Source organism: Solanum verrucosum, unplaced genomic scaffold (genome assembly GCF_900185275.1).
Source record: "Solanum verrucosum unplaced genomic scaffold, falcon-dt-bn FXZP01000163.1, whole genome shotgun sequence".
In the NCBI taxonomy this organism is placed as follows: Eukaryota; Viridiplantae; Streptophyta; class Magnoliopsida; order Solanales; family Solanaceae; genus Solanum; species Solanum verrucosum.
The window spans coordinates 1,481,565-1,553,653 of record NW_026020379.1 but is presented as its reverse complement, the minus strand read 5'-3'; the positions used below and the strand labels follow the sequence as shown (position 1 = coordinate 1,553,653).

Below are 72,089 nucleotides of genomic sequence, written 5' to 3'. Positions count from 1 at the left end.
GCAGGTAATCATAAGGAAATTTTGTGGAATGAAAAATTTAAGTTTGAATTGCCAACTAACAAATTAGAGGAATGTGAGTACCTTAAATTAAAAATTATGGATGAAGAATTCTTCACAGCTGGTGGATTTGCTGGTGAAACCATGTAAGTACTTTTTCTTTTAGTCTGTTTCAAAAAAATAATAATATTTTTTTAGATTAATTTTTTAATTTTAACCTTTTACATAATAGGTTTAAAATCACAAATTTATAGAATATTTTGACATATTTTATCGATCTTTAGTTAAGATTACAAGATTCAAAGATCTTGTATAATTTCTCAAGTTGTGCGTCGAGTTAAAACTAGATAAATAAATAAATTAGTTTTTTTTTTTTTTTTTTGCTTCAGAATTAATCTGAAAGGAATAATTATGGAGGGGAATGAAAAGAGATTTATTGAAGTGATACCAGTTGCTTATAATGTGGTACTTGAAGATGACACATACAAAGGGCAAATAAAAGTTGGACTCAGATTCACTCCTAGCAATGTATGTATCTTTAATTAATTTGGTATACTATTATTCTTGCCTCAATTTACGTGTCACAGTTCAATTTCAAGTGTCAATTGTAAATTTCAATATAAAATCTTTAAGTTTTTGAAATAAAATTTATATATATATTTTAAGAAAATTGAGGTAGGGAAATTGTAAATTTCAATATGAAATCTTTAAGTTTTTGAAATAAAATTTATATATATATTTTAAGAAAATTGAGGTAGGGGAAATGGGTGAGGAAATAAAAATTACCAGGTGGATGATCAAACCGTCAGCACACTCACCATCTAAGGTGAGTGTTCATGTAGTTATTAATCAACTGCAACTACTAAGATTCCACAAAATTTACATATTTAAAAATTATGAAAGTATTATAAATCACCGTATTGATAATTCAAAATGCTTAAAAGACATGAAAAAATTATGATCAACGAAAAAAGTTATTTGACTAGAGATTCAAAATGTGTCATATAAATTGAATAGTAATTACTTTTATATATATATATATATATATATATATATATATATATATATATATTCACTTTCCCCTAGTTTATAAAATGGTTCAATTCTTTTTCTTTTTTTTTTTGCAGAAAATTGTACAAACAGTGGGGAAAAAAGATGCTCCAAAGGAAAATGAAAATGGAATTGGGCAAATTATATATAGCAAAATCATTAATCTATGGCCAAACACATGGAGAAGCTTCTTTCCTTGTGAGAATGCTAATAATATTATTGACAAAAATAAGCCAAATTAGAGTTATTTCTTTTTCTTTAATTTAGAATAATGTTTAGACAAAAATGATTTCCTTCATATTCTTGACATTGTCTAGTTAGGTCAACATGGTACTTGTGATATTTTGGCAACCAACTCATTTTATTTGGTAGTTTTTTTAGATGTTGCAAAATATTATCTAAATAAGATTGAATAAAACATAAATTTACAAACAATTCAATATGCTAAGGGATAAATTCCCTTTTGGATCTCCAATTATTTTGTAAATTCATTATTTTCATATTTATATTAGTTACAAATTTACAATAGTTATTGAAGCAGATGGCCCAAATCATACTCAAAACACAAAAAACAATTTAATAAGGTTCACATGTCTCGTAGTTTTCCACTAGATCACTAATTATGCAGTTGCATATCAACCAACGAGAATCTCGACCTCTTCAATAAAAGGATTCAGGATGTAAGGTGTTAAATAATTTTGATTTTCATCGGAACATTGTGATATGCGTGAAATATTTTCTTACTTCATTCAATGAACCACTTAGTTCAAGATTTGTTCACTAAGTAATCATGATTTAGAAATTTTTTAACTAATTGATGGTTCAAGTCCAAAAGAAACCATAATTGATGCATATAACATGTTGTTAGATTAATATCTCAAAATATTTTTTGATTTTTCAAAATAAAAATTTCTTGAAACAACTGAGGGATTGTAAGAGTTAGTGTCAATTAATTTTGAAACAAATTCATCTAGTAAAAGTTTTTGAAAAAAAATACAAAATACATGAATATGAATTATAGGTTCTCGAAAGATATATATTTCCTTTTTTGAATTCATGAACCTATAATAAATATAATTTAATTAAACATCTTCTTTTTCAAATCTTTTGTCCTATAGTTTCTTTTATTTGAAAAGACAAACACTCAAAAAACTACTTTCCTTTGAAAGAAGATTTGTGTCACGATCCGAGAACACCCCCTAGTCGTAACATGGCGTACTCGACCCCGAAGGGGTCTTATACAAGCTACATAGTCATTCATTGCATTCAATAATGAAAATAGTGCGGAATTACAACTTATTTAAATCCAAAACATCAAAATACTCATTTAAACATCTTTCAAAGACACAACGGAAGACTAAGTCTCACATGACCATCTTAACAATGTACTTGAAAACTAAAGTAGGGACACGACCATAACAATCAAAAACACTTGAATTGTCTATTACATGAATAAAAAAGGAAACTTCAAAAAGACACTTGTCCTCGGTCAATGAGGACATACCACTCTTAGCCTTGGAGAAGATTCAATCCAAGCTCTTCGATCTAGATGGAAGCAATCACTTGCCGGAACCTACACTTGTAGTTAAAAAGGTAGAAATATGGGTTAGCATACAAAATGTACTAAGTATGATGACCATGCAAAACATGCTTTAAAAGGGACATTTTAGTTAGAAATCATGCATTATGCCACCTTTTTTAGAAACATCATGTACAATAGCATATAAGGCATACAAGACAAGTAACAACATCATACAAGTCATAATATCACACCTTGACAATATCAACATGAAAACCTTTACCTTCACCTTAGACCTTCACTTTTAAATGACCCTTATGCTATACCTTGTGCAATGCATGGATGACGTCCCATACCACCATCCACACCAAGGTACCACATTAAGGCCACCAAGAGTGAACTTACCATTCCTTCTTTTTCACCTTTGCACAATATCCATACATAAGAGACATATCATTTCATAAGGCATGACAAGGGAAAAATAACTCATAATACAACCCAAGTATAGCATACATATCATATTAAGCATTTAAGAGCCCACGTTCTTTACTAACTTCATTTAGGACACATTCATGTCATAGCCATTATGATTTAGAGAAACTCACTATGACCCTCTCAAAGCCTACTCGAGCAATGTATAGGTAGCATCCCATACTACTACCTACACTTTGTAGAACCTATCAATGAACCACAATGAAATCTCACATGATGGGAAGTAAGCATTAACTGACATAGACCATGAGAGCTTGTCATGGAATCTGGTGTCATAAGTCCCCACACCGTAAAGAGGTGGTCTACTTGCCTAAGGAAGACCGGTTCATACAGCTTAGGTGGATCCACTAGCTAAACCTATGCGGACACATAGTTTATGGGATAAGGTAGACGATCATTGAAACTCATGCCTAACTTTGGGGGAGTTTCCATCTAACCAAATCCACTTGGTGCTTAGCCTACATTCCCATAGAATAGTTCATCACCTTGACATTATCACATATGAGAGGTGCCATTGGCGTATCGACTCCAATTCATTCATTAACACATGAAAGAGTGTCTTAAGCCTACGATTCAAGGTACATTTAGGTAAGCTCATTAACTCCTCTTGAAAGGGTGTCATAGGCCTACCGGTTCAAGGCTCATCATTAACCCTTATGGAAAGGTGTCATAAGCCTACCAAATTCCAAGGTTCATTATTAACATGTGTGGAAGGGTGCCACTAGCCTACCGATCCAAGGATTCAACAATCAACAATACACTCATTTATACAAGAGAGGATGCACAAGCTCTATCAATTCGAGATATCCCATATATTGAAGAACCCTTCATATTCTATCATCTACATTCATAAGTGTCACATTGAGAAAATAGCCTTTCAATAATAACACATTTACATTAAAAACATGATCACAATAGCTTCATTGAACTCCCATTCTGTCACGCCCCGAGCCTACACCCTGGGCGGGACTGGCACTCGAAGACCATCGCTGGTCCCAGGCAAACCCTTGGCCTGGATTTCTGAACTCAGCGGAAGAATTTCTCAACATAATAAGTTTAAACAATAAGCTAAAGAAATAACATCTTAGCCAAAATGACAACTTAGTCTTTAAACAACAATTGAATGAATAATGTAAAGACTACTGAACTACTAACTATCTAACCGTCCATGAAGCCTCTAAAATACTGAGATGGATGTTGGGACAAACCCCACAACATCCTAATAAATGAAAGACTGAAAGTGAATAAAAAGAGTCCTCCGGAATACAAGGAGACTCACCACTGACTTTGAACTGCTCAACTGGATCAACGAGGCACTGGATGCTGATCCTGGTTACCTGAATCTGCATCATAAGACGATGCAGGCCAACTGGCATCAGTATATTGAATGTACGAGTATGCGAGTTGGAATGCTAAGCAACAAAGCTAGAAGGAAATCTGAAAGAAATTGAATAACTTACCTGGCTCAACTCAACTCAACCTGACTGACTCATTTCAATATAAAGCAATTTAAAACAAGTGCAATGTAAAGAAAAGCTGTTTAAAAACATGCTATAAACTCTGTGTGTATGCAAAAATACTATAAATTTGAGATGTATGTAGAAATACAAATGAACTGATGTATATAAAAATACAATAACTGTTGTGGGAGTTTCTCTAACCGACAACCATCACATAAGAGCTATAGTGATGATACAACGAACAACCTCACGCTGCCAGAGCATCCTATACCCGGCCAAAAGTATAGGACCTGAACTGCCTAATGGATCCACTAGTCTAATTTGAAAATGATTCATCTAAAAAAGTATGAACCTCTTCTACCTATTGTGGCTACATGGTTCTATGAAGGCTGTGGGTTCTTTGAACTCTCCCCCAATTCTGTGCTCGATACTACTCCCAAAAATATACTGGCTCTTATGTTTTTAAAACATATTCTTTCTGCTGATTTGAGACTAGTGCTCAAAACTTAGTTCAGAGGCTATCTTAGAATTCTCAGTTTCCCCTGCTTGCTTTATTTAGAAAGCCATTATTCTTTTCTGAAAACTAGCCCAAAGGCATCTTTGGAAATCTCAGTTTTCGATCTCGTTTAAATGTGAAAACATTTCTTTAAAACTTCTTTGGGAATACATAGTCCCCATATATCTCTTTGAAGAAAAGAACTTCAAACCATAGCTTTACTCTTTGCTTAACTTCAAAATTTAAGTCTTAAAACGACGATAAAACATTGTTAAAGACCCTTGGAAACTTTAAGAAACCTTGCTTTGACTTGCTTCTTAACTTCTAGACTTGACTCTTAACTTCTTTGATTTTGAACTTAACTTTCCTTGAATTGAATTATGTATTCAAGGTTCATGATCTCATGTTTATGAATAATTTCATGGTGTTTAGATGTACTTTAGAGTGTTGAAATTGACTAGCTAGGAAACATAGGTACATCACTTAAGAACAAGTACGAGAAGGTAGGGAATGAATGGGGAGAACTGGCGTCCCTGGCGCTCTGAGAGGCGCAGGGCGCCAGCCCACAAACTTCAGAGGGCTGCCTGTGGCGCTTTGGCTGGCGCGATACGCCAGAGGCCAAAGTTCAGAGGAACTTTTGTGGCGCTCTGGCAGGCGCGACGCCCCAAGCCCTTGCCCAGAAAATCCCCGACTTTTCTCCTTCATTTTTCATCTCTAAACCCTCTAAACTTCAATGGTCCTTTCCCCAAACACTTAGGATCATTTATACCCTCAATACATGATAGATTTAACTCGAAAAACAACTTGGAAACACGAATCAAATCAACACTAGGCATTCAACAATCAACCCACAAGAATTCAACAATGTTCTTCAAGAACTTCACTTTCTTAACATTCAAACAACTCCAATTTCGCTGAATTGAAACAAGTTAGTGTGTGGGTGAACTAACCCAACACGAAAGAAATCTCACATACCTTAATAGGGATCACCCCCGATGAATTCCACTCGCAAAGCTTGAACGTTCTTGGCGATTTCTTGATTTCTCTCCTCTTTTCTCTTCTTTCTTCTCCTCTCCAAGCCCTAGCATAAATTCTATTTTTTTTCTAAACTGAATAAAGTCTTGTTTTACCCCAATTAATTCCTAAAAACGAAATAGGCAAATTAGGTAAGGAAAAGACTAGCTTACCCCTCACAAATCCGGATTTGGACTTTCCTTAATCCAATAGCCAATTTCCAAAGGGCATAACTTACTCATACGAACTCAGAATCGCGCAAACTCGGCGGCGTTGGAAAGATCATTCTAAGAGGTTTCCAACAATATCCAGATCTTCTCCTAAATCATCTTGAGCTAGGAGTTATGGCCGTTTGAAAAAAGGTCAAAACTCACTTCTTAACTTAGACAAAAATTTCTAGATTTTCTTATTCTTTCCAAAAATGAATATTTTCATATTTTAAACTCTTTATAGTCGTTTCTAGGTACGAGATGTTACACATTCATACATAAAATATCATGATAACACTTCAACTTATCATACTATGCCTTCAAGTCCATGACCACAACATACATAATAAGGAAACACCTCCACCTTTCAAGTGGAACAAAAATTCATAAACAATTCTACTTTAACTTGTAATTAGGTCACAACTTGCCCTTTCAAGGCCATGATTACAAGTATACACCAACAATTCACCATAATTAAGACATATATAATGATACAATCCAATAACCCAAAGCAATTAAGGCATAGTTCAATCATAAGTTTTCATAATCATCAAACCCACTTCATAAAAGCACAATTTAGGAATTTAGAGAAATAATGGGTTCATGGAGTATTTTCACCATAAATAATCAATTAAACACAAATACAAGTAATATATGACATTAGAAACCATTTGAAATCATTTGAAAGAAGAACCCATGAGATTGAGTAAAACCCTTGATTTTCATGAATTTGAAAAACTTTGAAAACTTCTTTGAAATTGACTCTAGGGTGAAGGCTAACCCTAGATGAAGGATCACAATACCTTTTACTAAGATTTTCCCACGAAATTTGATGAAGAAAGCTTTGAATCCAAACCCTAGCTCTTCCACTTCTTCATCTTCCTTGAGTTTGAGAGAGAAATATTGAGAGAGAAGAACTTTGGGGGTTTTGATTTTGGTCTTGGAGAAATAAGGAGTAAATGAAGTGTTTTAAGACTTAAAACTATTTATATTTATGATATAAACCATTTAAAATCAACCCCACATATTAAAACATTAAAACAAAATTACTTAAAAATCCTTAATTTAGGTAGCCCCGTCAGGGACCAAGGGCACTTTGACGGTCCGTGAAGGAGGACCACGTCCCGTGGTGGTGCCTGTGGTCCTCTAGACAGTAGCTCCATTTCGTGGCCAAGCCTCCACCAGGCCAAGTAACCTTAACGGCCACTTTTACGGGCCGTGGTCCAGACCACTGGCCGTGAAGTGGTCCATGGAACTTGGGCAGTAGCTTGGCCAAGCTGCCTTGCTTGCCATGCCACCTAGTGACCTTCACGGCCACTTATACGGACCGTGGTCAAGGCCACTAACCGTGAAGTGGTCTGTGGTCATGAGGCAGTGCTTGGCCAAGGTTGGGCAGCCTTGGCCTTTGGCTTAGGCCTAGCTCCCTTCGCTTGGCACCTGCCCTATCAACCCTTAACCAACATTAAAGACCCTTCAACTATGGAGTCTAACACGTACCTTGACGTTGACCCTCACGATTAGGCCCTAGTTCATCCTACCATTTTACGGGTCGTTACAATTTGTGGAGTCCGAAGCCAAAAGGGCAAAAAAAATTGCCAAAAGGGCAAAAAAAATTGCCAAAAATTTCAAAAAGGCACATCATATTTTTTTAAAACCAAAACGGCAAAGTCGCTCCTGCCGGAGCGATTTTCCTCTGACACATATTAACGCCGTGTACTCCGTTAAAATAAAATCGCTGCCAGGGCAGCAATTTTTGTCTAATTTTTTTTTCTTTTTTTCACTAAAATCGCTGGCACAACAGCGATTTTTTAACTCTAATTTTTTTCCTCCACCTAATATCGCTACTATGACAACGTTTTCATAGAAAAAAAATTGGCAGCTTTTTGTAAAAACTTTGTTTTGGAAAATCGCTGCCCTGGCAGCGTTTTCTTTAAAAAAAAATATTTTCGAAAATCTTTTCTTAATTAGATTGCCTTTTCAGCGATTTTTGTTAAAAAAATTATTTTTCAATAAAAACACTGCCTTGTTTTCAAAACGAAAAACAATTTAAAAAAATAAAAATTGAAGAGAAACGAATTTAAAAAAAAAAAAAAAAAAATTAACTAAAAAGCTGTCAAGACAGCAATTTTCAACCTTTTAACAGCTTTTTTACAAAAAAAAATAAATATATATATATCTTGAAATCGTTGCCTTGACAGAGATTTTGGTGGAACTAGTTTATTTTTTAAAAAAAATCGCTGCCTTGGCGGCGATTTTTGTAGAAATATTTTTTTATTTTATTTTATTTTTTGAAATTTCTGTCAACTAGTCAACATCTGATGGTAAATTTATTTTATTTTTTTAAAATCGCTGCCCGTGCAGCGTTTTTGCGAATTAAAAAAATTAAAATTAAAATCACTGTTATTACAATTATATGGACAATGTATAAGGATGGTGGTCGTAGATGGGGTGCCATGACGACAAATGTGTCTGAGTCATATAATGGTTTATTGAAAAAAGCTCAAGGGCTTCCTGTGACTGCCATGGTTCGAATGACGTTCATAACTCTTGTTGATCGTTTTGTCGAAAGAAACAACCTTGCATTTTAATTTTATAATAACGCTGTAATAGCAGTGATTTTAATTTTAATTGTTTTAAATAGCAAAAACGATGCACGGGCAGTGATTTAAAAAAAAAAAAAAGAAATTTACCATCAGATGTTGACTAGTTGACAGAAATTTCAAAAAATAAAATAAAATAAAAGAATAGTTCTACAAAAATCGCTGCCAAGTCAGCGATTTTTTTTAAAAAAAAAATTAGTTCCACCAAAATCGCTACCAAGGCAGCGATTTCAAGATATATATATTTTGTAAAAAAGCTGAAAATTACTGTCTTGACAGCTTTTTAGTTAAATTTTTTTCTTTTTTTTAAAAATTCGTTTCTTTTCAATTTTTATTTTTTAAAATTGTTTTTCGTTTTGAAAACAAGGCAGTGTTTTTATTAAAAAATAATTTTTTTAACAAAAATCGCTGAAAAGGCAGTCTAATTAAGAAAAGATTTTTGAATTTTTTTTTTTAAGGAAAACGCTGCCAGGGCAGCGATTTTCCAAAAAAAAGTTTTTACAAAAAGTTGCCAATTTTTTTTTACTATGAAAACGCTGCCATAGCAGCGATATTAGGTGGAGGAAAAAAATTAGAGTTAAAAAATCGCTGTTGTGCCAGCGATTTTAGTGGAAAAAAAATTATACAAAAATCGCTGCCCTGGCAGCGATTTTATTTTAACGGAGTACATGGCGTTAATATGTGTCAGAGTAAAATCGCTCCGGCAGGAGCAATTTTACCGTTTTGGTTTAAAAAAAATATGATGTGCTATTTTGGAATTTTTGGCAATTTTTTTTGCCTTTTTGGCTCCGGACTCACAATTTGTGAGACATCGATCAAATGATGAAATCATCAATTCAAGAATAGAAAAAAAATATTTTTAAATGCTACTTATTTTATAGCTTAATTAGTTGAATCCCGAAGAACAACATTCTTGAATGCAGCCTTTGTATTCAAAACCTTAAATTAATTAGATTCAAAGGCTTTAAGCTAATTCATGTCAACTGATGGTGTAAACTAATCTAACCACGCGATACTAATTTATCGTATCAATTTGTTTGTTTTTGATGATATAATTCAAATCAGATAAAAAGATTCGATTTCTTATCAAGTGTGTATATTATAAATAGAATAATGTTATTAATTGATAAACTACCTAGGTTAATAATATCTGAAGAAAAATTAAATGGATTGACCAGATATATTGTTAGTTGAAATATTATTAGTGGACAACTATTATTGAACAGAAGGAGTACTTTCTTTTGAAAGAACATTTGTGAGACATTGATCAAATGATGAAATCATCAATTCAAGAATTGAAAAATAACATTTTTAAATGCTACTTGTTTTATAGCTTAATTAGTTGAATCCCGAAGAACAACATTCTTGAATACAGCCTTTGTATTCAAAACCTTAAATTAATTAGATTCAAAAGGTTTTAAGCTAATTCATGTCAACTGATGGTTAAACTAATCTAACCACGCAATACTAATTTATCGTACCAATTTGTTTATTTTGATGATCTAATAAATCAAATAAAAAGATTCGATTTCTTATTAAGTGTGTATATTATAAATAGAATAATGTTATTAATTGATAAACTACCTATGTTAATAATATCTGAAGAAAAATTAAATGGATTGACTAGATATATTGTTAGTTGAAATATTATTAGAAAATATTGATACTAAAAGTTAATTATTCTCCTAATAATTTTGCAACTCACGAAATTAAAAGAACAGATTTCAAATAACAAAATTCTAATAAAATGTTTTGGCCTCATTATGAGCCGCAAAGATAGAAAATCTTAATTACGAATTCGTGTGAACTCACTAGTTTAAGAATTCAAACGGTTAGCAACTTCTTAAGAAAGAAAGTGCACGCAGGCAAAATGATTAAATTTATACCTTGCTTTCGAATTCTTTAGGGGTGTCAAAATAAGCCCAAAATTTTTATAATTGGAATATGTAATATTTAGATCTAATAAGTTCATTAATTTAATATGAAGCGTGAATGGACATAGCCACAAATAATTCCCCTCAACGAAAGTGGTTAAGAACCTAAATGCTCTTTATTTTTATAAAGATATTGATTTGGTACGGTAATATTCACAATTTATTACCAAAATAAATAAATAATGAGGATTGTATTAAGTCTACCTCAGAAAAGTTTTCTAAAGGGCTCAAGTGTGTTTGGTACGAAGGAAACATTTTCTAGAAAATGTTGTTTAATTTGGAAAAACTATCTAACTAGACCTACTTCAGTACCATATATACTTATTTTACCTTTAGTTTTAAAAAAATTACACAGAATACCACTTTTAATATTTATACCATATATTTTAAAAGATTTAATCAGATACACAAATCACTTAAATATGATATTGAATAATTATCTTAAAATTTAAACTCTTTAATTAATGGTACATTAGCAATTCAAATTATTTTCTCTCACATTATCATTCTAGTCTACCTCTCACCCCCACCCCCACCCCCCACGTACTTCACAAACCTCTATCATCCTTCTCTTCCTTAATCCTCTCAAAACATGTATACATGCCCCAAATTCAAAACTAAATCTTGATAATCAGCATTATACATAGACATAAATTACTTTTTTTCTAGTTATTCTCATGTATTCCGATCATGTATTTGAGATAAAGTTCATATTATTGCAAGGTTTAATTTTATAAAGGCAAAAGTACTCATTACCCTCCTGAACTTGAAGCTTTTTATACGGTGTACACCTAAATTAAATTTCGTTTTAATTACCCCCGAACTTGTTTATTCCTCCGTCGCGTACACCTTTTTCGTCCACCTTCTCCTATTGTGACTACACGCGCGCGACAGCTGGCAAAACTGATGATGTGGATTTCCACCTGGATAAATAATAGCCACCTAGATAAATTAATATTGCAAAAAATAAATTTCTTAAATTTAAAATTCATTGTTTAAAAGTTATATTTGAATAAGGGCTTATTTCGCAGAACTCCTTTTGGATTTGAGTTTTTCTAGACGTGAAGTTGGTCGATTAAATTTCAAATTTGTCTGAAATTCTTACCAAGTAAGTGTTAATCTTTGTTTCCTTTACTTTTCATTTACATTTTACCCTATTTTTCGTTTAAAATATGCCAAATATTAAAATTCATTGTTTAAAACTTATTTTTGAATAAGGGCTGATTTCGCGGAACTCCTTGAATTTCAAATTTGTCGGAAATTCTTACCAAGTAAGTGTTAATCTTTGTTTCCTTTACTTTTCATTTACATTTTTCCTTATTTTTCGTTTAAAATATGCCAAATATTAAAGAAAAATGAAGATTTTACGTTTTTTTACCGTTGTAGCTTTGTGATGTGGCAAAAAATCACTTCCTCACGCGCCTAGTAGAGTGTGTTGTGAATTTCTACGCCAGGTGGACAAAAAAGGTGTACGCGACAGAGGAATAAACAAGTTCAGAAGGGGGGGGGATAGTTAAAATGAAATTTAGTTTAGGTGTACACCGTATAAAAAGCTTCAAGTTCTGGGGGTTAATGAGTACTTTTGCCATTTTATAAACTTTTACAAGTTTTACAATTCCGTTCGGAGATTACTCAGCATTATACAAAGAGATAAATTACTTTTTTTCTAGTTATTCTCATGTATTCCGATCATATATTTGAGATAAAGTTCATATTATTGCAAGGTTTATTTTATAAACTTTTACAAGTTTTACAATTCCGTTCGGAAGATTACTTAAAACAGATCATGCTAAAAATGAAAGGCACCAGAAATATATGATCTTTTATTTCATTTTATTAGCAAACATTACCACTAAGTTTGTTTATTTACTCGTCTAAGTCATGCTAAACTTGAAAAGTTCAAAAAGGAATTTCAATCCAGAAATAGGATCTATGAACTCAATTAACTTTGAGGAAAATCAGTCTAATTATGAGCCGAAACTATAAGATACAAAGGAAGAAATTGATGAAGAAGATGAAGTTTACAATTATAGTTTATGATTTCGTTATTTTAGGAAAACTTATTAGAGTTGATACGCAAGGATCCTGTAAAACTTGTCAGAGTTGATACACAAGGATCATGTAAAATTCGTTTGAATTGTTAATTATCCATCAATTAATCCTTTAATTAAGGAAATAAGTTACACCCGTTTAATTTAAAATAATAAATTGTGTATATCGACTTTTAAAACCGACGGATACATGTATCTCTCAAGTAACGATACATGTATCTCAAGGCCGAAATATTTGAAACTTTAAAATACAAAGAAATGAATGATAAAGAAGATGAAGTTAACAAGTACAAAACTACTATGGTTTATGATTTCATTATTTTAGGAAAACTTATTAGAGTTGATATGAAAGGATCCTATAAATCCTTTTGGGTTGTTAATTATTTATCAATTAATTATTTAATTTTGGAAATAAGTTACACCCATTTAATTCAAAATAATAAATCGTGTATCTCGACTTTTAAAATAGACGGATATATGTATCTCGCGAGTAATAATACATATATCTCAAGGCCGAAATATTTGAAACTTTAAGATACAAATGAAGGAGTTTATGAAGAAGATTTAGTTTACATATACAAAAATTACTATGGTTTATGATTTCGTTATTTTAGAATGTAACGACCTGTTTTCGTCGTTATAGAAAAGCCAATGGGGGGAAATTTGGGGCCGGAAAACTTTTTCGTAATATTTGGATTTTCTCAACCTAGTCCAGTTTTGGATGAAATCGAAGTCTTTGAGGTGTAGGGAAATCTGGTAACAATTAGGTGAATAATTTATGATTTTGATTGCATGAGTAGTTAGATAACTCATTAAAGAATCTGTAGGACTTTACGGAATTGAATTCGGGTGAGTAGAACTCCCGGAGTCGATCTTGGTGTAAAAGGCATTTTCTGAGAGTCGTTGGTTAGAGGTGTGTTGTTAAATGAGAATTTTGGAATTCTTGAATTAGCTCTCTGTCTCGCATGACCCGCATTGGCGTCGCTTTTTTGCCGCTTTGGCGGGGCCACTACTGCAGGGTGATGGCCGCTGTGGCAGGCTCGACTCGAATTAAAGTCGTTAATAAACCCCTAAACGATCTCATTATGCACTTTTCGATTTTTAGAGCTAAGGAATAAACCCCAGGCGACTCCTACTCGTTTTTCACCATTCTTGAGGCTAAATGTAAGCTTTTCACTCCCCGAATCCATTTTTCGATCCGTAGAACATAATAGAATGGGTGAATATTGACGGGAGAGGATTTTGTTATAGATTCTATGGTGGAAACAACCCTAATTTGGATAATTGGGATCATGGGTTTGATCTAGGGTTCATAGAATTATTCGTAATTCGAGTAATTAGTGATTGTTTATTGATTTTCATGTTTTTATGATCGTTTGTAGACCAAGAACAAGCGGAACGAATCCGGAAAGGAATGGATCAAGTTTCTTATTTCGAGATAAGTGATGGTTGTGATTCTATGATTCTGTGATGTATGCTTGTTCTTGCTTCATTATGACACTTGTATATTCTTGAATGTTGCAATATTGATCACACTTGTTGTAAATGAGTTAGAGGAATAATGAATGTCATTAAATCATGACTTAAATGTATGATCTTAATGAAATACTTGTGATTGTGATTATGGTGTGTGAATGGGATCGGTTGCCATGTTCAGCCATAACTAACTTGGATCGATTGCCACGTTTCAGCATAACTAACTTGGATCGGTTGGCACATTCCGACATAACTATGGGATCGGTTGCCACGTTTCGACATAATTATGGGATCGAATACCACGAACTGGTATGCTAACTGTTTGGGTTTGGGTTCCATGAGAGGGCCATTGAATTGAGTTCCATGAGAGGACTATTGGATTGTATTGTGTAACTACTTGTGATGAGTTCGTTCATATTTATTGATGATTGATATTTGAAGATGACATGTTTCTCTAAATTGATATAGCTGTGATATGTGAGAATCGTGAAGTTGTTCATTGTTCGTATGTGTTGATGATATTGTAAATGTTTGATATGTGCATGCGATTATATTGTTGTATTGACTAATGTATGTTACACTTAATGGGATAGTCGCGTGATCCTAACAGTACACTGTGGTTTTTTACTGATACTGCACTTGCTCTTTCTTTATTGAGTACATGGCATCTTCAAGTGGCTATTGATAGACCTTAGCTAGGTGACTATTGAGCGTGACCGGATTCAAGGGTGAGCCAGTTCTTTCAGGCTGCCATGGATCTCTTTTATTTAAGTTCATTCTTTTCGGACTCAGACTATTGGTTTAAGTTGTTGTTTAGTTTTAGGGTTGTACCCCTTGTTCTTAGACTTGTCGTTAGTAGAGTTTTGGTACATTGACTTTCAGGTTCTATGGGTTGAATTTCCGCATTATTAGTTATTATTGTTAGACTTTTGTTAGAGTTTATGGAACTCTATTTTTATTTTCTTAGTGTTGACTTAAATGCCTTAGTTTTTGGTTTAGTTGCTTGGTTAGGGTTGTTGTAGTAGTTCTCCCACCGGAGGGTTAGTGTGGGTGCCAATAACGACGGTCTGGGTTGTGACAAAGTTGATATTAGAGCCTAGGTTCGTTGATCTCATTGTACCAAAACGAGTCTAGTAGAGTCTTGCGAAACAGTACGAAAATGTCCGTACTTTTCTTCAAGAGGTTATAGGACTGTAGGAAAAACTCACTTCTTTCTACTCCTTCATGCTATGACTTGAATCCAATTGGTATATGGTGATACAAATTGGAATCTTTCCTCCTTCACTCTATGGTCTGAACTAGAGCAACAAAAGTGGTTACCATTAGTCAAAGATTGATGCGGTTAAGAATTGGGTTCGACCAAGTCTATGATTGAAATTAACAGTTTTGTGGGGCTCACTAGCTACTATTGTCTCTTGTGATATGAGTTGAGTCCAATTGGTATCTCCCGATTCCAATTGATATCTCAACGAAGTGAACTAGACGTCGTGGTCACGACTAAAGGGCCACAAGCAAAGCAAATTGGAAAATAAGAAGGTTTCAATTAGTATCTGGCCCTAGGGGTGGTGAGAATGCATGGATGAATAGGAATGGTCATCCATAGAGCGAAATAATTAATTAAGAATTTGGACTTATCTGTAAATTGTATCTTGGAAACTTTGAATGCGTGCTTTGGGTTGTCTGAATTAACTGCAATGTGAAGTTGTAATTGCTTTAATGGGATGATGTGGTTAGGTGCACAATAAAGGGTGTCTGAACTTTGATATGTACAATATGTTGGCCTGGTCATTGAAGTTATGCAAGTTGTAAATACTAGAGTATCGTGAAACTCGTTGCGAAAGGAAGATATTGACTAAGGATCATGTGAGTGTCTGGGTGTATCTTGGGGATGTGTAAGTTGTGGTGCTGAATTAACAAGAATGAATTGGTTTGTATATCATCGGATTGACTGGGGGTAGACAACGATTATCCTAGTTATGAGGATTATTCTAAAATTGCTAAGTAAAGCTGGAAACCTTTGTGGAATTTGGGAAAGAAAAGAAACTCATAAAAATTGTTAGCAGGGATTCTGTTTCTGTTATGGCCGCTGGGGCGGAATTTTCCCGCCAAGGCGAGACCGCCAGTGAGTGATTTCTCCCACCAGAGCGGGACAGGGCGAGACAAAATCTCAGCCCAGTCTCTCCTGTTTTTCCTAGTCACAATTTCAGAACTTGAATTATACCCAAATTAACCCCCGCGAGCTAGTTCAGTGTTCAGCAATTGAATATAAGTTATAAGGTGTGTTAAAATTGTGGAGAATTTGGGCATATGAGGAGGAAATCAACGAGGCCATGGAGGCCGGGGAAATGGTAATGCAGGTAGAGGAGTAGTGCAACCAGGCAATGAGGTTGCCCGTCAAGAGGACATGGCTTGTTTTATGTTTTTCCGGGTAAGACCTGAGGGTGTGATGTAGTGGTCACAAGAGCTACTCTTGTCTGTGCCCGAATAACTATTGTTTTGTTTGATCCGGGTTCTACTTATTCGTATGTGTCAGTTCAATTGCCTTGGGATTTGATGTGGTTTGTGATATACTTGATGCCCCCATCCATATTTCTACCCCAGTTGAAGAGTCAGTCATAGTCACCCATGTATATCATGTTGTCATGTTGTTTTTATGGATTTTCCAGAGTTGAGTTGATTTGGTTATGCTGGATATGACTGACTTGATATAATCTTAGGCATGACTTGGTTGTCCCCCTATTATACCGGGCTTAATTGTAATACTAAGTCGGTAACTCTAGAGATCCCGGGTAGGGAAAAGTTAGAGTGGGAAGGGGGTACAAGCGTAAGTCAGCTAAGGTCCTATCTTTCATGCGGGGTAGGAAACTGGTGGGGCAGGATTGTTTGACGTAATTGGCTCATATTCGGGATGTTGAGGTCGAATCCCTCTCTATTGAGTCTATTCATGTGGTGTCAGAATTGAGAGAGCTTACAGCTCAAATCCAAGGGTTTCTTGATAACGATTTCATCCGTCCTAGTGTTTCCCCATATGGTGCTCATGTCTTGTTTGTTAAGAAGAAAGAGGGTAGTATGAGGACTAGTGATTTTATCTTAAGCCATAAAAGAGTGGATTGATACTGGAATGACAAGCTTATGGATAAAGAAAGTTCCATTGAGTATACTTGAGTTTTAGGTGTCATGTTGATGAAAAGGTTGACTTCATAGTGATAGTCAGGGCTAACTGAGCGTAATGGTAATAAGAGTTCGCGATGTATTGTGATGGGATGAAACTATATAATGAGATTATTGATTAAGCGAATTTTGTATAGTAATTACGACTTGCGAGTACCTAAGGTTGTGGTTTTATAATATTGGGTGAGTAATGTGGTTGTATGGAAAGTTTTAAGAGATGGTGGGACACCACTTGAATAGAATTTAAAAGAGCTATAGTGGGATGTAGTACAACCTTTAGAGAGAGGCGAGAGCAAAAATCTTTTATTGGATTCTTAAGGCTAAAGAGGTATCTTCAGAGGGGTAGATAATTGGGTTCATAGACGCGTGATTTCATTGTTTTGATGTGGCAATGGTAATAGTGTCATGGGTCCATCAGACAGGTTAAAAACTATTGAAAAAGACTTGAGAAAGGATTGTGCAGACATTAAGCTTGAGCGTGATGATAAGTGCTTTGTTTTTGTTTTTGAGTTTAGCAATGAGTACGATTGAATTGTTGGCGAAAGATGTTGTAAGATCGATGGAGATGCGATCGATTATAAGCGGAGATCTGTGATTTCATAAAAATCTTCAAGGTACAAGCTAATGTTGATAGAGAAAGAGATTGTGTTATATGGTGGAAATTATAATTCAGATTTTTCATTGTGTGTCTACCTTCGTGGTGATGTATTTTGTCAAGGTATGAATTACAAGGTGAGAAATGATCAATTGTATACGGTATTGAGCATGTGAAAGGACTTACACTTGGGGTGAGTCGTAAGTTTACTACTATAGATTGTTATGTACATAAGAAATGTTTCATTTTTTTTAAAGTATTGGTTTATAATAAGGTAAAAGGTCGTAGTGTTTATGATTGTTATTAGTGTTATGAGTATGATTCACTAGATATGCTCTAGTGTGTTTTCACTTTTGTGGGTGGATCACTAGTGGTGGATCAAGGGTACCAAATCTTGCGATGTTCTCTTGGTTGAGCGGGAAGTTTGGGAAGATTTGGTTATTTCGAATGACATAATTGGTGTTGTCTTGGAGTTATTAAAGTATTTTAGTGGTTCTACGTGTACCACTTTGCTTATGAGAATTTATAGAAGAGCTACCATGCATATTTGTAACGTCCGACAACTTTAATACTCCTCTAGTCGTCGAGGTCATGTATCGATTATGTGTGATTGAATGTGGGGATCATTGGGTCCAATTCTACTGTTCTTAAGAGGTGATATACAATTACTAAATCTAGCATTTCGATATTGTTGTTTGAGGGGTTGTATGCTTGGACATATCCCTCGATAAGTATCTGATTTCTAAAGATCAAATTTGTTATAACTTAAGCTCATGGGAATTTATGTTGTGGGATGGAGATATTGTTAAGAACTATGATTGTTTGGGTATTATGAGTGTGTGTTGGTAGATTCAGGGTTACTCCTATTTGTAGCGAGTATTGACTTGGAGTTTTATCATGCTTAAGTGCTAAAGGATTCGTCCGGATGATTGTGTAAAGGTCCTTGATAACATGTTGTAGACGTGTGTACGATCAACTTTGATAGTTGTTGGGAATCACTTCTGTGGTAGTTAATTTTAAATACAACAATAATTATTACTCGAGTATTGTGATGACTTCATTAAGGCATTGTATGGATGGATATGTAGGTATTAAATTAGTTGGTTTGGGGACGAAGACTATATCATAAAGTAAGACTCAGTTGTGTTAGACAAGACCTTCTGTATGAAGAAGAACCGGTTGAAATTCGTGATCGCGATGTCCGGAAGCTAATGACATGCTAGACAAGTATCCACTGTTGTTCAACGATTCATATACTACTCTATTCTTGCTTTAGCCATTTTTTCCTAGTTTGTCACTCGGGGACGAGTAATGGGTAAATTGGTATCTATTGTAATGACATGTTCCCGTCGTTACAGAAAAGCCAATGGGAAAAATTTGGGGCTGGAAAACTTTTTCGTAATAGTTGGATTTTCCCAACCTAGTTCAGCTTTGGATGAAATTGGAGTCTTTGAGGTGTAGAGAAATCTGGTAGCAATCGGGTGAATCATTTATGATTTTGATTATATGAGTAGTTAGATAACTCGTTAAAGAATCCATACGACTTTACGGAATTGAATTCGGGTGAGTAGAACTCCCGAAATCGATCTTGGCGTAAAGGGTATTTTCTGAGTGTCGTTGGTTAGAGTTGTGTTGTGAAATGAGAGTTTTGGAATTCTTGAATTAGCTCTCTGTCTCGCTTGATCCACATTGGTGCCATTTTTTTGCCGCTTTGGCGGGGCCCCTACAGCGGGGTGATAGCCGCTGTAGCGGGCTCAACATGAATTAAAGTCGTTAATAAACCCCTAAATGACCTCATTATGCACTTTTCAATTTTTAGAGCTAAGGAACGAACCCTAGGCGACTCCTACTCGTTTTTCACCATTCTTGAGGCTAAAGGTAATCTTATCACTCCCCAAATCCATTTTTCAATTCGTAGAACGTAATAGAATGGGTGAATATTGATGGGGGAGGATTTTGTTATAGATTCTATGGTGGAAACAACCCTAATTTGGATAATTGGGATCATGAGTTTGATCTAGGATTCATAAAATTGTTAGTAATTCAGTTAATTGGTGATTGTTTATTGATTCTCGTGTTATTATGATCGTTTGTAGACCAAGAACCAGCGAAACGAATTCGGAAAGGGAAAGATAGGGTTTCAAGCTTGTTTCGAAGTAGGTGATGGTTGTGATTCTATGATTATGTGATGTATGCTTGTTCTTGCTTCATTATGATGCTTGTATATGTATGAATGTTGCAATGTTGATCACACTTGTTGTAAATGAGTTAGAGGAATGATGAATGCCATGAAATCATGACTTAAGTGTATGATCTTGATGATATACGTGTTATTGTGATTGTAGTGTGTGAATGGGATTGGTTGCCACGTTCCGGCATAACTAACTTGGATCGGTTGCCACGTTCTGGCATAACTAACTTGAATCGGTTGCCACGCTCCGATATATCTAACTTGGATCAATTGTCACGTTCCGACATAACTATGAGATCGGTTGCCCCGTTCCGGCATAATTATGGGATCGGATACCACGAACCAGTATGCTAACTGTTTGAGTTTGGGTTCCATGAGAGGGCCATTGAATTGGGTTCCGTGAGAGGATCATTGAATTGTGTTATGCATCTACCTGTGATGAGTTCGTTCATATCTAATGATGATTGATATTGAAAGACGGTAATTTGCTCTAAATTGATATAACTGTGATATGTGAGAATCATGAAGTTGTTCATTGTTCGTATATGTTGATGATATTGCATATGTTCGATATGTGCATGTGATTATATTGTTGTATTGACTAGTGTATATTACACTCAATGGCATAGCCGCGTGATCCTACCAGTACACTGTGGTTTTGTACTGATATTTCACTTGCTCTTTCTTTGTTGAGTACACGTGTCATCTTTTGGTGGCTATTGATAGACATCAACTAGGTGACTATTGAGCGTGACCAGATTCAAGGGTGAACTAGTTCTTTCAGGCTGCCATAGATCTCTCTTGTTTAAGTCCATTCTTTTCGGACTCAGACTATTGGTTTAAGTTGTTGTTTAGTTTCGGGGTTGTACCCCTTGTTCTTAGACTTGTCGTTAGTAGAGTTTTGGTACATTGACTTTTAGGTTCTACGGGAACTCTATTTTTATTTCCTTAGTGTTGACTTAAATGCCTTAGTTTTTGGTTTAGTTGCTTGGTTAGGGTTGTAGTAGTGGTTCTCGCGCCGAAGGGTAGTGTGGGTGCCAATCACGACGATTTGGGTCGTGACATAGAAAAACTTATTAGAGTTAATGCACAAGGATCCTGTATGATTTCGTTATCTTAGGAAAACCTATTAAAGTTGATATACAAGGATCTTGTATGATTTCGTTATCTTAGAAAAACTTATTAGAGTTGATACACAAGGATCCTGTAAAATCCATTTAGGTTGTTAATTATTCATCAGTTAATCCTTTAATTAAGAAAACAAGTTACACTCCTTTAATTCAAAGTAATAAATCGTATATCTCGACTTTTAAAATCGATGCATGTATCTCGCGAGTAATGATACATATATCTCAAGGCCATAATATAATCTTGAAAGTAATATTACAAATTATCGTGAATCCTAGTAACTAGAATCTAAAGTAGTAGGATTTATGTAGTTTTTGCCTTTTAATTTTTTCATGTTTGGTCGGTCAATATTTTTGAAAAATACGTTCTCTAAGAAAACAAGCTTCTTGAAAATGAATCCCTTAATCAAAACAGGGATAACAAGTTACATAGGTGACATTGCAAATTTATTATCTTCTTTCCAACACCCCAACCACCTTAACTTGATCATCCCAACTCCCGCCACCCCCAAACCACCACTCCCCACCCTGTCCACTCACATAGTATTTTGTATATGTCGGATTACTTTATTATTGGCTTGAACAAAAATGGAATAAAATGATTTGGGCTAAAAATTAGAAATAAATATATAGAGGCAAAGTCTCAAAATAGAACTCCGATTTGCTTTCTCGTATTTGTTGGACATAGATGAAACAGATGGAACCAAAACCCCACTTCAATGATACATAAACCCAAAAAAAAAGTATCACCACACGAAGGAGAAATTAAATCTAATCTCAATTTCACTGTTGTTACACCTTGGCCCACCATAGATGCTCAATATAAGTTACTATATGTAGGTGGTTGTATGCTTTATCAGAACCAATATTACTGATTCAGTTAAAATAACTCTTTCTGTCATGATGATAATTGAGATTCTGAACTTCTATTCTCTCTAATCTTTCATTTGTAATTCTTGAACTTCTATTATAGTCATTTTCAGACCAAATTTTGTTTCTTATTTATTAAACTTACAATGTTGAAATTACTATCTATTTCTATAAGTGTATAATTGTTAATTTGCTCATTTACAAGAGATAGTTTCTATGTACACAATCCAATAGAATTTATAATGAGCTAGCACTTCTTCAAGTATATTAACTTCTTTTTCGAGTGGACTTTTTCTTAGTGATTTTTGATACTATTAGAGTAATGAGTTATTGTCAAGAGGTGTAGAAAATTCGATATGTTTGGGGTTGTGTTACATGTATCAAGAAAGGTGGACAGTGAATGCAACAGATTGGAAGTTACTAAATTTTTATTTTTCTTGAAAAAATATACTTGATAGTAGTGAAGTAGTTTTATGTTTTATTTATTTCTTGGAGAATGACAAGAATCACTTCCAAATATTTGTTGTTATAATAGTATAGTCTTTTTAAGATGTAACTGTATTCTCACTATGCCTTTGTTTTTTAGTTTTTTTGTTGGTCAAGGTTAATTTTTCTATCCTTCCTAGAAAGCAATGAAAGCTATTTCATTAGAAAGGATAGAAGATTTGACCTTGAACAACAAAAAAACAAAAACACAAAGGCATAGTGGGAATACAGTTAAATCTTAAAGCACTTATACTATGGTAACAACAAATATTTGAAAGTAATACTTGACATTCTCTAAGAAAGAAATAAAACTTAAAAATTAAAACTATTTCACTACTAACATGTATTTTTTTATGCAACCTTAGGTAGAACACTGGAGTTGAAAATAAAGAAATAATATTGTCTTTGTAAGCACATGTGTGTAACTATTCACTCGAAGTTGTTCAGCAAATTGTATTTTGCAATCCTTATTGGTTGGTGCTCCGGCACCGAAAGACGAAGGCGACATATATACTTCCTACTCCTCTGAAAATGTTGACACTGTTTGAGAGAGATTGAGTTAAGTTTGTCATTCTAAAGCCTCAATCAAATACTTTTATCATTTTCTTCCTCTCTATTTCCTCTCCTATTTATTATATTCCCTAATTGAATAAAGACAAATCACCATTTAATTTAAAATTGCGGCACCATCAATGAATAAAAAATGTATCTTTCATGTACTTATAAATTTCATTAATGATCTTCATTGATTATGGTGTGGTCTTAAATCAAATGGTAAATTGTCTTTATTCAATTTCGGAATAGAAGAAAGAGGAGAGAAAATAAATTTGGAAAAGCGAAAGAAAGAAAATGGTAAAAGCATTTGATTGAGGTTTTAAAATGAAAGACTTAACTTAGTCTCTCTCAGTCGTGTTGACCCTTTCGGAGGAGTAGGAGCTACATTGTCGTCATCTTCTGATGTCGGAGCACCGACCAATAAGGATCGCAAAATGCAATTTGTTGAACAACTTGTACTTGATCTCCGCAACCCTAATCTTCATGAAAACACTTCTCTAAAACTTTCAAAGGTTTATTCTTCTCATTTAGAGGCTTACCTTTGTGTTTCGTTTACTTTCATATCATTTTATTATTTGTCTTGATTCTTTGTGGCAAGATTCTGTATAATTTCAATTCTTGAATATGGTGAATTTAGGTGAAATTGAGGGTTTTGATGACTATTTAGCGCTATTCACGCTAAGGTTGCATAACTGATTAACTAAAACAACATCAGTATTCTACTTGATAAAACTGGACTAATGAAACTTTTTAACTCTAGCATCTCCGATCCCTTGGGAATCATAACTATAATTTCTTCATATTGAACAATGGTTCAATATATATGATGTCGTTTTTCACTGTAACAATACAACTTACCAAGTTTAGCTACATTTAGCAAAATAACTTTGCACTAACATGTAACATTCTCATGTATATGTGAGAAAGATCATAGTTTAGCTATATTTATTATATGCCTTCGAACAATATTGATCATGTTTCAAACTTGTATCAAGGTAGAATCAAACATTGATTCATACTGAACTAACAATAATAAATAGTCTATGTACAATATGTGCCTAATTGAAGATTTTTGGTATAATAAGTGCATAAGACCATCCCATGAATCAAACTTATTATATCTAAACAACATATCATCGAATGTGCTTTACATTTAATTTGCCTCTACTCTGGCATAGACCAACATTTTGTCTCAACATAAATATTCAGCACGGACCCAAGTCCCAACCTAAATGTCATGTAGATTATGTCTTGCTATCGGATTTCCATTGTCTAGTCGTATAAGATCAACAAATTTTCTATACAAATAACAAAAAAGAGGATAGCATGTGAGTATCAACTTAATTAACTTTAGACTAGTCGACTCTTTAGTTTGATTAATGGAAATCCTTTATTTACCCAAAAAGAAAGAAGGAATAATATTTTTGTCAAACACATTTGAGATATTGTTCCACTGCGTTTGACACAATGTGTGTTAGAAAGAAGCGAGTAGTTATTGCCTGTCAATCTTTTAGGCGCCTCTCTAACAATGTTAATTCTTTTGGAGTCATTGCTAAACAACACAGTGCAAAGTGTTAAAAACAAAAACAAAAACAATGCAGTACTAGTAAGACCAAATTAAAAAAGGAATGAGGAATTGAGAAGCCATAATTTTATTTTTGTAGGCAAAGCAAACAACAACATTTATTTAGAGGTGAGTATTAGGAAAAGATGTAAAACATTCCAAGGGCCTTCCTGTCAAATCTCATTGACGGGAAGTTCCTTACATTCCTCTTATTAATAGTAGTAGTGTTGAGTGAGTTTCATCATTAGCTAATTCGAGAGATGAAAGCAACCTAGTATAAAACATTCAGTTGGTTTAATTAATATTGTGTAGTAGTAAATTTAATATGCAGTTACCTATCATATTGTTTCTTTTTAGAAATAACTCACAGTTTTTAGTCCAAATTAACAACATATAAGAATACATGAAAGAATTACAAGAGACAAAGACTGCAAAAATATTTGTTAAAAAGGCTGCGAAAAGTATTACGTTCCTTTCAATATCATTTAATAGGAATTTTGATTTAAGTTTTCTTCTTACGACTTGAAGGTCCCTTTTTGGCGAGTCAATTTTGTAGGTTTCTTCCTTATGTGCCAGATGTTGGCATTATCACTGTGACATATATTGACGCTAATTCAACAGAAGGCCTAAATAAAATCGAACTCTCTAATAGCCTTCTTCTACATATTCTTCTATTGTCATACTACTATTCTTAATTTACCCATTAAGAAATCGAGCTCTTCAATAATTTTAAGACAAAAATAACACAAATCAAAATCATCAGCAAGAACAAATATAATGAAATGAAAAAGACAAAACGAACCCATATATCAACGTCTCAACTAAAAGACTCTCTCCGTACAAGATTTAGAATTGCCTTAACATGGTATGCCAATAAAGTAATAAATTAATATTTTAGGTATATTATCTTCTCAGTACTACCCCCTTATTTGATTTCAATGGTGCGTTAGCAAATTGATTTACATATCCACACATAAGACTAAAAAATAAAAGAAAATATTGATTTTAGAAATTTAAGTCAGTCCACGTTACCATTAAAAATCCAAAATCGAGTTTCACAAAGAAAGGGAAAAAACCAACTATTTTCTTTGACCCCTTTGGTCACTGCAATTTGCAAACCCAATCAAATATCAAAACTTTGACAATCATCCACAATGTATAAACCTTAATCAAAAGCTTTAAGTACCTCAAACAATAAATGCAAATTAGATATCGTTTCAAACCCAAAATGGTAAAAGAAAATTGAATGCAAATCATAACAACTAATCAACATATACCTGAAAATTGCAGGAACAATTGGAGAAGAAGCTTGGAAATTTAATGTGAAAAGAAAGCATTGTGAGAGATCCTTTAGACTAATGGCGTTAAAGCGTTTTTACTGCCTGCAATACCACGTATAAATGGCTGAGGGCTTTCAGAAAAATATTTCGTCACCTGCACATTAGTGTACAATAAACGTGTTTATCAAATTTGTCTGAAATTCATAGCATGAGAATAAAGAGTGAGAGGAATGGAATACCTTCTCATAGCCCCCATGTCATGTGTTGTAGTTAGATTCTATAAACTTCTTTGTGCACTTCCCGATTGATTTGAATTTGAGAGAGGAATAAAATCTACAATTGTAATGGAATACTTCTCAAAATACCTGTAGACATGCAGTGATAGTATCAAATGAGTGCCACATTAAGGGGGTCAAATCCTGGAAAAGTTCCCTCTTCTGGAAAAGGAAAACAAAGGCAATAAGTAATGATACTCAACCCTTATTGACTTTGTTTTCCTCTTTTCCAGAAGAGGGAACTTTTCCAGGAATTGACTCCCTTATTATGGCACTCATTTGGTACTATCACTGCATTCATACAGATATTTTGAGAAGTGTTTTAGTATTATTCTAGAGTTTATTCGTCTCGCAGATGCACATGATTGCTAAGGTATCACCCCACACTGCAATTTCAGTATTTCTTATGTCTGTTCAAACACACATTTCTTCAAGGATTACTGATTACCCTTGCTTCACACTGCACCATTAAAAGCTAGGAATATAAGGAAGCATTTCTACCTTTTACGACAAAGCTATTAAGGAAACATCTTAATGACGTATCAATTAGGCTTACTAAGGAATTCAAATGGTTAAAATTGAAATGTCCTGTAGAGTCCTAGTTTTTTTCTGTTTCATCTTGTAGAGTCTTAGGATGATATTTACAAGATATTCAATAAATGCCGATGAAAGAATAACTGATTTTAATAAGAAAAAACAACACAATGCAAAGTGTAAGAAGCAAAAACAATGCAATGCTAATTTTAGTAAGCAGAAACAATACAGTAGTACAAAGACCCAAAAAATAAAGTGGAAATTGAGAAAGCATAACTAAGAAAAGCCATAAAAAAGAGGAAAAGACAATGTAATAGCTCATATACCAAATCTCATAAAGAGGTGTGCACCACATTGTGTTGATTTTCCTTTCACCAAAACAGTTGCAGCTACCGTGTTCATATAGGTATATATCTCTATATCTCTTGATTGTTATCGAAAACTGAAGAAATACCATGAGTGAAAAAAAAAGAACTGAGCGGATAGAGCCCTACAGATTACAATAGAACTTAACAGTGCTAGTATGACCAAAAAAGAAAAGAGGAATTGAGAAGCCATGATTTTTTTTAATGCATGCAAAGAAAATATTGATTAATGAGGATGTGAGTTGAGAGAGAAAACACAACAATATCGCAAATCAACTTTTGTTACCCTACGACAAAAAATAGGGAACAACGACATTTATTTAGAGATGAATATTAGGAAAAGATGTAAAAAATTCCAAGGCCTTCCTATCAATTCGCATCAACGGGAAGCTTTTGAGATGAGTATGCAATAAAAAATTCCAAGGGCCTTCCCTTCAATTCTCATTAACGGAAAGTTCCTCAAATTTCTTCTTATTTATAGCTGTGTCGAGTGTAATATAATGTAATAAGTTTCACAAAAATATCACATAAATCAAGTCAAATTATGACATTCAAGAAGAAGTTCCAACAATGTTACATTGCAAAACGGATATCTATAAGGAGTTATATCAAATGTAAAACATTAACAACCAACATAAAATGTGTCATCATTAGCTAATCTGAGAGATAAACGTTACCTAGTATAAAGCATTCAGTTGGTTTTAATTAATATTGTGTAGTAATAAATTTAATATGCAATTATCCACCACATTGTTTCCTTTTTAGGAATAATTCACATTTTCGGGCCAAATTAACAACGTGTTAAAATTTATAAGAATGCAAGAAAGAATTATCACAGACAAAGACTGCGAGAATATTTGTTAAAAGGACAACATGCCTAAATTTCACATTCCTTTCAATCTCATTTGATAGGAATTTTGATTTAAGTTTTCTTCTTACTGCTAGAAGGTCCTTTTTAGTCAGTCGATTTTGTTGGTTTCTTCCTTCTGAGCGAGATGTTGGTATCATCAATATAACATATATTGATGCTACTTCAACAAAAAGCCTAAATAAATCAAACTCTCTAATATTCTCCTTCTACTATTCTTAATTTACCCATTAAGGAATCGAGCTCTTCAATAATTTTATGACAATAAGAACAAAGATGATAAAGTAAAAATGACAAAATGAACTCATATATCCACCCAACAAAAAGTCAATCGGTGCAAGAGTTAGAATTGCCTTAACATGTATGACAGCAAAGTAATAAAATTAATGTTTTAGGTATATCATCATCTCAGTGTTACCCCCTTATTTGATTTTAGCTGTACCAGATTGATTTACATATTCACACATAAAACTAAAAAATAAAAAAAATAAAAGATTGATTTCAGAAATCTAAATCAGTCCACTTCAACATCAGAAACCGAGAACGAGTTTCACAAAAAAAGGAAAAATAAATAAACTATCTTCTTTTTATCCCTTTGGTCACTGCAATTCGCAAACCCACTCAAAGATCAAAATTTTGAAAATCATCCACAACTCTATATATAAATCTTAATCAAAAGCTTTAAATAGTGAAAAGGGTAAAAGAAAAAATTGAATGCAAATCAAAACAATTAACCAACATATATATGCCCGAAAATTGCAGGAACAATTGCTGAAGAAGCTTCGAAAGTTAGAGTGATAATTAAAGTTACACACCTCGTCTAAAGAATTGATCCTTTCTGAATACTTCCTCACCCCCATGATTTTGAGGGAAGAATACTGGGACATGGAAGAATGAGAATGGAGAAATGGAAAGACCTAGAAGAGAGTAGAAAGAAAAAAAGTAGTCAAGGACAGGTGATTTAGTCGAAGACATGTGATTTGCTGAAAACAAGAAATAGTGCACACATGAAAGACCTAGAAGAGAGTAGAAAGAAAAAAAAATAGTCAAGGACAGGTGATTTAGTGGAGGACAGATAATTTGCTGAAAACAAGAAATAGCGTACACATGTTGTGCGTTTTTAGAAAAGTATTTTTTACTTGCAGCAAAACTTCTTTAAATAACATTTTTATTTCTTTTATATTCTATACGTAACTAGAAAAAAAATTCTAAAAATATTTGTACATATTTAACACAAAATAAGAAAAATATAAAAATAAAATAAAAATAAATTATGAGCAGAGAGTTAGATGAGGTGGAGTAGATTTTTATTTTATTTTAATAAACCTTCATGATTTAATTCATTTGATTGATTACTAAATTACACCCTTAAATGCTAGAGTCATGACTCTTCTTCTTTATCAACATTTAATGGATAATTATATAATGATATTACATGTGCCATTTCACAAAAATAATTTATGACTGGTGTGATTTACGAATCAACTAAATAAACTACTAATATATCATTACATTTGAAGAATAATGCAAAGATTATAATATAATAAAATAATGACTGGTTGAAATTACCATACCGTTCCTTTGATTTGTCACATTTATATGCGAAGATGATCCAACAATAATTGCATATCTAATATAATCTCATAAGCTATATAATCTCATAGGTAAATTTACTCTTATCTTATTAAGCTAGAGATTATTCCTATTAAATCTTCAACTCAAATAAAACATTTCAAAACAAAAAAAGAAACATAGTAATTAAAAAATAAAATCATGATGTCAATAATAGTCCAATTGAATAACTGAATATTATTATGCAAGATGTGATATTTAAAATTAAGAAAATCATATTTATTAATAACTGATATAAATTCGAGCCATCATAACATGCAGGACTTCATTAAAACGGGAAGATATGCACAATAAATTCAGTCATCTTTCTAGAATGTATTGCCATTAAAATGAGAATCAGTTCATATTCATGTTGGATTGATTGACTACAAAAGTAATCCATCTTGTCAGAAGACAGGTAGAGAAATATCAGCAAAGAATAGGGAATTACATATGGTGTTTATTGACCTTGAAAAGGATTACAATAAAGTCTTGATGGAAGTTCTCTGAGATGCCTAAAGGCTAGAGATGTACCTATCACTTATATTAGGGAGATAAATGACATGTACGATGGATCCAAACCTAGATTAGAATGATGGGAGGAGACTCAAATCACTTCATAGTTGAGATAGGGTTGCACAAGGGGTCGGTTCCTAGTCCATTCTTGTTATCAATGGTGATGGAAGAATTGACATTGCATATTTAAGACGAGATCTCTTGGTGTATTTTATTTGTGGATGACATAATACTAATTAATTAGATACACAAGAAGAATTAATGTTAAGCTGGAGGTGTGAAGAAAAACTCTGGAGTACAAAGGGTTCAAGTTAAGTAGGACTAAACAACTTGGAGTGCAAATTCAGTGATGCAATGAATGAGAAAGGTGTGAAAGTGAGGATTGACACATGAACCTATCCCTAAGAAAGATAATTTCAAGTATCTCATCTTTGTAAATTAGGAAAGTGGGGACGTCGACAATGATATTACACATCGTACTGGTGCGACGTGGACAAAGTGGAAGCTTGCATTTTGAGTCTTGCTATAAAATAGTATCATCAAAACTTAAAGATGGGTTCTATGGAGTGGTAATTAGACTGACGATATTGTATAGTCCGAGTGCTGACAAATCAAGAACTTCCATGTTCAGAATATGCATATTGCGGTAAGCCGGTAATGATGATGTTGAGATGAATGTGTGGGTATAGTTGGAGCGATAGAATTAGGATGATGTTATCCGTAGGAGTGGCCATCATGATGGATAAAATTAAAAAACAGGACTGAAATGGTTTGGACATGCGAAGAGGAGATGCGTAGATGCCCAATAAAGAGGTGCAAGAGGTTGGATATAGTAGGCATATAAAGAGATAGAGGCAGTCCGAGAATGCATTAGAGAGAGGTGATAAGTCAAGACATGATAGTGGGATATTGTATTGCTTTTTGAGGATTTAGGTTTGTTAGAGTATGTCGTTGTACAAGTTGTTTTCTTGTACTTTTTACCTTTCATATCAATCATAATCTATTTATTGTGTTTCAGTTACCGCGTTATTTTGTTGTGGTTCTCTTCCTTTCTTGTAGGCTTTGCAATGTTTGTCTTATTAGTTGTTATGTTTTCATCTTCTTTATACCTTATACCTGAACTTGATGCATATAAGCGCCGAAGACCTTTCGAAAATAACCTCTTTACCTCCACAAAGTATTGGTAAGGCCTACGTACACTCTACCATCTCCAAATAACACTTGTGAAATGTCACTAGTATGTTGTTATTGTTGTTGTTTAGTAACGAGGATCCATAACAAGAAGGCTTCAATCGCGCTATTTGAATTCAGTCGAGGCCCTAATATGAATACCGAATCAGTGGAAACCAAAAAAGAAAAAGGCTTACTAAAGGTCCAATAATATTCTTAATCTTTTAATAACAATCTTCATAATAATTCACTTAATGCACTTCATAAATAAGTATGAGTGCACCAATGCATTCCAAAATTTGAATCTTAAATACTCCAAGAAAATATGTTACGAAGTCTTAATTGAAAATGAGGAAAATAAGTCCCTTCATTAAAGCAGGGACAACAAGTTACATTGCTGACATTGCAAATTTATTATCTTTTTCCAACACCTCCGTCCCCCTCACTTGACCATCCAACTCCTGTCACCCCTAAACCACCATACCCTACTGATTTCACGTATCAGGACACTACTTCCAGTTCAAGTACCAACAATCGTGAGTAGTAATATAACCCAACTAGTGAGTTGGGGTCGAGTCCCAAGGGAGCGGTTCGTAATTGAGAATCAATAGACAAGCATAAATTTGTTCAAGTTAATTATAGCTATAAACATTTACGAAGAAAAACATGATAAATTAAAAGGTGACACAAGTGCCAAGTATCAAAGGGGGGGGGGGAGGGAGGTTGTAATCAATTATCAACTAAAACAACAATTAATACGAAATACGAATATGAAGACGAGATTCTTGGGATGTGATAGGATTATGGGCTAAACTAAACAACCGGGTAAATGCTTCTGATAGTAAATCGCTGTAAATTGGTAATTATGCTAGACTTTAGTGGGGATAAATTTTCTCTCGAACAATTTACCCCGAATCAAATCGGTTTCTCTCAAACACCGAGAAGAGGCAATAAAGCACAACCTTCGCCTTAGTCCATTCACTCTCTCGAGCTGAACCCACGACAACCCAATAACCACAGACCATCGATTCAGTGGGTTTGGTTTTATGACCTCTCTCTCTTGAAAGCTGAAAGCACGAAGTTAAAATTGTATTTGCAACTACAACCCCATTAAATTCAAACACAACCATTGAACGAAATCACATTTAAAATGTGAATAAATAATCAATTAGCAATACCCAACAGTAAATTTAACCCATATTCACATAATCACACCTCAAGAATTAGGGTTTTAGCTAGACTTAGTAAAGAGATAGAAATTGATACCGAAAAGTGTTTCTATCAAGTGGGTACGATTGATATTGTCTCTAAACATGTCTAAGATGAAGAATCTTCAATACCCACTTCCAATTGATTAGTAATGGAAATCTTCAAAGCTAAGGAACAATGTCTCCAAAACTCTAAGTTCTAAAAACTGAAAATAATATGATTCCTTACAAAATCTGATACTAAGCTAAAAACTTAAACAAGTATTTATAGTTGTCAAAAAGTATGCTGCGAAAGTCCACTCGGCGTAGTTAGTCGGGATCGCCGATCCACTCGGTGATCCGCCCTTTGGTCTGGTTCATCGTCTTTCTGCATTGGCCTTCAGCAAATTTGAGGTTCTATCACTTTGGGCAATAAGGCACTGCATCGCGGAACTGTTCAGCGACTTGCCGACTACTCCTTTCTATCGCCGACTTGATTTTCTCCTTCAGGGCTTGAGACACTAGAACATTAGGCGAGACCAAGGTCATTCGGCGACTCACCTAATGGTTTAGGCGATCCTCAGGCCGTCTTCTCTTCGTTCTTTTAGTTGCCTCGTTCCTTTTTGCCCAATAATGTCCATGCTTTGTCTCTAAATCCAAATACCTAAAACTCAAGAATTTTCATCAGTGATTGAGACAAAATATGCATTTGAGGACACTACATTCATCAGAATAAAGCCCTAAAATAGTCCAAATCGTGGACTCATCAACACCCCCAACTTAAACTTTTGTTTGTCCTCAGGTGAAACTCAAGTTTAACAGTTCAAAAAGGATGTCTCAAACAATGATACACAAGACTCAATCATGAATGTACACAAGAAGACTCAACTTACTCATGCAAGGATCAAATGTGCACTCAAAGTTACCAATTATGACTCACTATTATCAAAGAATCTCAAGCTCACAATAATTGCTTTAATTGCAAGTTCAAGCTCAACAAAGGAAATCAAATGCCCTCACACAAAGAATAATTCCATATTCACACACAATGGTTCAACAATTTAAAGTTCTAGAATCAAATGCAACGCTCACACTGACAAGATGAACACAATGCATGATTTCACGTATAGGTTTACCCATATTTTCCAACCAACATTTGTTTCAGCTCACTCAAGATCAAAAGGGTCTTTTCAAGGTTTGTAACGAGGCTGAGTGCAAATGTATGGTCATTTAGTCTCATTGGCTATATACCTCATGAAACGTGGTGTGAACAACACTTTCTTTCATTTTCTTCATCATTTTGCATTTGTGCTTACAAGTCGTCCTATTATTCACTTTCCATGGACTGCTGGAAACTCCATTTCTTTTTGTATTTTCACAACTTTATTCTACAAATTTTTCATTCTTTTTTTTTTTTTTTTTTTTTTTTTGTATGGATGGGTTCCATTTTTCTTAAAACATGGGTAAAATAGGACTTTCTTGCATGTCTTGATTTACCTTCTCTTTTCACCACACCCCCAACTTAGGTTTTTTTGGCCTAAATTAGCTATTTAAGCAAACCACATATCATAAGGATTATGGGTAATGGATCAATCAAAGGTCATAATGTTATCAAGTTTCTTCCAAGAAAAAGGTTAAGGTTCAAAGGGTGCTCAAAAGGGTTTCACACACTCACAAGGTAGGCCACAAAAAGAGGTATAATGTCAAATTGTTTCACACTCTTTAAAGTTGCCTAAGATCATATCAAGAGTTCACATCACTTAGTCAGCCGGACCAACGGGGCAAATTCTAGGTGTCATCACACATGGTTCACGGTAAGCTCATCACACAAGGCATTGACATCAATGTCAAACAAGACTCCACACTTTCGCTAGTGTGAAATGTTCATTACAAGAGACTCAATTCGATACTTGGCTAGTCACAACGAGATGCAAATAGTTCTCATATTGTCTATCCAACTTCAATTGGCCTCGTCATAGCCGCACATTCATTTTTGTTCGACTATAAGCACTATTCAAGTTATCGGTATGGATCAAATCGATACTCAAATTTGCATAAGAGTACCCACATTCAACACAAACAAAAGGTGGCAAATTTTTTTGAAAGGGTAAAAAATCATGTACAACTAAAAACACGGAGCCATAAGCTCAAACCTTCCACAAAAAGCAGTGTATAACACAAATTTAGCTCAAAGCCCAAATATATGAACAAAACAAGAATTACGAATGTCACACAAAAGGTGGGCCTCACCCCACCACAAATAAAAACATTTGTCCTCAAATTGAAACAAGATTATCCAAAAGTCAACATGAAGGTAAGATCGAGAGGGAGGTAAATAGGGATCCTGTCTACTTAGTCGCTCTGTCTGTTTGGGCATCAATGCACGGGGTTACCTTAGAAAGAACAGACCCACCAGGAGCTGCCACAAGTGTATCCGCCAAAAAGGTCTGCACAACTGCATAGAATCCCCAATTCCATGAAGGAATAGAGAGGCCTCTGGGAGTGGTCTTACTGTAAGGATTGGGCTTCTTGCCCTTACTTTGTCTCCATGTAGAGGTTTTTATATGTCCTTTTTGGGAGGATTTGACCTTCCTTCATTTATTTTGAAATTCCATGCTCTTATCTGTCGGGGTGGCATTTTTCTTCCAGCAATTTTTGTCCTAGCCATGTCTCCAAAATATTGAGAAGAAGTTAGAAAATATTCAAACAAAAACACAAAAAATCAGTTGGAGACAGACCTACAAACCGATCGGCGAGTCACCCAATCGCGTTGGCGAGCAAGGGTCAGATCGCCGAAAGTTATAGGGGTTCAGGGGTGCATACAAAAGGCGATCGAGAAGTTCATCGTTGAGTCGTCGAGCTCCTTCGGTGACCTCAGGCTTCTAGCCGAAAGTTACAAGACCCAACAACTCATAAAGCATGAAATTAAAGGTGAGATGGGGACATTAGGCGAACCGCCGAGTGGTTCGGTGAGCTTGACCTAGCTCACCAAACGACCCAACGTGCCTATTTTCAACCCAACTTCTTGAATTCAACCCCGCAACTGCCGAAAACAAAATCAAACCATGCGCAATTCACATTCAAACAAGACCCATAACATACAAGAATAACCCCACAATATTTAATCTATTTCACTGCACCAAATTATGAAATTTCAACATTCAAAACAATACGAGCAAGATTTTTAAATTGAAATAGGCATTCAAACATTTTTATCCTATTAGAGAAGCCTAACACATGACAACACGGTAAAATCATTTGCATAAGAGTTCAAAATGTCAAAAACAAACTCGGGCTTTGGGAGACCAACCTTTGATGCTAATTACGATAAGATTGAATCGCTAGGCGGTAATGTAATCCAAATTTTGAGCACAGATCAACGACTAAAACACTTGGATAAAGCAACAATATAGAGAATAACGTGCAGGTGTGAGTTTGTGAAGCTTTAAAGAGAGAGAAAGTGAAGGAATTTGAAAAGTATAACCTTTTGGCCTTAAAAATCATCCAGTTTTCGCCCATTCGACGACATTAGTCATGCTAATCGAACCACTCGGTGACACATTGAGTGGTCACTTATCTCACTGAGTTTTACAGGATCTCCAGTTATGGTGGGGGTCCAAACGGCGAAATAGATCGGGATCGCCGACCTGGTCGGCTATTCGATAATAATTTCCTGGGCTCACCGAGTTTTACAGACTCCTAATTGAATTTGTCTTGAGTCCAACAGTGGTCTACATCGGGGATGCGCCGACTAGCCTTTTTCTCACCAATTTCCCTCTTTCTGAACACTTTCCACACGTTAACTTGCACAACCAACACACCATTATTCCAAACAAAGAAAGAAAATAAATAAGAAGACTTGCGTTGCCTCCCAAGCAGCGCCTTAGTTAATATCGCGGCACGACGTAAGTCCACCTTCAAATCTCATTCTTAGGGTTAGCCATAGTATCACTAGGCAAACCTCCCCTGCTATCTCGGGCTGATATGAGATGATATATGACCCATTTGGGTCTCCAACTGCTTGATTGACACTAAATGGGAGGTGACGGTCTGGCTAAAGGTAGACTCATCTTCTTTCATTTCTTTTAAAATTTTGTCTGATCCTTCAACTTTGTTGAGGATATGAGAGAGCATATTCTCAGACCTACCACTTTCCGAATCCTTTGGCTTTTGGTGCTCGTAGGGAGACACATACCTATCTTTCTCCCCATCTTTCCAATTTGGCTTACGGTCCCTCCATTCACGATCTTGATCCTTCCAACCTTCATCCCTACTCCAACCTTGGTTACCACCCTGCCTCGCATAGTTTGAACGATAACCACCACCTTGGTTGGCTAGGAAATTTACCTCTTCATTATACAAGGCCTCAAACTTTGACTCATTCGGATTAGCACACGACACCCACGACATTGACACTTCGAGCACCAGCTCCCATGATATTTTTAGATAAAATGTCAAGTTGTGTCATTATTTTGGCCATGTTTTGGTCCCTCTCTTGGTCCTTCTCCATCTACTCCTTAGTCAACTTGAACGTGAGAGGGAAGACCTGGTCTTCACGGGTATACCACGGCCTGTTTATGGTAGTAATGATATCCAAGGGCTGAGCCGCTATCACATAAAGTTGCTGCATCAAACCTCCCAGAGAAAGTTGGTTAGCAACACCCTTATTTACCGAGTCAAGACTTCGGTAAAAAATATTGCAGCAACACGTTATCAGGTAAGCCATGGGTTGGGCATTGAAGCACCAACTTTTTGAATCGCAACCAAGTTTCATGAATTGGCTCACCTACAAGACGCTTGAAGCTCTGAATGCTGTCCCGAAGAGTTATCATCTTCGAGGGAGGGAAAAACCACACTTGAAATACGGTAACCAACTTTTCCCACAAAGTGATTGATTCACGTGGCAATTGAGTCAGCCACTTGCACGCTTCTCCCATCAAAGAGAACGGGAACAACCTCAACCGGACCGACTCTTGGGATATGTTTCGGAAGAAGAACGATCCATGTACATCTATGAAATTTCTAATATGCTCATGGGGATCCTCCTAAGCCAAACCACTGAAAAGTTCCTTTAGTTGCAAGAGTTGCAACATAGTACTCGTGATGTGAAACACCGCATTCCCTTCGGCCGGAGGCAAGCGAATGGCACCAATACCGCCATGAGATGGGGGTCATTAGCATGAGGCTTGTTGATATCGTTGAGGTTTCCGATGTCATCTTGATGGCCTACTTGGCTTCCATTCACGCTTATACTTCATGTTTTCAACACAAACAAGCAAAACAAAACTAAAAATTAAGTAAGTAGAACTATGACTAACAAGAACAAAATTTAACTTAACTAAAAATTCTCAACTAACACCACTCCCTGGCAGCGGCGCCATTTTGATTTCACGTATCAGGACACTACTTCCAGTTCAAGTGCCAACGATCGTGAGTAGTAATATAACCCAACTAGTGAGTTAGGGTCGAGTCCCAATGGAGCGGTTCGTAATTGAGAATCAATAGACAAGAGTAAATGTGTTCAAGTTAATTATAGCTATACACATTTACGAAGAAAAACATGATAAATTAAAGGGTGACACAAGTGTCAAGTATAAAAGGGGGGTTTTTGTAATCAATTATCAACTAAAACAACAATTAATACGAAATACGAATATGGAGCGGGATTCTTGGGATGTGATAGGATTATGGGCTAAACTAAACAATCGGGTAAATGCTTTTGATAGTAAATCGCTATAAATTGGTAATTAAGCTAGACTTTAGTGGGGATAAATTTTCTCTCGAACAATTTATCCTGAATCAAATCGGTTTCTCTTGAACACCGATAAGCGGCAATGAAGCACAACTTTCGACTTAGTCTATTCAGTCTCTCAAGCTGAATGTGTGGGAGAGGGTTTAAGATTCACTCCCTCGAGCTGAATCCAGGACAACCCAATAACCACAGACCATCGATTCAATGGTTTTGGTTTTACGACCTCTCTCTCGAGAAAGTCGAAAACACGAAGTTAAAATTGTATTTGCAACTACAACCCCATTGAATTCAAACACAACCACTGAATCAAATCACCTTTAAACAGCGAATAAACAATAAATTAGCAATTCCTAGCAGTAAATTCACCCATAATCACATAATCACGCCCCAAGAATTGGGATTTTAGCTAGACATAGTAAATAGATAGAAATCGATACCAAAAAGTGTTTCCATCAAGTGGGTACGATTGATATTGTCATTAAACACGTCTTAGATGAAGAATCTTCAATACCCACTTCCAATTGCTTAGAAATGGAAATCTTCAAAGCTAAGGAACAATGTCTCCAAAACGCTAAGGTCTAAAAACTGAAAATATTATGATTCCCTACAAATTCTGATACTAAGCTAAAAATTTAAACAAGTATTTATAGTTGTCAAAAAGTATTTAGTGATTCTTGATACCATTTATATTATTCATTTGGTTGGTGATCTTAAAGTAATGAGTTATTGTCAAGAGAGGTATAGAAAATTGGATATGTTTAGGTTTATTGGTATTTGATTGGTATTAATGCCAATTTGTATTTGATTGATGAACCTTCGAAAGAAAATTGAAATTTGATTTACATATGAAGGCTCTTTACTTGGATTTACCTTATCTATTACTTGTAGAAAAGATAAAATTATACTTGGGTTGTCTTTTCCTTAGAGTTCACAAATATCAAGTTATAAAGACAATCCTTCCATGATAGTCACTGATGTCCATAAAGAGTAAGAAATGAAGATTACATGCTTGTTGCCTTATAGGTTCATTGAAGAGCTAGCCGGTGCATGCAATATAAGAATGTTGTCTTAGATAAATATCCCAGTCCATATTATTCATGTAAAAATATTTTGTGACCTTCAAAAACTTACAAGTACATATTTCTAAAAGAAAAAGGAATAATATATATGGACTTCATAATCATGGTGTGTTCTCGAAATCTAGATAGACTTTTGTGTGATGATAGTTACAATTATAACCAATCATAGTTGTAATATTTCATTTCCCTTGAATATATCCTTTTGAGAGTTTTCTACTTTGCAATGAAAATTCCTTTGTATTTTCCCCCCTTTCTTAATACAACAAGCAAGTCAACATCTTTTGAATATTTGAGACTTACAAGCTTAGGTGTCTTTGGTGCCCTCGTGAAGGTAATATGTCTACTGTATTTTCAGACATATTGCATTCACGAGGGCACCAATGACACCTAAGCTTGTAAGCTTCAAATATACGAAAGGTGTTGACTTGTTGTATTAAGAAAGGAGTACAAATACAAAGGAATATATTCTGCAAAGTAGAAAACTATCAAAGAGATTTATTCAAGGGAAACCAAATATCACAACTATGATGGATCACAGTTATGCTTAGCATCACACAAAAGTATATCCAGGAGAACACATCATTGATTATTTGGTTCTTTTTTTTATGAAAGATAACTGACAAGTGTTTCAAGGTTACAAAGCATTTTTCATGAATAATATGGGGTTGGGATATAGTTATTTAAGACAACATTCTTGTGCTGCGTCAGTCAGCGCTTTAATGAACATAAGGCCACAAACATGTAATCTTCATTTCTTCCTCTTTATGGACATCAGTGACTGTCAAGGATGAACAGTCACTATTACTTGACAGTTGTAAATTCTGAGGAAAAGAAAACCCATGGTATAATTTTCATTTTTCTACAAGTAATGGATAAGATAAATCCAAATACAATATCTTCATATCTAAATCAGATTCCAGTTCTCCTCAAAAGATTTATCAAACAAATGCAGAGTGCAATTCGCAAACCCAATCAAAGATCAAAACTTTGACAATCATCCACAATATACAAACATTTCAAAACCATTAAATACCTCAAACAATGAATGCAAAATAGATATCGTTTCAAACCCAAAAGAGTAAAAGAAAATTAAATGCAAATCAAAACAATTTACAACGTCATATACTTGTAATTGCAGGAACAATTGGAGAAGAAGCGTGGAAAGTTAATGTGAAAAGAAAGCATTGAGAGAGTTCCGTTACACTAATGGCGTTAAAGCGTTTTTGCTGCCTGCAATACAACGTATAAATGGGTGGGGGCAAGCTTTCAGAAAAAATTCTCGTCACCTTCACATTAGTGTACAATAAACGTGTTTATCAAATTTGTCTGAACTTCATAGCACGAGAATAAAAAATGAGAGGCATGGAATACCTTCTCATAGCCCCCAGTTGTTTTGTAGTTAGATTATAAAAACTTCTTTGTGCATTTCCTGATTGATTTGCATTTGAGAGAGGAATAAAATCTACATTTATAATGGAATACTTCTCAAAATACATGTAGACATGTAGTGATAGTATCAAATGAGTGCCACAATAAGGGGGTCAAATCCTGGAAAAGTTCCCTCTTCAGGAAAAGGAAAACAAAGGCAATAAGTAATGATACTCAACCCTTATTGACTTTGCTTTCCTTTTTTCCAGAAGAGGGAACTTTTCCAAGAATTGGCTCCCTTATTATGGCACTCCTTTGGTACTATCACTACATTCATATGGGTATTTTGAGAAGTGTTTTAGTATTATTCTAGAGTTTATTCGTCTCTCATATGCACATGATTGCTAAGGTATCACTCACCACTGCAATTCCAGTATTTCTTATGTCTGTTCAAACACACATTTCTTCAATGATTACTGATTACCCTTGCTTCACACTGCACCATTAAAAGCTAGGAATATAAGGAAGCATTTCTACCTTTTACGGCAAAGCCATTAAGGAAACATCTTAATGACGTATCAATTAGGGTTACTAAGGAATTCAAATGGTTAAAATTGAAAATGTCCTTTAGAGTCCTAGTTTTATTCCGTTTCATCTTATAGAGTCTTAGGATGATATTTACGAGAAATTCAACAAATGTTGATATAAGAATAACTGAATTTAATAAGCAAAAACAACACAATGCAAAGTGCAAAAAGAAAAAACAATGCAATGCTAATTTTAGTAAGTAGAAATAAGGCAGTAGTACAAAGACCCAATAAACAAAGCGGAAATTGAGACGGCATAACTAAGAAAAGCCATAAAAGAGAGGAAAAGACAATGTAATAGCTCATATACCAAATCTCATAAAGAGGTGTGCACAACATTGTGTTGATTTTCCTTTCACAAAGCAGTTGCAGCTACCGTGTACATATAGGTATATATCTCTATATCTCTTGATTGTTATAGAAAATTGAAGAAATACCATGAGTGAAAAAAAAGAACTGGGTGGATAGATCCCTACAGATTACAATAGAACTTAACAGTGCTAGTATGACCAAAAAAGAAAAGAGGAATTGAAGCCATGATCTTTTTTAATGCATGCAAAGCAAATATTGATTAATGAAGATGAGGGTTGAGAGAGAGAGAACACAACAATATCGCAAATCAACTTTTGTTACCCTACGATAGAAAAACAGGGATCAACGACATTTATTTAGAGATGAGTATTAGGAAAAGATGTAAAAAATTCCAAGGCCTTCTTGTCAATTCCCGTCAACGGGAAGATTTAGAGATGAGTATGTAATAAAAAATTCCAAGGGCCTTCCTGTCAATTCTCATTAACGGAAAGTTCCTCAAATTTCTTCTTATTCATAGCTATGTCGAGTGTAATGTAATGTAATAAGTTTCACAAAAATATCACACAAATCAAGTCAAATTATGACATTCAAGAAGAAGTTCCAACAATATTACATTGCAAAAGATATATCTATAAGGAGCTATATCAAATGTAAAACATTAACAACCAACATAAAATGTGTCATCATTAGCTATGCTGAGAGATAAAAATTACCTAGTATAAAACATTCAGTTGGTTTTAATTAATGTTGTGTAGTAGTAAATTTAATATGCAATTATCCATCACATTGTTTCTTTATTAGGAATAACTCACATTTTCAATCCAAATTAACAATGTATTAAAATTTATAAGAATGCATATAAAAATTATCACTGACAAAGACTGCGAGAATATTTGTTAAATGGACAACATGCCTAAATTTCACATTCCTTTCAATCCCATTCGATAGGGAGTTAATTTTGTTACTGCTAGAAGGCCCTTTTAGTGAGTCAATTTTGTTGGTTTCTTCCTTTTAAGCGAGATGTTGGTATCATCACTATCACATATATTGACGCTACTTCAACAGAAAGCCTAAATAAATCAAACTCTCTAATATTCTCCTTCTACTATTCTTAATTTACCCATTAAGGAATCGAGCTCTTCAATAATTTTATGACAACAAGAACAAAGATGATGAAGTAAAAATGACAAAATGATCTCATATATCCACCCAACAAAAAGACTATTGGTACAAGATTTAGAATTGCCTTAACATGATATGACAACAAAGTAATAAAACAAATGTTTTAGGTATATCATCTTCTCAGTGCTACTCCCTTATTTGATTTTAGTTGTAGCAGATTGATTTACATATTCACACATAAAACTAAAAAATAAAAAAATAAAAAAATAAAAAAAAGATTAAATTTAGAAATTTAAATCAGTCCACTACAACATCAGAAACCGAGATTATGTTTTACAAAAAAAGAAAAAAAATCAACTATCTTCTTTTTACCCCTTTGGTCATTGCAATTCGCAAACCCAATCAAATATCAAAACTTTGAAAATCATTCACAACTCTGTATATAAATCTTAATCAAAAGCTTTAAATACCGAAAAGGGTAAAAGAAAAAACTGAATGCAAATCAAAACAATTAACCAACATATATATGCCCGAAAATTGCAGGAAAAATTGGAGACGAAGCTTCGAGAGTTATAGTGATAATTAAGGTTACACACCTCGTCTAAAGAATTGCTCCATTCCGAATACTTCCTCACCCCCTCTGATTTTGAGTCAAGATTACTGGGACATGGAGAAATGGAAAGACCTAGAAGAGAGTAGAAAGAAAAAAGTAGTCAAGGACAAGTGATTTAGTCGAGGACATGTGATTTGATGAAAACAAGAAATAGTGTACATATGAAAGACCTAGAAGATAGTAGGAAGAAAAAAAGTAGTCAAGGACGGGTGATTTAGTCGAGGACAAGTGATTTGTTGAAAACAAGAAATAGTGTACACATGTTGTGTGTTTTTAGAAAATTATTTTTACTTGCAACAAAACTTTTTAAAATAACATTTTTATTTCTTTTTAAAATAACATTTTTATTTCTATTATATTTGATACTTTAGTAGAAAAAATATTTTTCTAAAAATATATGTACATATAACACAAAATGAATAAAATATGTAAAAAAAAAAAATATGAGAGGAGAGTTAGATGAGGTGGGTAGTTTTTTTTTATTTTTTATTATTAAACCTTCATGATTTAATTCATTTGATTTATCACTAGATTACACCCTTAAATGAATCACTCTTCTTCTTTATCAACATTTAATGGATAATTATATAATGATATTACATGTGCCATTTCACAAAAATAATTTATGACTTGTGCGATTTACGAATTAACTATATAAACTACTAATATATCATTACACTTGAAGAATAATGCAAAGATTATAATATAATAAAATAATGACAAGTTGAAGTTACCATACTTTTCATTTGCTTTGTCACTTTTTTATGCTAATAATTCCATATCTAATAAAATCTCATTAGCTAGATTTGAGAAGAATCATGTGTAGGTAAATTTACTCTTACCTTATGAAGCTAAGAGATTATTCCTACTAAATCTTCAGTTTAAATAAAACATTTCAAAATAAAATGAAAAAGAAACATAGTAATTAAAAAATTAACGTCAATAATGGTCCAATTGAATAACTGAATATTATTATGCAAGATGTGATATTTAAAATTTAAATAGTTATATTTATTAGTAACTAATACAAATTTGAGCCATCATAACATGAAGGACTTCATTATACCGGGAAATGGACACAATAAATTCAGTGATCTTTCTAGAATTTGTGAAATTTCTGTCTAGGAGGGTGTGTGAGCTAATCCCACATTGGCCCATGGGTCGCAAGTTGATTCCCTTGTTGAAATTTGTACTCACCTCTTTGTAAGGTTATTTTTTCAATAATGAGAACTAGACAATTTATTTCATTTCATTGTATATGTTGGATTGTTTTATCAAAGGCCAAAAGAAAAATGGAATAAAAAGATTTGGGGTAAAAATTGGAAAGAATATAAAGGGGAAGTCTTAAAATAGAATCATGATGTGCTTTTCTATAGTAGGGGTGTGTAGATGAAACAAATAGAGCCAAAACCCCACTTTCAGGAGACATTAACCCCCCCTCCCCCCCCCCCCCTCCCAAAAAACAAGAAAAAGAAAATATCATCACTAAGAGGACAAACTATTATGTCATTCAAATCTAATTTCAAATTAATTATTTTTTTGCCTTGGTCCAACTTAGATGGTAAATAGAAGCTACTATAAAAAAGTGGTTGTTTGCTTTATCAAAAACAAGGTTATTGGTTCTGTTGAAAGAACTCTTTCTATAATGCATGGAAGAATTACCAGAGACAAAGACTGCGAGAATATTTATTAAGAAGACAACAGGCGTAAATTTTACGTTCCTTTCAATCCCATTTAATAGGAATTTTGTTTGAAGTTTTCTTCTTATTGCCAGAAGGTCCTTTTTAGCGAGTAAATTTTGCAGGTTTCTTCCTTCTGTGCCAGATGTTGGTATCATCACTGTAACATATATTGACGCTAATTCAACAGAAGGCCTAAATAAATCAAACTCTCTAATAGTTTCCTTCTACACAGTCTTCTATTGTCATACTACTATTCTTGATTTACCCATTAAGAAATCGAGCTCTTCAATAATTTTATGGCAAAAAGAACACAAATCAAAATCATCAGCAAGAACAAATATAATGAAATGAACTCATGTATCTACCCAACTAAAAGACTCTTTCCGTACAGGATTTAGAATTGCCTTAACATGGTATGCCAACAAAGTAATAAATTAATATTTTGGGTATATCATCTTCTCAGTAGTACCCCTGTAACACCTCACAAATTGAAATAACTAGGAAGGTGTTAAAAGTTGGAGAAAGAATCATTTTTGGAAAGTATATGAAAATCTGGAAAATTGTGAAGTATGTTAGTTGGGTTTTTGGCCGACTTGAAACTGACCTAACTCATAGTTCAGGATGATTTAGGTGTATTTCCAGGTATGGTTGGAAATCTCTTGGAATAATCTTTCCAACACAGCCAAGTTTGCGCGATTCCGAGTTCGTATGAGTGAGATATGCCCTTTGGAAGTTGGGTTGTTCTAATAAGGAAATGTCCAATCCGAATTTTTAAAGGGTGTTTTGGTCTTTTCCATACCCTATTATTTTAATTGGTTTTTGGTGAATTAATTAAGGGTCAAAACTGAATTGGTTCAGTTTAGGCAATTGGAGATTTACGCTAGGGTTTTTGGAGAAAGAACGCAAGAGGACAAAAGAGGAGAAAGAGCAAAGTTCGTCGATTTCTTGGAGATTTTCGTGTGGATTTCGTCAAGGGGTGATCCCTACAAGGTATGTGACTCTTTCATAGCGTTGGGTTCGTTCGCCCACGTGCCAAGCATGTTTATTTCAACGAAGTTTGTTCTTGAAAGTTGAAAGTTGATGAATCTTGAATGGTGTTCTTTAAATTGGCCTTCGTTCTTGAGTTAGGTTGAGATTGAGGAGTTCCTTGAAGTTAAAATGTTTTTTCCTTGAGTTGTTTGAGTTAGATTCTTTTGTATACATATTGGGTATCTGAATATAAAGGGAATTTGAGAAAAAGAACCGAGATTAAGCGAATTAGGGTTAGAAAACGAAGAAGGAACAAGTCGGGCAGAAACTGGGTACCAGGTTCGTGTCGCGGACCTGTTCCTCGAAAGTGAAATTTTTCCCTTCGCGTCGCGGCGAGGACACAGACCTCTTTGCCCCAAAAATTATTTTCGCGACCAAAATTTAAATACACCTCCGTGTCGCGGACCCATCCTCAGACAATGATTTTTTTTTAAATCTTTTCTATCACAAAACACAATCCTTGAATCCATAATTCAATTCAAAGAAATTTAAGAGTTAATTCAAGAGAAGTTAAGAGTCAAGTCAAGAGAAGTCAAGAGTCAAGTTAACTTTGTTTTAAGACTTGACTTTTGAGTTGAGTCAAGAGTAAAGTTTGAAGTGCATTTTCTTCAAAAGAGTATATCGAGATTATATATTCCAAAAGAGTAAATGTTTTCACATTTAAACAAGAAAGGAAATTGAGATTTCCAAAAGAGTCTTTGAGCTAGTTTTCAGTAAAGAGTAAGAGTAAAGTTCATTCTTCAAAGATTATTCGGGAACTAAGTATTCCCAAGAGTTAAAATGTTTTCACATTTGAGCAAGAAAGAAAACTGAGATTTCCAAGAGAGCTTTTAAGCTAAGTTTTTGAGTAATTATCTCAAACCAAAGAAAGAGTTTTGTTTTTACAAACATATGAGCTAAAGTATATTTTGGGAGTAGTACTGAGCACCGATATGGGGACGAGCTTGAGTTCAGATAACTCACGTCTCCATAAACCATGTAGTCATCATGGGTAGTAAAGGATCATACTTTTTAGATGACTCATTAAGATGCTTATAGCATAAGCTAGTGGATCCACTAAGTTAAGCGTTCTATATGACGGCAAAGTATAGGACAGTTCTGACAACGTGGGAAAGACATTGTGTCACCACTTAGGCTCATAGTGGTGGTTGTCGGTTAGAAAAACTCCCACAAAAACTATATTACTTTGTTATATGAGTAAAGTTGAGTTTGTTATTGCATTTTCTTTAATGAACTAAGTTGCTTTTACAGTTTTATAAAGCTTTTCATATATTGCATGTATTTTATTGCTTTATTATGAGTTGAGTTTTCAGGAGTTGAGTAAAGTCAAGGTAACTATTTCTTTCAGATTCTTTTCAAACTTAAGTTATGTTTAGCATTCCAACTCGCATACTCATACATTCAATGTACTGATGCCAGTTGGCCTGCATCTTATTATGATGCAGACGCAGGTAACCAGGATCAACATCCAGCGCCTCGTTGATCAGGTTCAACATTCTGAGTTAGTTGGTGAGCCTCTTCGCTTTTCAAAGGGCTCCTTTTTGTCTTTTGCTTTCTATTTTTCATTTATTAGGATGATCGGGGGTCCTGTCCCGACATCCCTCTTTGTTTTAGAGGCTTCATAGACAATTAGTAGTTCAGTTGTCTTTACATTTTCATTTCATATATTAAGACTTGAGTTGCCATTTTAGCCAAGTTGAATGTTTGACTTTTAAACATTCTTAAGTTATCTTATTATTCAAGCGAGTATAGTAATTGATCATTATAAATATGCATATAGTCTTCCGCTGAGTAAATAAGCCAGGCCAAGGGTTCGCTTGGGGCCAACAATGGTTCTCGAGTGCCGGCCACGTCTAGGATGTAGGCTCGGGGTGTGACAACCCCCTTATTTGATTTCAATGGTGCGTTAGTAGATTGATTTACATATCCACACATAAGACTAAAAAATAAAAGAAAATATTGATTTTAGAAATTTAAGTCAGTCCACTTTAACATCGGAAACCCAAAATCAAGTTTCACAAAGAAAGGGAAAAAATCAACTATCTTCTTTGACCCCTTTGGTCACAGCAACTCGCAAACCCAATCAAAGATCAAAACTTTGACAATCATCCACAATATATAAGCCTTAATCAAAAGCTTTAAATACCTCAAATAATAAATGCAAAATAGATATCGTTTCAAACCCAAAAGGGTAAAAGAAAATTGAATGCAAATCAAAACAATTAACCAAAATATACCTGAAAATTGCAGAAACAATTGGAGAAGAAGCTTGGAAAGTTAATGTGAAAAGAAAGCATTGAGAGAGATTCTTTAGACTAATGGCGTTAAAACATTTTTTTTTGTCGAAACAATCAACTTTTATTGATACCAAAAAAGTGTAATTACAAAACCAAGTAGATGCTGACCATCTACTTCTCAAAATTCTTACCACAAAAAAACATCTTAGCCTGAAAAAGACTACTAATATAACTAATTATTCACTTAAACAGAAAAACATGGAATGAATCTAAAAACAAAGACTCATGGCATATGATCTATCTTCTTCAATGCCTCCTTCCACTTCTTCAAGTCTTTTCCTCTGATATGAGTGTATAGGCCAATCTCTTTGCACACTCTATCACATTAGTATGGTGTATCATGAAATCTAGTAGTATTCCTTCCTCTCCATATAACATAGACCACCATTGCAAAAACACTACTGATTATAGCTGCATATCCACTATTCTTTGCTCCCCATCCATTTTCCCATGTAAGCTCATGCTGCTAGCTACCTATTTGCCTGTTTTTGCCCATCCATTTCAGTAATCTAGCCCATAAGGCTCTGGGTATAGGACACTCGAAGTAGAGATGATCAAAGGTTTCTATGGCATCATCATAATAGCTGCATTCAACGGGAATAGTTATGCCAAACTTCTGTAGCCTTTCTGTTGTAGCTAGTCTTCTTCATGCTGCTAACCAAAGTATAAACTGATGTCTAGGATGGACTGCTGGCTGCAAAACAATGCTCTTCCAACTTACTTTAGGATGTTATAGTGTTAGTTTGATGTACATTTGATGGATGGAGAATTTATTAGCCTTTACCACTCCCTTCAACTTTGATCCTAAATCACTTGGATTCAATATAGGCCTGAGTATCTTCCTAGTCTCCAAGATCTTCCGTATCACCCATGTGGCACTTGTTGGTATAGGGCAGTGTTCCACCTCCTTACCCTTTATATAATATGTATGTACCCATTGGATCCAAAGACAATCCTTTTTCTCATGTACTGCCCATAACAACTTCAGGATGGCAGCAGTATTCCAAACTTGTAAGTTGATTAGATTTTGACCCCTAGCTAATTTTGGACGACAAAGCTTCTCCCATGAAATTAGTGCTTTCCTAGAACTTAGAGTTAAACCTGTCCATAGATAGGTTCTGCAGACCCCTTCAATTAATTTCAGTATTCTTTGTGCCCAATAAGTTTGTATCCCAAACACTGTTGACTTCAATAACTGGATCATTTATGCATAAGAGAGTAATCTAGCTATCCAGCATCTTATTCTTTCAATTATCTTCTCCACCAATGGCATACTAATAAAACTGGGGAACCAATTATGTCCTCTGAGTTAAGCACATTATTAAAATTTCCACACGCAAGCCAAGCATCATGAATTCCATTTCCTACTTGCATTATTTCTTTCCATAACAGCTCTCTTTGCTGACTTTCATTCCTAGCATACACCACTGTAAGATAAGTAGAGAAATATGTAGTTACTTCTTTAATAATACATTGAATAAATAGCTCATGGACCATTTGCACCTGCACCTGAATATGATTCTGCCATAGAAGCCACACCTTACCATAGTATGTCAATGGGTAGTTCATACAATTCTTCCAGTTGGGCACAATTTTCTTCACAATATTAGCTGCTTTATTCTCCTTTACTCTAGTTTCAAGTACTCCTATAATATCTATCTTATGTTTTTGCAAAAAGAGTCTCAACTCCTTTCGTTTTAGGGGATGATTCAGCCCCCTAATATTCCAAATAGAAATAATCATTGTATGGGGATACCCCCAGGGTCATCATTTTGTGCCTCTACAGCTTCATGAAAAGCACTATATCTATTGTGTACCTGAATGCTTGGTCCTGCTACATCATCCTGATTCTGGTCTTGAATCCCCTGTGGCACCTATTGACCATCTATTCGTTTGCCCACTTCAGGTAGTTTCAATACTCTTTTTGCCTTCCAGTCCATCCTTGGTTGCCTAGGTTTCCTGTTCCTTCTCCTTTTGCGCTTGACTGCTTGAAACTTAGGCTGCACATCTTCCTTATCTTCTTCTTGTTTGGTCCAACATTTCTCAACATTATGTCCAAACTTCATACAATCGGTGCATAAACTAGGTCGACATTCAAACTCAACCGGCTGCTGGAATGTCCCTGAAGGAGTTACAATTTCTATAGAGTCAATCAGTGGTTGAGACACATCAGTTTCCACAAGGATTCTAGCATAAGATATTCTCTCAATAGATGCCGTGAAATTATCAGTGTATAATTGCTTCCCTATAGCACTTGCCATTTTACTTAAAGCTTCCCCCGACCAGTAACCCACAGGTAGCCCTGTAGTGTTACCTACAATGGAATTATTGTGAGGTAGTTAGGATCAAATTCAAAATCTATGTCCCATTTATGCAGTATCAGAGGTTTATTAAAGAACGTATAAGGCCCTGTTTGTAGTACACAATCTCCGTCTTCCTCCGATTCAAACCTAAAAATAAAATACCCATCATCATGCATTAGGATTTGGGGCATTTTGACGAATCGCCAAGCACCTCATACAAAGCTCTCCAATGTTTTGACATACGGTGAATCCCCAATAGCATATCCTATTAGCGAATTTTCCCAGTATTTATGTTGTTCCAGCAGCTCTTCCTTCTCTATGTTTACAATGACCTTCCCATCTTTTGAGCTAGGCGGAATGTACGCTAGTGGTTTGCCCATTTCGCCTCTCAATTTCCTGCATACTCAGCTTGCTTCTGTGGAGTTGGATGCTTTGACGATTCTGCATCAGAGAAATGGAGTCGTCGAGCTACAGTTTCTTCTACCCCAAATGGTTTAAGCTTTGAGCTAACAGCCATTTCTGTTCCTTTCACAGTTGGGCATAATTGATTTGGATCAAAGTTGCCAAACTGAATAGCTCGCACTCGCCAGTTAATTCCGTCCTCGGCGTGTCCACCGGTATCTCTGTTGCCTTAATCTTCTCCTATCGATGTCGTTGGTGCATAGTAGAAATAACTACCTGTGTACTTTAGCAGTCCTTGCTAATGTGCACCGAGAGCATTCCTACAACAAATGCCTCCACCACCACGTATAAATGGCTGGTGGCTTCCAAAAAATTTTTTGTCACCTGCACATTAGTGTACAATAAACGTGTTTATCAAATTTATCTGAACTTCATATCATGAGAATAAAGAATGAGAGGAATGGAATACCTTCCCATAGCCCCCAGGTGTGTTGTAATTTAATTCTAAAAACTTTTTTGTGCACTTCCTGATTGATTTTCATTTGAGAGAGGAATAAAATCTACAATTATAATGGAATACATCTCAAAATACCTCTAGGCATGCAACGATAGAACCAAATGAGTGCCACAATAAAGGGGTCAAATACTGGAAAAGTTCCCTCTTCTGGAAAAGAAAAACATAGGCAATAAGTAATGATACTCAACCCTTATTGACTTTGTTTTCCTTTTATCCAAAAGAGGGAACTTTTCTGGGAATTGGCTCCCTTATTATGACACTCATTTTGTACTATCGCTGCATTCGTACATGTCTTTTGAGAAGTGTTTCAGTATTATTCTAGAGTTTATTTGTCTCTCAGATGCACATGATTGCTAAGGTACCACTCCACACTGTAATTCCAGTATATCTTATGTCTGTTCAAACAATCATTTCTTCGGTGATTACTGATTACCCTTGCTTCACACTGCACCATTAAAAACTAGGAATATAAGGAAACATTTCTACCTTTTACGAAAAACTATTAAGGAAACATCTTAATTGCATATCAATTAGGGTTACTAAGGAATTCAAATGGTTAAAATTGAAAATGTCCTGTAGAGTCCTAGATTTTTTCCGTTTCATCTTGTAGAGTCTTAGGATGATATTTACGAGAAATTCAACAAATGCTGATGAAAGAATAACTGATTTTAATAAGCAAAAACAACACAATGCAAAGTGTAAAAAGCAAAAACAATGCAGTGCTAATTTTAGTAAGCAGAAACAATACAGTACTAATTTTAGTAAGCATAAACAATACAGTAGTACAAAGACCCAAAAAACAAAGCAGAAATTGAGACGGCATAACTAAGAAAAGCCATAAAAGAGAGGAAAAGACAATGTAATAGCTCATATACCAAATCTCATAAAGAGGTGTGCACAAAATTGTGTTGATTTTCTTTTCACAAAAGCAGTTGTAGCTATCGTGTACATATAGGTATATATCTCTTGATTGTTATAGAAAATTGAAGAAATACCATGAGTGAAAAAAAAAACTGTGCGGATAGAGCCCTACAGATTACAATAGAACTTAACAGTTCTAGTATGACCAAAAAAGAAAAGAGGAATTGAGAAACCATGATCTTTTTTAATGTATGCAAAGCAAATATTGATTAATGAGGATGAGAGTTGAGAAAGAGAACACAACAATATCGCAAATCAACTTTTGTTACCCTACGACAGAAAATCAAAGAGCGACGAGTATGCCAAAAAAAATATTCCAAGGGACTTCCTGTCAATTCTCATTAACGGAAAACTCCTCAAATTTCTTCTGATTCATAGCTGTGTCGAGTGTAATGTAATGTAATACGTTTTACAAAAAATATCACACAAATCAAGTCAAATTATGACATTCAAGAGGAAGTTCCAACAGTGTTACATTGCAAAACGGGTATATATAAGGAGCTATATCAAATGTAAAACATTAACAACCAACATAAAATGTGTCATCATTAGCTAATATGAGATATAAAAGTTACCTAGTGTAAAATATTCAATTGGTTTTAATTAATATTGTGTAGTAGTAAATTTAATATGCAATTGTCCATCACATTGTTTCTTTTTTAGGAATAACTCACATTTTCGGTCCAAATTAACAACGTATTAATATTTATAAGAATGCATGAAAGAATTATCACACACAAAGACTGTGAGAATATTTGTTAAAATGACAACATGCCTAAATTTCACATTCTTTTCAATCCCATTTGATAGGAATTTTGATTTAAGTTTTCTTCATACTGCTAGAAGGTCCTTTTTAGTGAGTCATTTTGTTGGTTTAATTTCTTCCTTCTGAGCGAGATGTTGGTATCATCAGTATAACATATATTGACGTTGTTTCAACAGAAAGCCTAAATAAATCGACTCTCTAATAGTCTCCTTCTACTATTATTAATTTACCCATTAAGGAATCGAGCTCTTCAATAATTTTATGACAACAAAAACAAAGATGAAGTGAAAATGACAAAATGAACTCATATATCCACCCAACAAAAAGACTGTCGGTACAAGATTTAGAATTGCCTTAACATGACACTACAACAAATGTGATTATCAAGGACAAATAATTTTGTCATTAATAAATCATATTTCGTCACTAAAAAGCCTATGTGACGAAAAAAAATTCGTCACGCAGTCGTCCCTAAATGTGCGTCTCTAAAATTATTCAAATACTATTTAGTGCTTCGTCCCTAAAAGTATTATATTAACTACAAAAATAAGAATCGTCGCCAAATGAATAATTATTTGTAACAAATTTATTTGTCATAAAAAGTATAATTTGTTTGTGGTTAATAGTATCTTTTGTCACTAAAAAGATTATTATTACCGACAAAATTGTATTGCTGCTAATTAATTAGTTCAAACAGTGACGACATCAATTGTCTCTAAAGTTATATGTATTTCGTAGTTGAACAAATGTAATTTCGTCACTAATGACTACTTTTTATATACAAAAATAAATTTGTCCTTAAATGTATAAATTAGGGACAAATTTATTATTCTAAAAAAGGGTAATAATTTTGTGGTTAAATCTATTCATTTTTTTAGTAAAAGTACTGTTTTTACCGACAACAGATATTGTCACTATAAATTATCATGATTACTGACAATTATATTTGTCATAAAATAAAGAGTTAATTCGTATTCAATAAAAAAGAGGATATTGGGACAAATATATTTTTGTCACTAAATGTAGTCAACTTATGTCAAATTTATTTATTTTGTGACAAAAATATTTTGTCTTAAAAGCTTGATTTAGTCGTTGCTAAATGTTACCTTTAATGACAAAATCTTTTGTCACTAATTGCATTCATTGATGACGTTTAATTATTTTATATTAGTGAAATTTTTTGAAATTATAGAAATGCATAAATTAAAAATTAAATAATAAAACATGCTAGATAATAATGAAATCTATCCATTACAATTAAAAACAACTAAAATATCTGAAGGCACTTTAACAAGCTCCATGAACTAAAGTAAAATATGTCCAATAACAAGAAAATCTAACTGAAATAGAAGAAATATTACTCCTAAACCAAGACAGAAAAGTAGAAATTTCTTCCAAAGTATCAATAATATGGTGATACTTGTCTTGCATTAGTCTTGATTCAATTCTCACCTTTTATACCTGTGTAAAAGAGAGAAAAGAAATTCATATATAGAGTTAATAAAAAGTAGAATCTGTAACACAATATGATTTTTCATATGTTGTAATGTCCTGTTTTATGACCACTGCAACAATAAATCATATAGAATGTGAAGCTATATATTAGCTATACATTTGCTACGATAAAACTCTCTATTTGTTTCAGGGCATAGACTTAACATATTTTAACTATATGAAATGTTTAAGCTTCTAAACTCACATCTCATAATTCAAAGAATGAAAATTTTTATTCTTCTATCTTGCAATAAGATAGACATTCCTGCTGATATCTTTTTGTCCAAACCTGTCGACTACCACATTATCTGGTAATTAACTAGTTGACTTTGCTACAAAGTAACACACCTCCAAGACAACTCTATGGAGTAATATCAACTTTAACAATAACAAGAGTATAACGGGAGTGTGTGACAACACCGGAGCATACAATAGCCCAAAATGAAGGAAAACATGATAACTTTAAAGGGGATCACTGATTGTATGATATGGAATGCAGATGCACTGGAAAAGTATCTATGAAATATAGCCAACATGCTGATAACCTTTGAGTAAAATGGGTGAAAAGTGTGTATAAAGGGGACTGATTGGTGGGCAATATACACCTAGCAAGACAGTTGTTGGTAATGGATACTGTGAAAATGGATGGCTCAAGGCATTAGGGAAATAGTGAACTGCACCAGTGAAACTAGTCTACTCAAACATGTTGTCATAGTAATCTTACTCTTTTTCAGAGAGCCACATTGAAAGGGCAATCAAAGCATCAGGGAGACCCTCAACGCCTTTTCCTTTAGGAAAATAAGATGGTGCAGGATCGCAGTATGCCAACATGTTATTAAGGACAGACTTGACACAAATTGGAACAAATTTAGCTTCAGTATCTCCTTGTACCTGCTGGTTAATACTGAATTTTCTGACCTAAGCCCATATCTAACAGGGTGGTCTACGATCATTAAATCACTAGAAACAAGAGCAGGCTCTATGTTACCGCTAAACGATAAACCTAGGGGCAAAGTCTCCAAACAAGTCGTAACTTTTCAATAACAGATGCAAAAACATACTCTTTCAAATCAAAGTGGGTAGACTAGGATGAAGTTTAATGTACAGTTGTTCCAAACAAATTCATGAGATAGTTTATTGATCTTCTTTTCTTTTCCATATCATCTGCTTTAAATTTGCTGTGAAGACTTGATGGGATAGAAAAATATATAATGGATATCAATTATCATACAATAGATCTTTCACTTTGCTGGATCTTTTGTCCAGAGAAATGTAATTAGTCCTATCAAATTTTTAAAATCAAGAATGACTTCGGCAGAAAGAAAATTCTTAGTATAAGCTCATTTTACCATAAATTCCAAACTCTTCAAAAAGTAAAGTTCTTGCTATGACACTCGAACTCTTCAAAAATGTCCGCTCCTCCAAAAGTTGTGCATTTTTGGAAGATTCAATACATCTGTAATAACATTTCTAGAAACTCCGAGCAACATAGGTTCTTAATATAAGATAATCTTACCATAAATTCATTCACCACCATTTGGTATTTACTATCTGTACCCATCTTTCAAACAAAACTAAGCAGTACATTAAAGGCAACTCAAAAGAGTCTAAAAAAGAGTTAAAAGATTGTATTTTTGTAGCAGTTTTGATCAACCCATAAGAATAAGATTTTACTTTTTCCTTTTAGATTCATGAAAGAATGAAAAAAAATGGAAGTTAGTAGTAAGTGCGAGAAAGAAGCTATAAGAAGAGAAGGTGAATTAAGGATTCGTTAACAAAAGAAGAGCAAGTCAGACTCAGAATGTTGAAATGAGAGGAAGAAATCAGAATGCTATGCCAATGATATTGGAAATAATGTGTGGCTCCTTCACACTTATACTAGTATGTTTTCTCTTTCTACACTAAAACTACCCTTGCCATATGAGTTTTAAGTTATTTTTCATGTGAGGTTTGAATTAAACCATTTAGCACCAACAGTATTACAACATTAACAAAGATTAATACACAATTTTATTCTATTCTAAATTCTAATCATGATTTTGCTTCCAACAGCTATACTGAATTGTATATCTAGCACTACCAATCATACATCTAAAGGACTACTGCACTACTAGTAGAGTACAAAAGTATTCCAGTAAGCATATGAACAACTTCCTGCCAATTCTATGGCTAAGATATTAGAAACCTTTTGAAATATCTCCCAACTGTAAAACTGTTGGTTCTATGTGCTACTGATTTCCCTAAGAATACAAAGCTTTGCTATCAAGAATTAAGGAAAACCAAATTATATCATCACTAAATGACCAGATACACCCAAAGCAAGGAGTAAGAGATTGAGAAGGATAAGAACTGCAGCTCTACAATATTGATATTCTATTTCCATGATCTGAAAATCTATAAAGTAGTATAAAAAGGAGGAATCTTCTCTTTATCTCTACTTAGCTACTTGCAATGTTTCCCCTCTATAAGGTATGATAGCCTTTTCTACACTATGTCCAGTAAGATTAGGACGCACCTAGGGCGTAAAGTATATGGCATGTTCAATACTAACTTTTTTTTATTGAGCTAAGGTATTAACGTATTAATATGATATAAATAAAATAATTGATATAAACTATAACTTTTGAAACTGGACTTTACGTTGGCGAAATAAAAATATACCTAAAGTTGGCATTCTCATGGAGCTCCGTCTCTGTTGCATCATAAAAGAAAGTATGCAAAGTTAGATACTAATGCTACATATTTATATATTTCATAAAAAAAAGTAAGCAAAAATTATCACATAAGTTTGTATTACTTCTAACCTGTTAGAAGGCGATGAGCGAGCAAAACACTGCATTTTCCTAAACATTTCCTCTTGGCGTGCCACAATAGTATTCAATTGAGATTTTAATGCTTCTATTTGAGACTGCTGGTCTTGTATTTGAGTCTGCTGGTTTTCTACCACAGTTTCAGCGGCATTTAATCGATTCTGTAAATTATTTTGGGCACTAGCAGCTTCCTGTTTCGCTTTTCTGAGGGAGTCCTCTAACTCTACCGTTTTCCTTTGTGTAGCTCTTGTAGTATTAGGTTTTGGACCATAACCAAGTCCTCTTATGTACCCCGACTTTGTACCAAGTACGGTATCCACAATTTCATCAGTAGTCATGGAAGCCTCTCCCGAAGTATATAGATCTTTCAAATCTTTCATGTTGTTCTGCATAAAAATATAAATACTATTTAAAGGAGAAGACACAACTTCAGAAGAACATTAATATAACAAATGCGTTGGATAACCATCCTTACATAGTGAGTCTCAGCCTCTAAAGATGACCATCCTTTCTTACTCTTGTAATGAGTATGCTTGTAGAGCTCGATTCTGTCAGGCTCTACTTTTTCAGGTTCATTTTCACCCTGTGAAATAAGAAAAACAATTGAAATAGTACTGAAGTTTTATTAGTAAAAGAAATAAAAACAGTCTAACTTACAAGTTCAGCACAAGCCGCTACAAATGCTTTTGATCCCATGAAATGATTAGATTTAAGCTTAGTTCGATTGACCTTGTTTATGTCGCATCGTTTCTACAAAGAAAATATAAATATCATAACTTTAATAATAACGAGAATAACATGAATTTAAATTACCTTATGTTTTGGATCAATCCACATGTCACAAAGTCTATTCCAATTTTCTGGGGTCAACTCTGGCACTTCAATTTTACGAGCTTCTTCCTCTGAGTGTGCACTTTCAAACAATTGTTTTAACTTGTAGCGCCATTGTCGGCTTCTGTTTTTCAGAATATCCTCACAGCTATCTTTCACGTAATGCTCGTCCAAATTAATCTCAAACCTCTCCTAATTATTTGTTTTTGAAGAAACATACAAAACGATCAAAATCCCTTTCATATTAAAATAATAATCATCAAAGCTACTAACATACTAAATAGCTTCAAAGTGAAGTTTCCTTAGAAAGGCATAGATTGCAGTTCAAAAAAATTCTTTGCACTGATAAACATTTCTCTTAACAGCCTATCTACATACCTAAAGTCATTATTTCCTATTCCCAGTGAGGTAATGTTACAATTTGATAAGTTAAGGAGAGACTTTCTATGAAAAGGAAATAGAAAAAATCAAAAATTTCATCATATATGTGGGCTCCACATCACTCTTTCTAAATATCTTGGAAGCTTAGGTATCAGAAACATAGCAGGACATAATAGAGCCCTTCTAATGAAATGGCTATGGAGGTTCAATAATGAAGACGGGTGCTCTCTGGAAAGAAGCGGTTTTTGCAAAACCTGTAATACTATCACATTGGTCCACTAATGTATTCATATATCCATATGGTGTTGGTCCATAGTAGAGCATAGCAAAGCTATGGGATATTTATTAACCAGCAATGCAGCTACAAAAGAAGATAATGACATTCACATTAAAATGGTGTAAACAGAACTGTATAGAGGAAGTAGAGGAGTTGGTTGATTTCCTAGGTACTTTGTAAAGTTTAGATTTGAATCTCACTCCCCTGTAACATGTTTTTGGTGGTAGCCAGCAGTCCTAATGCTGAAGAATACAATATTACTAATTCTCAAAAAAAAAAATTGGAAGGAAAAATGGTCAGTCAAGGAACACTACTCTACAAAGTAACTTTCCTACTCTCTTCTTAATAGCCTCTAATTCAGACACTATTATCTCCCAGAACAGAAAAAATAATGCCAGGGCACCATTGTTCAAAATTGAATTTCCAAGACCGGGAACTAGATAGTTTGTTACAATTACTATCCAATCTGGATTGTTGCTGCCTTAATTATCACAACCCATATAGAATCCAATGGGATATGATGACAAATGGACAATACACAATGAAAGAATGGTATTCGTTATGATGTGCTCACAATTATATGATAGAGAAGTGGTCTTAGAAGCTTCTTTGGCATACCAAAGCCCCTTCCAAGGTCAATACTTCATCTCATGAGGGCAGTGTCACTCAGGACAACCTTAGGAGAAGGGGCATGACAAAAGTCGATAGATGCTTTACGTGCCAACAAGCTTCTGAGACTAACAGACTGTTGATTTTTAAAATTTATTTATTGCTATTTTTTAGTTTAGCTGGGTCATGACTGCTAGTTTAAGGATGCCTACATTAGTTGAAACTCTTGGAAAGTTGATAAATCCATCAAACAAGTTTGAAAAATGATTCCTACTTGTATTTTTTGGTGTGTGTGGAAGGACAGAAACAGAAGGTGCTTTGATGGAATATCAACTTCAATATTTTAACTTAATATAGTTAGGATAGTTTATCCCCCTTAGACTCTTATGTCAATCTTTTGGACTTTGTAAAGTCTTTAGTCATTCCATGCATAGGAGAATTATAAATGAAACTAAATATAATCACAACCATGTATAAATTTATAAGAGTGTAGAATTCTTACATGACATCTAATTAGTGCTGCATCTCTGTCCTCTCTTGTGAGTTCCTTCCACTTGTTTGGAAGCGAAATAAAATTTCGAGCAATTATCCCCAACTCATTGGATAATTTTACCGATTGAACTGGTTTAGTTGGCCCTCCTTTACCAACTGGGATATCTATTTTCATCTTACTTTCCATAGCCTTCTTCATTTTTTCAAGACCTTTACCTCTAGTCTTGCCACGACCATTCTTGATTCTAGTAGAAGCATCTGATGAAAAAAATTGAAGACAGTTCAAAGTACCACCTAAAATCTAAAAAATATTGCACGTATGGAAGAAAGGTATGAAGACTGAAACAACTAAATTTTTTGCTTTTTTGTTGTATATAAACAGACAGTTAAGTCAAAAAAATTCATTGACTAAAACAAAGAGAATATACAAGAGCTAATACCATTTTTTTTTATCATTCATATCATGTCTGTTGATTATAAAAGCTTCACATATTACATAAATATCATTGAGTTCCAAAGGTGTAGATCACAATACCTATCCATTTAGTAAAATGTTCAACTTGGCCAATAACTAAATAATTTAATCCTAATCAATATAATAAAATGTATTACCTGTATTAACAAGAGGAGCAGGGTTATTTAATTCATCCAGTGATTGAGTATCTGGAATAGTTTCCCTATATGACAACAAAGTAATAAAATTAATGTTTTAGGTATATCATCTTTTCAGTGTTACCCCATTATTTGATTTTAGTTGTAGCAGATTGATTTACATATTTACTCATAAAACTAAAAAATAAAAAAAAGATTGATTTTAGAAATTTATATCAGTCCACTTCAACATTAGAAACCGAGAACGAGTTTCACAAAAAAAGGAAAAAAAATCAACTATCTTCTTTTTACCCCTTTGGTCATTGCAATTCGCAAACCCAATCAAAGATCAAAACTTTGAAAATCATCGACAACTCTATATATAAATCTTAATCAAAAGCTTTAAACATAGAAAGGGGTAAAAGAAAAAATTGACTGCAAATCAAAACAATTAACCAACATATATATGCCCGGAAATTGCAGAAACAATTGGAGAAGAAGCTTTGAAAGTTAGAGTGATAATTAAAGTTACACACCTCGTCTAAAGAATTGCTCCTTTCCGAATACTTCCTCACCTCCTCTGATTTTAGTGAAGATTACTGGGACATGGAAGAATGAGAATGGAGAAATAGAAAGACCTAGAAGAGAATAGAAAGAAAAAAAGTAGTCAAGGACAGGTGATTTAGTCGATGACATGTGATTTGCTGAAAAAAAGAAATAGTGTACACATGAAAGACCTAGAAGAGAGTAGAAAGAAAAAAAGTAGTCAAGGACAAGTGATTTAGTCGAGGACAGTTGATTTGTTGAAGATAAGAAATAGTGTACACATGTTGTGCATTTTTAAAAAAGTATTTTTTACTTGCAGCAAAACTTTTTTAAATAACATTTTTATTTCTTTTATATTCTCTACGCAAGTAGAAAAATATTCTAAAAATATATGTGCATATTTAACACAAAATAAGAAAAATATAAAAAAAACAATTATGAGCATAGAGTTAGATGAGGTGGAGTAGATTTTTATTTTATTTTATTAAACCTTCATGATTTAATTCATTTGATTGATCACTAGATTACAACCTTAAATGCTAGAATCACTCTTCTTCTTTATCAACATTTAATGGATAATTATATAATGATATTACATGTGCCATTTCACAAAAATAATTTATGACTCGTGTGATTTATGAATCAACTATATAAACTACTAATATATCATTACATTTGAAGAATAATGCAATGATTGTAATATAATAAAATAATGACAGGTTGAAATTACCATACCTTTCCTTTGATTTCTCACATTTATATGTGAAGATGATCCAACAATAATTGCATATCTAATATAATCTCATAAGCTAGATTTGAGAAGAAGCGTAGGTAAATTTACTCTTATCTTATTAAGCTAGAGATTATTCCTATTAAATCTTCAACTCAAATAAAACATTTCAAAATAAAATGAAAAAGAAACATAGTAATTTAAAAAAAGAATCATAATGTCAATAATAGTCCAATTGAATAACTGAATATTATTATGCAAGATGTGATATTTAAAATTAAAAAAATCATATTTATTAGTAATTAATATAATTTTGAGAGCCATCATTGTTGGGAAAGACAAGACACTAACAAGAATGTCAGACATGATAGCAGCGGAATAATACCAAAATCTAAACTTTCCCTTTCAATTTGAACCAAGAGAAGACAAACCAAATCAAGCAATATGAAGAATGGACAACAAGTATATCAATCAAACTAAAGCAACAAGATAAGAATAACCTAATCACACAAGACACAACGATTTACGTGGAAAACCCTTCGATGTGAAGAGTAAAAAACCACAGGACCGAAAGCTCCACTATAAACACCAAGAGTTACAAAATTGTTCTCCAAAATTGGCCACAAAACAAGTGCCAAACAACGAGCAACAACAAATCAAGATTGCACCAAAACTAGAGAATTAAAGAAGAGATTTCACCCAAAAACGCGCTACTGTTCACGCCCCAAAATCAGAAGCTACAGACCTCTAAATCCGATCTCCACCGTTTAATTGCAAGAACCAGATTCTTAGAACTCCCAGTTCAAATTTGAGCACGATCCAACGGTTAACGAAGCGGCAAACTCTGTCTGAAGCGGACTGCCTGAGCAGAAAATTTCCAGAAACAAAAATGAGATTTTTCTCTTTTTCTCTCAATCTCTAAAACGAAATCTCTTGATTTTTCTCTCTTGTGTTTCTAAAAATAAGACCAAATAAGCCTTATATATGCCACATAATATTTTGGGTTATGGGCTAAAGTGGGCTAGTCCTAATAAGACTTTTATTTATCCACATAGGAAGGGAAACAAAGATCCTAAACCCAACAATTCTCCCCCTCACAACTATGTGGAGGAGACCGCCATCCCGGCGATCATGCAACAATCCTCAAACTTCCCTCTTGGCAAAGCTTTAGTCATCATGTCGGAACCATTATCATTGGTATGGATCTTTTCAAGTTCAAGCAACTTAGAATCCAACACATCTCGAATCCAATGATACCTCACATCAATGTGTTTAGACCGACCATGAAATGTAGAATTCTTGCCAAGATGAATAGCACTTTTACTGTCGCAATAAAGCACATACCTTTCTTGAGCACAACCAAGTTCCCCCAAAAATCTCTTCATCCAGATCAACTCTTTGCAAGCTTCAACAGCTGCAATAAACTCAACCTCTGTAGTAGATAAAGCAACACATTTTTGCAACCTAGATTGCCAAGACACAGCTCCCCCTGCAAAAGTAATCAAGTAGCCTGAAGTAGACTTACGAGTATCAACATCACCAGCCATGTCTGAATCAGTGTAACCACAAAGAATAGGCTTCCCTGTACCAAAACACAAACTCAAACTAAAAGTGTCACAAAGATATCTCATAATCCACTTAACAGCATTCCAATGCTCTCTTCCTGGATTAGAAAGAAAACGACTAACAATACTAACAGCATGAGCAATATCTGGTCTTGTACACACCATTGCATACATCAAACTACCAATATAGCTGAAGCATAAGGAACTTTCTTCATATCTTTCTTCTCACCATCACTGGAAGGACAATGTCTAGTACTCAATTTGAAGTGCATAGCTAAAGGTGTATTGACAACCTTAGCTTTGTCCATGTTGAATCTACGAAGTACTTTCTGAATATACTTCTCTTGTGACAACCACAACTTCTTGGCATCTCTATCACGGACAATCTGCATGCCAAGAATTTGCCTTGTTGGTCCCAAGTCTTTCATAGAAAAAGACTTATTCAACTCTTGCTTCCACTCTTTAATCCTGCAAGCATTATGACCAACAACAAGCATGTCATCAACATAAAGCAAAACGATAATAAAGTCACCATCAGAGAATTTTTGCACAAAAACACAATGGTCTGAAGAAGTCTTCTTGAAGCCCTGCTGACTCATAAATATAGGCTTGTTCTTTCTAACTTAATCAGCATTCACAATGTAGTCCTAGGGTTTTGAGAGTCGCGGTTATGGAGGAGAATTTTGTGTACCTCCTTGTATTCCGAGTGAATTGGTTGAGGTTGTTTCTCTCTATATTTTGTACTCTCATATTTATAGTGGATTACTCATCTCCTTTGTGGACGTAGGTCGATTGATCGAACCACGTTAAATCTGTCTCTTTTGATGTGTTTCTCGTTTGTCTTCTTACTCGTGGTCTTTCGAGGTTTGTTTTGCTAGCTTCCGCATTACACCTGCTTATTTCGATCCTAACAAGTGGTATCAGAGCCATGGTTCAATGATGAAACCATGTTAGAGATGGGTGTTCATCTTGGTGGGTGTAGTTCTAGTCGCAACCTTTTTTACAGTAATGAAGATTTTTTTGGAGAAACTGTTTCAGAGAGGCTCTCTGTGTCGAGACGTAGATTTGATGGAGGAGATTATGGAGAAGAGATACAAGATCCTAAAAAATTATGTGAAGAAGGTGGACAAATTTATTTTGTCAGAAATTCAAGCCAATGGGGAGATTTGTTGGGGTTATCTGCCCTGATTTCTTACCATAAATAAATTTTCCTTTTAGGAAAAAGTTTTAATATTTTGAGTAGTCTTTTTCTTGTAGGAAAGGTTTTAGGACTCTATAAATATAGGTTTGTTCCTTCTAACTTAATTAGCATTCACAATGTAGTCCTAGGGTTTTGAGAGTTTCGGTTATGGGGGAGAATTTTGTGTACCTCCTTGTATTCCGAGTGAATTGTTTGAGGTTGTTTCTCTCTATATTTTGTACTCTCATATTTATAGTGGATTACTCATCTCCTTTGTGGACGTAGGTCGATTGACCGAACCACGTTAAATCTGTCTCTTTTGGTGTGTTTCTCGTTTGTCTTCTTACTTGTGGTCTTTCGAGGTTTGCTTTGCTAGCTTCCGCATTACACCTGCTTATTTCGGTCCTAACAAGTGGTATCAAAGCCATGGTTCAATGATGGAACCATGTTAGAGATGAGTGTTCATCTTGGTGGGTGTAGTTCTAGTCGCAACCTTTTTTACAGTAATGAAGATTTTGTTGGAGAAATTGTTTCAGAGAGGTTCTCTGTGACGAGACGTAGATTTGATGGAGGAGATTATGGAGAAGAGATGCAAGATCCCTAAAGATTATGTGAAGAAGGTGGACAAATTTATTTTGTCAGAAATTCAGGCCAATGGGGAGATTTGTTGGGGTTATTTGCCCTGATTTCTTACCATAAATAGGTTTTCCTTTTAGGAAAAAGTTTTAATATTTTGAGTAGTCTTTTTCTTGTAGGAAAGGTTTTAGGACTCTATAAATATAGGCTTGTTCCTTCTAACTTAATCAACATTCACAATGTAGTCCTAGGGTTTTGAGAGTCGCAGTTATGAAGGAGAATTTTGTGTACCTCCTTGTATTCCGAGTGAATTGGTTGAGGTTGTTTCTCTCTATATTTTGTACTCTCATATTTATAATGGATTGCTCATCTCCTTTGTGGACGTAGGTCGATTGACCGAACCACGTTAAATCTGTCTCTTTTGATATGTTTCTCGTTTGTCTTCTTACTCGTGGTCTTTCGAGGTTTGCTTTGCTAGCTTCCGCATTACACCTGCTTATTTCGGTCCTAGCAATCATAACATGAAGGACTTCATTAAACAGGGAAGATTTCTAGAATTTATTGCCATTAAAATGAGAATCAGTTCACATTCATGTTGGATGACTGACTACAAAAGTAATCCATCTTGTCAGAAGACAGGTAGAGAAATATTAGCAAATATTAGGGACTTACATATGGTGTGCATTGACCTTGAAAAGGATTACAACAAAGTCTCGATGGAAGTTCTCTAAGATGTCTGAAGGCTAGAGCCTAGAGGTGTACATTTTGCTTACATTAGGGAGATAAATGACATGTACGATGGATCCAAACCTAAATTAGAACGATGGGAGGAGACTCAAATCACTTCATAGTTGAGTTAGGGTTACACAAGGGGTCGGTTCCTAGTCCATTCTTGTTTTCAATGGTGATGGATGAATTGACATTGCATATTTAAGATGATAACTCTCGGTGTATTTAATTTGTGGATGACATAATACTAATTAATGAGACACACAAGAAGAATTAATTCTAGGCTGGAGGTGTGGAGAAAAACTCTGGAGTACAAAGGGTTCAAGTTAAGTAAGACTAAACCAGTTGGAGTGCAAATTCAGTGATGCAATGAATGAGAAAGGCGTGGAAGTGAGGATTGACACATGAACCTATCCCTAAGAAAGATATTTCAAGTATCTCATCTTTGTAATTTAGGGAAGTGGGGACGTCGATAATGATATTACACATCATATTGGTGCAACGTGGACAAAGTGGAAGCTTGCATTTTGAGTCTTGTGTGATAAAATAGTATCACCAAACTTAAAGATGAGTTCGATGGAGTGGTAATTAGACTAACGTTGTTGTATAGCTGGAGGGCTGACCAATCAAAAACTTCCATGTTCAGAATATGCATATTGTAGTAATGATGTTGTTGAGATAGATGTGTGGGTATAGTTGGAGCGATAGAATTAGGAATGATATTATTTGTATGAGTGGCCATCATGATGGATAAGATGAAAAAAATAGGGCTGAAATGGTTTGGACATGCGAAGAGGAGATGTGTAGATGCCCAATAAAGAGGTGCACGAGGTTGGATATAGTAGGCATATAAAGAGATAGAGGCAGTCTGAAAATGCATTAGAGAGAGGTGATAAGTCAAGACATGATAGTGGAGTATTGTATTGCTTTTTGAGGATTTAGGTTTGTTAGAGTATGTCGTTGTACAAGTTGTTTTCTTGTACTTTGTGCTTTTGATATCAATCATAATCTATTTATTGTATTTCAATTACCACATTATTTTGTTGTGGTTCTTATTCCTTTATTTTAGGCTTTTCAATGTTTCTCTTATTATTTGTTATGTTTTCGTCTTCTTTATACCTTATGCATGGACTTGCTGCACATGAGCGTCGAAGACCTTTCAAAAACAAGCTCTTTGCCTCCACAAGTACACTCTACCCTCTCCAAATAACACTTGTAAAACTTCACTAGGTATGTTGTTATTGTTGTTGTTGTTTTATAATGAGGATCCATAACAAGAAGGCTTCAATCGCGCGATTTGAATTCAGTTGAGGCCATAATATGGATACCGAATTAGTGGAAACCAAAAAAGAAAAAGGCTTACTAACAATCTTCTTAAGATTTAATAACAATCTTCATAATAATTCACATAATGCACTTCATAAATAAATATGAGTGCAGAAATGCATCCCAAAATATGCACCTTAAATACTACAAAAAAAGATCATAGGAAATCTTAATTTAAGAACTATTTGTATGAATTTAGTTCACAACATATGATCAATCCTCCAACCTCTAGAGAAACCCGATTCTCATTAATGTTAAGGAGCAATTGTTCCTCGTCGTTGGATCCCCTGATAAAATAACGCGAAAGAACAGTAAAAAAAAATTACAAAGGTGTAGTGCCCAAAAAAGAAAGAAAGAGTGCTTCATGATCACCATAATGAAAATACAGATTTAAGCATGTATGTATAATAACAAGTCATCAGAGACAATGCAAGAAGGAACTAGTAGCTGCGATGTATGAAAGATTGATTTACTATACTTGGCAGGCAAGGAATTGAAAGCAAATTCATATAAATACAGATTTCACCATCACACAAATACAAAAGAATTAAAGAAGAGAATAGGAGTAGTGAAGGGTTCTAGAAAGCTATAAACTATCAATTCAATACAAAGGATGTCCATCATTCTTTTGTTTGTTTGACTATATTTCCTTGAGGTCTGGATGTGCTTAATTGCCCTCTGCAAAGGTGGTTAAGCACCTGGATACTGGTTAGATTCATAAAGACATTAATTTGGTATGGTAATATTCACAGTTTATTGCTAAAATAAATAAATAATGAGGATTGCATTAATATCAATCTCAGAAAAGTTTGCTAAAGGGCCCAAGTTTGTTTGGTATGATGGAAAACATTTGCTGAAAAATGTTTTTTATTTTTTTCATGTTTGGTTGGTCAATATTTTTGAAAAAATACGTTCTCTAAGAAATCAAGCTTCTTGAAAATGAGTCCCTTCATCAAAGCAGGGACAACAAGTTACATAGCTGACATTGCAAATTTATTATCTTTTTCCAACACCCCCAGCCCCCTCACTTGACCATCCAACTCCTGTCACCAGGGGCGGAGCTACTATAGCGCCAGTGGGTTCGGCCGAACCTACTAGCTTTTCCGTAGACCCTATATTTATATTAAAATATGAAGTACAATGTATAAATATAGTTTCTGCGAACCCATAAACACACTGAAGCGTTTGGCCCAGTGGTCACTAAGCACCCAGCGAGATTGTTCATCGCTGTGGAATGTGGGTTTGAATCTCGGTAGTCACACAATTTTTTTGGATTAATTTCTAAACGCGTGTTTATATAAAAAATAATTAAAAAATAGAATATCGGTAAGGAAATAGTATTTGTGTCGTAATTAATTTTTTTAAAATAAAAAATCGGTAAGGATTAATTAAAAACATAGGTGGGTTTATATAAAAAAAATATTTAAAAAAAAATAATTGTTAAATGAAAAAAAAAAAAAAAAGGAAAATAGTATTTGTATCGTACTCTGAAACTACAATAACTGACTATTGATTTCTACTTACATTCAAAAAGTTTAACTCAAATTTTTTTCTCCAAAAGTTAGAGTCCTAACTTTTGTTGTTGATCTAATTGTTGCTATCCAACCTCTGGCCTCCGGTGTGTATTCTTGTCTCTCCCTTTTCATTTGTTTCCTTATTCGTTTATAGTGAATTAAATACTTGTATTTATTCGTTAATTTGATGATTGTTACTTTAGACTAATATCGTTGTTCTTTTTAAAAATTTAGAACCCACTGACATGAAATCCTAGCTCCACCTCTGCCTGTCACCGCCAAACCACCATACCCTACCCAATCCTGCTCAAATAGTGGTTTGTATATGTTGGATTACTTTATCATTTGCTTGAACAAAAATGGAATAAAATGATTAGGGTAAAAATTAGAAATAAATATATAGAGGGAAAGTCCCAAAATAGAATCCCGATTTTCATTTCCGTATTTGCTGGATATAGATGAAACAGATGGAGCCAAAACCCCACCTCAATATGACATAACCCCCCCCCCCCCCCCCCTCCCCAAAAAAAAATAAAAGAAAATATCACCACTAGGAAGAAGAACTATTCTTTCATTTAAATCTTATCTCAATTTAACTGTTTTGCGTCTTGTCCCAACTTAGATGGAATACAAAAGTTAACTAGTGATTTGCACATTATAAGTTTAAGAAATAAGAAACAAATAGTTTGTACAATAGATGTTCAAGAAATACCAATGAAAGATTAAAGAGAATAGAAGTCTAGAATCTCAATTCTCGTCATGGTAGAAAGAGTTATTTTGTCTAAATATTATATATTGATTCCGATAAAACATACAATCACCTACATATCCGTTAGTCAAAGGAAATTTGGTCTCTTTTGGTATACAAAAAAAAAAAAAAGCCATTTCAGGATGCACTTTTAGGTGGAATGTCCTTGGAAAACTAGAAAATTGTTGCCTAAATTGATTTGTTGTTATCATAGTATAAGTGTTTTAAGATGTAATTGTATTCCCGCTATGCCTCTGGTATTTAAGAATGGCAACAAACTCATGCTTTCTATCTTGCAGTGTGTAGCCTCTCATCCTAACACCAGAATGTTGCTCCTCGATAGTGAATATTTTCTTCTTTGTTTTGTAAAGTTCTCGTATCTGTTAGTCAAAGGATATTTGGTCACTTTTGGTATACAAAAAAAAGACTATAAGGCTGCACTTTTAGGTGGAATGTCATTGGAAAACTAGAAAATTGTTGCCTAAATTGATTTGTAGTTGCTTGTGGATGCAAATTCTTTTCCATAACAATGATACGGAAGAAAAATTTCAACACTCCTCATAATTTCATCTCTTATACCACAGGCACTTGCTTAATGCTTTTCACTTAAATAAAACTCTTAGTTACTTGTCGAAAGGAATTCCACTGAAATAAGTGAAAGAATAAGATCCAAATAGTGTCAAATTAATGCCAATTTGTATTTGATTCATGAACCTTCGAAAGAGAATTGGAATTTGATTTACATATAAACGCTCTATACATGGATTTACCTTATCTATTACTTGTAGAAAAAAGAAAATTATTCTTGGGTTGTCTTTTCCTTAGAATTCACAAATATCAAGTTATAAAGACAATCCTTCCATGGTAGTCAATGATTTCCATAAAGAGTAAGAAATGAAGATTACATGATTGTTGCATTAGGTTCATTGAAGAGCTAGCCGGTGCATGCAACATAAGAATGTTATCTTAAATAAATATCCCAGTTCATATTATTCATGTAAAAATACTTTTTGACCTTCAAAAACGTATAAGAACATCTTCTCTAAAAAAAGGAATAAGATATATGAACTTCTGAATCAGATGAGTTTTCGAGATCTGGATAGACTTTTGTGTGATGATAGTTGTAATTGTGATCCATCATAGTTGTGATAGTTGGTTTTCCTTGAATAGATCCTTCTGACAGTCCTCTACTTTGCAGCGAAAATTTCTTTGTATTTGTCCCCCTTTCTTTTTTTTTGATTTGCACCGGGTGTCCGAGTCTCTTTGAGCCCCGACTAATCCCGGGGGTGCACAGGCCCTCGGCAAGGAGTTTCCCTCAAGTGCACCACGGTTAAAATTTGTCCCCCTTTCTTAATACAACACCTTTTGAATATTTGAGACTTAGAAACTTGGGTGTCTTTGGTGCCCTCGTGAAGGTAATATGTCTACAATATTTCCAGACATATTTCCTTCACGGAGGCACCAATGACACCTAAGCTTGTAAGCCTTAAATATTGGAAAGGTGTTGACTTGTTTGTTGTATTAAGAACGGGGTACAAATACAAAGGAATCTATTCTGTAAAGTAGAAAATTATCAAAAAGATTTATTCAAGGGAAACCAAATATCACAACTATGATGGATCACAGTTACGCTTATCTTCACACAAAAGTCTATCCAGGAGAACACATCATTGATTATTTTGGTTCTTTTTTTATGAAAGATAACTGACAAGTTTTTCAAGGTTACAAAGCATTTTTCATGAATAATATGGGGTTGGGATAGTTATTTAAGAAAACATTCTTATGCTACACCAGTCAGCGCTTTAACTAACCTAAGGCCACAAACATGTAATCTTCATTTCTTCCTCTTTATGGACATCAGTGACTGTCAAGGATGAACAATCACTATTACTTGATAGTTGTGAATTCCGAGGAAAAGAAAACCCAAGTGTATAATTTCTTTTTTCTACAAGTAATGGATAAGATAAATCCAAGTATAACGTCTTCATATATAAATCAAATTTCAATTCTCCTCAAAAGATTTATCAAACAAATGCAGAGTGGCATTAATTTGTACTATTTGGATCTTATTTTTTGTATTGTGTCTATGGAATTCATTTTGACAAGAAAATAAGAGTTATATTTAAGTGAAAATATTATATAAAGCAAGTGCATGTGGTACAAAACTTAAGATGTGTAACTATGAAGAAGTGATAGTACATTACAAACACTATGGGATTGTGCAGGAGTCAGGTTTTACTATACTCAAATTGCACTGCAGCTAAAAGACAATCAAAG

General features: G+C 34.3%; 1 protein-coding gene across 1 annotated transcript in view; it reads left to right on the top strand.

Annotated features, from left to right (window-relative positions):
* The window catches only part of LOC125839023 (elicitor-responsive protein 3), a 3,048-nt gene extending 1,759 nt beyond the window's left edge, over positions 1–1,289 (top strand). Inside the window, exons 3-5 of the mRNA XM_049518018.1 lie at positions 5–143; positions 387–525; positions 1,125–1,289. Coding sequence (XP_049373975.1) covers positions 5–143; positions 387–525; positions 1,125–1,289 — 443 coding nt within the window. The remainder of the gene's footprint in view (positions 1–4; positions 144–386; positions 526–1,124) is intronic.
* The last annotated feature ends 70,800 nt before the right edge of the window (positions 1,290–72,089 follow it).